The sequence below is a fragment of the Quercus robur genome, chromosome 8 (assembly GCF_932294415.1).
Source record: "Quercus robur chromosome 8, dhQueRobu3.1, whole genome shotgun sequence".
In the NCBI taxonomy this organism is placed as follows: Eukaryota; Viridiplantae; Streptophyta; class Magnoliopsida; order Fagales; family Fagaceae; genus Quercus; species Quercus robur.
In genome coordinates this window covers 61,590,636-61,662,724 of record NC_065541.1, presented here as the reverse complement: position 1 = coordinate 61,662,724, position 72,089 = coordinate 61,590,636, and the positions used below count along the sequence as shown (strand labels likewise).

The following is a 72,089-nucleotide window of genomic DNA, read 5'->3' as shown; positions in this document are numbered from 1 at the left end:
GGGGATTCAACAGCCGTTGGTTCTCCACATTCTTCTTCTCCTCCATCTTGAGCTTCTCAGCAGTAAGGTCAACTTCAACTGGATCTTTAGCCTTTACAAACTTCACTTCTTTAGTGACAGTTCCAGATGAGCTACTTCCTCTGGTATATCCCAATCCGGATTTGTTTGAAAAACTCTTTTGAGATGAAATAATATCATCTAGCTTCTTGGTGGTGACCCTCTCTATTTTAGCATTTGCTTGCACAGCCTCTTGCTCAAGAAATCTCACTTTTGTGTAAACTTCTAACAGCTCACCATTCAGTGTCTCTATCTCACATTTGGCCTCCCTATATAGGATTAGGAGACTTTTATAGTCCTCCACTGCCTTTTTCATTTTTCTCACAGTAGCCTTGGCCACCCTTGTGTACTCACCCGACTTCTCCAGGAGTGAGTTATAATTCTCTTGAAGATTGGTTGTGCTTTCATCTTCTTCAGCATCTGATTCTTCAACAATTCCCAGTGATTCTTCATCACTATGTTCTCCAAGGTCTCGTACAAGCAGATTCAACTCGTCTGAAGACTCAACATGAGCAATAGTCATAAAAGCTGAGTAGTTCCCCTCTCCATCACAGCTTTCTTCAGATTCTGAGTCGGATGAATCCGAGTCACTCAATGTTGTGGCATACACTTTGCCTTTCGATTTCAAATAATTCGGACATTCTTTCTTAAAGTGTCCATGCCCGTTACATTCGAAACAAGTGACACCTTATGTAGGTTGGGATTCTTTTCCATCTTTCTTTTTGAATTCCTTTTTCTCCCTTCCAGAACCTTGGAATTTTCTTTTATCACCAAATTTGCCATTATTTTTGAATTTCAAGAACTTTCTGAAATTTTTAACAAGGTATACAACATCTTTGTCAACAACATCTTCTCCCGATGAGTCTTGATCTTCCACCTTCTCATTAATGGTCTTAAGAGCAAGATATTTACTCTTCCGTTGATTTGGCAACGACATCTCATAAGTCTGAAGAGAACCAACCAGCTCCTGGACTTTGATGTCATCAAGGTCCTTACTCTTTTCAATCGCTGTCACTTTAGCACGAAAACTTTCCGGCAATGATCGAAGGATCTTCCTTACAATTTTAGAATCCTCCGTTTTCTCCCCCATATTGAACTTGTTGACAACCACCTCATTTAGCTTCCCATAGAAAGAGTCAAAAGACTCATCCTCACTCATTTTGAGCTCCTCAAACCGAGTGGTCAGCATTTGCAACTTGGTGTCTTTCACTTTCTTCGTGCCTTCGTAGGTAGTTTCCAATAGCTCCCATGCTTCTTTGGCAACGGTAATGTGGGAGATCCTGTGAAATTCATTGGGAGACACACCACAGAAAATAGCATTGAGTGCTTTACTGTTAGTATTAGATGCAGCGAGTGCTGCCTTATCCCATGTAGATTTGCCTGCCTCAGGTCTGGTCCAACTAATCTCAACAGCATCCCAAACAGATTCATCAATTGAGCAAAGAAATGCTCTCATGCGAACCTTCCAAAAAGCATAATTACTACCATCAAAATATGGAGGCGCATTTAGGGATTGAGACCGATCCATCTCAATAGGGAGTCAAGGATCACACAATGGTATTGAAACCAATAAAAGTGTACCCGCTCTGATATCAATTGAAAGTTCAAATATGTGTAAAAACACCCTTGAACGTTTAGACCCCCAAATTACAACTTAACCAATTCAAACATTATGCCAAACAACTAGTGTGCGAAAAATTAACATAAGCTATAATATGGAATTGGAAAAACTATCTAAGCCAAATTAAAATCACAACTCACAGCAGATAATAAAAGGCAAAGATAAAAGGGAAAGAAGATGCAAACACAAAGACAACACGCGATGTGTTATCGAAGAGGAAACCGAAGCCCTCGGTGTAAAACCTCTCCGCCACCCTCCAAGCAGTAAACAATCCACTAGAAAATGTAGTTGGGATATATGGACAGCAATAGACCCTCCAAGCCTAATCTACCCAGTACACCTAAACCCTCCAAGCTTCTTGCTCCAACGAGGTTGCACCGAACCTTTTTCTTTTCTAGCTTCCTGGATTCCGCTACTAGACCATAGCATCAACCAATGAAGATTGGTTCCTTCTTAACTGCTTCCTAGAACATCAAACAGCTCTCTCACAGTAATGGATATGGTGAGAACAAGGTTTTGGTAAAAAGCCTCTCAAGGGTTTGGCAATGGAGAGGAAGAGAGTTGAGGAATTTGAAGAGGCACTTCTATAAAGATTGTAGATGAATCAATTTTGTTTTACTCTAGGGTTTCTCTCTCAAAATTCTCTCTGGAAGCTCTCTTTCTTTTGTGGGTATAAGGGGTATATATACTAGGGTGAGAGAGGAATGTGAAACGTCAGGTTTTTCAAAACAGGGCTAGCTCGTGGCTTGGCCTCGCGACTTGACTAAGTCGCGAGATCCAGTTGCGAGATAACCGTATGGCCAGTTGTCCTGTTTTGTCCTATAGTGCTCCAGCTAACATGATTGTTCACCTTCTGGCATGCTTGGCACGTATGCTGCGTCTGGCGGCTTGCAGACGCGAGTCACTCACGAGGCCAAGCTGCGAGTCTCTGTTTTCTTGCACCCTCTTGAGCAAACTTCACTCTATCTCACTCACTACCCTTACAACAAGCCCACCTAAATACAGGGTTACTAAATGCTGAAATACAAGCAAATTTGGCACGGAATAAAGCCAATTAGATGGTTGAATAAATTCAACCTTACAACTAGCAATGTGCTCAATGATTTCTTTTTCTTGTTCTTTTAGTTTATTATTTTAGATGCAATAATTTTTTTGCCATTCTTGCTTGATGAATAGTTCTGTCATTTGATCTTAGAGCATCCATTCATTTTGATTCGGAGCATCCATGAATGGACAGAATGGACAAAAACTTGCTTACTACCTTATTTTTATTTTTTTTGCTTCATGCTTTATTTCAATGAGTTGTGAGTTACTCAGTTTTGATTCATATAATATTTGTTGTGAGTTGTGAGCTAAGGATTGGAATGTATTAGGAATTTTCTGTTTGTAGGAATTTGTTGTGTGTGTTAATTTTTTTGTCAAACTTGTTGCTTTAGAGTCCAAACACGAATCCGTCCTGAAATGAGGTTTTCTTGTAATAGAAGTTTTTTTCCTAGTTTTATGTTCTGTTGCACAAAACCAGAAACAGAAGCACACAAAAAGGATTTCTTGTGGTCATTTTAATGAGAAATTGTTAGTTTGGTTTTGAGATGCTCAAAAATGAATTTGTTGTTTTCTTTATCAGTGGGATTAATCTACTTGTCAAATTAAGTATTTATGCATAATCATGTTCTATTGTTATAATTCTAAGTATTTTAATTTTTGATATAAATGTTAGTTTAGGAATTTGTTGTTTGAGACAATTGTTTTACTCAAAGATAAATTTGTATATATATAATTTGGTTTTTTTTAAAAAAAATAATGTTGTTATACTAGATGATAATAGACTATTATGACGATGAGAAATTTTTTTTAGTCAAAAGATAAATTTGTATATATATATAAATAAATTGGGGTTGAAACAAAATATTGTTGTTACACTAGATGATTATTTGCTATCATGATGATTGAGAAATTGTTTTAGTAAAAAAGAAATGTATAAGTATAATTTAGGGTTAAAAAAATCATTTGTTAACACTAGGCGATTATTTGCTATCATGCGGCGGCGGCGGTGGCAGTGGTGGCGACGGTGGAAGAGTCAGTGGTGGTGGCGGTAGTGGCGGTAGTGGCAGCAGCGACAGTGGCGGGTGGTTGTGATTGTTGTTTATTGCAGTAGATATATTATTTTATTATGATGTTTATATTATTTTATTGTAATATTTATATTATTTTATTGTGTTGAAAGCTAAAATAGATCCACAGCTGCATAATATTTTGTAAAGTGAGTAGGTAAAATAAATAAAGTAACTTTTTGTAGTGTCAAATAGCTATATTTTTAGCTCTACTGCTGTGGATGCTCTTATCCGAGGACCGGATCACATCACTCAACAGTAATTTCACAACGGATGAAGTTAAAGAAGCTGTGTTCCAGACTTCTAGTTAGGACCTTGGAAAGCCCCACAACATGATAGAACCCAGCGGCCTTTCTTCCAAAACTTTTGGAGCCATAAAATTTCTTCAACCCTTGCTTTCCTTCATTCTGGTCATTTATTAAAGACTTTAAACAAAACCTTTATATCCCTTGTCCCTAAAACCTTTTCCTTGAATCTCTCTCGTACTATAGACCTATTAGTCTCTAAAATGTTGCCTATAAATATTTTCAAATTGGTGAATAGACTAAGCCTTTTATGGACTCTCTCCTAACCCCTTTTCAAAATGCCTTTGTCGAAGCATAGCATTTACTTTTACTTTTTTATTTCCTCACCACTCTATACCTTAATGTTACAATTTCTATATCCTTTTATCTTCCTTTTATTTTGACTATTCTTCTCTCATTTTATTTACTATAAAAATTTGCTACCGTCTTTCATCCAATCCATATTTTGCCCACACAAAAAGGTGAATAATTTCTCTATATCTCTCTCGCTCTCTCTCTCTCTCTCTCTCTCTAGATTTTTAATTCTATATTTCATTTCTAATTTAGGTTGATGAATTTTTGTGTTGAACCCTACTTTGGGTTGATGCAATTTGTCTGTGTTTTAATTTGTTATCTTTTTTCTTTTCTTTTATTTGATTGTTAGATATGATATTATATAATGATATAATGTTATTATATTACGCACCATGACTTAGATAATTTGATGTTTACAATAATACATTTTATTTTGAATATTCTTCTACTAATCTTCTTTTATATAAACTTTTTTTTTTTTTGAGAAACATTCTTTTATATAAACTAGTCGCGAACTCGCACGTTGCAAGTAATAATATTTTTAGAGTGGTCTCACTAAATTTATTTTTTTGCAATTTGGACTAATTTAATAAAGGTTTTACTAACATATGCCTTTAGAGCATTGGCATCAGTCTTTGTAAAAATTTATGTCTATTTTAGCATTAGAACCTACTTTTTCTATTTAACACAACTATTTTTCCAAAATTCCAACACCAAATTATGTATCCTACACTGCATTTTATTAAAATATTATATTTTTATTATATTTTAATCTGTTTTTAATTTCGGCTTCAAAAAAAAAAATCTGTTTTTAATTTCTTTTCTTCTCCCATATTCTCCCTTCCCCTCCGCCAAACAACATCAGTCATCACCAAACAACATCAGCTAATGAATCCAAACCCATTCTCTCTCTCATCCTCTCACCAAACAACATCAGCTAATGATCTGCCATTCCTAGCCCCAAACCCATTCTCTCTCTCATCGTCTATTCTATCCCCTAATCTCAAGCTCCCTTTGCCGATTCCAAAGAGCCACACCCATGCAAAGCCATGGTTATGATTTGGGACATTGGAACGAGAGAGAGAGAGCACTCCACCGATCTGAAAACTCTATACCCAAATCTGAAAATTCTCTATGCCCAAATCTGAAAACTCTCTCCATCAGTCTCCATAATGAGCACTCCTCACCTTCACTCATCACCACTTTCTCTCTCATGGCAACAACAAGCACTCCACCCAATCCTCCATGGCAGCAACATCTTGGGTTTTGGGTTTATTTGGGTTTTCCAAATGGGTTTGCTGTTGCGTTTTCCATTGGAGGTTTATTTTAGTTGATTTCAATTGGATTTGGATGGGTTTAAGTTGATTTCCATTGATTTTGGGTTGATTGTGCTTGGATTTTTGATTTTGGGTTTATTGTGTTTGGATTTTGATGATGTTGTAATGGATGCGTTTTGGTGGTGGTGGTTGGGTTGCAGCGGTGGTGGTCGTTGGGTTGCAGGGGTACCGGGCAAGGTCTTCTTCTTCTTCCTGGACATTGAAGAGATAGAAACAATCTGTTCAGAGCATCCACACCAGCTCGTGGATACTCATCTAAAATACAAAAAGTACTCCAATTTACACATTTTATTCCAAAATCCTTCCACATCAGTTCTTATAAAAATGTTTAAATATACATGATATCTTGCAAAATGAACAGTAACCATGCATACATACACGGTTACTGTTCACCGTGTAAACAATTTTTTTATTTTATTTTCTCTCTCCTTTATCAAACTACTTCTCTTCCCCAACCATTACAACAACCCAACACACCAGCATAACCACCCAACCACCAAACCCAGCGCCACCACCACCACCACCACCAAACACCGCAATCTAGCATAGAGTATTAACCAAACTCAACTGAAAATTAACCCAAAAATCAAGAGAAAATCAACCCAAAATCAACTGAAAATTAACCTAAACACATCCACAAACAAATCAACATAGAGATACACTTGCTCAAAAGTTAAAAAATAAAATAAAAATAAATAAAAAAATACACAGAGATACACAAACACATTCACACACAAACAAACCCAAATAGACAAATAACAAAGAGAGATCAATGCTTATCGAAACAATCGGAGCTCGTGGGTCTTGCTTGATTGGAGCTCGTGGGTATGGGTCTTGCTTGATCGGAGCTAGGGAGATACACTAACTGATCGGTGCTTGTGGATCAAAGCTAGGGATCTCGGTCAAATCTGATCTGGTCGGATCTGATTGGTGCTTGTGGATCAGAGCTAGGGAGATCGGTATAGAGATGATTCAAAAAATTGATTTAGAAAGGGAGATCGATATAGAGATGATCGGTATAGAAATGATCAGAGCTAGGGAGCTAGGGAGCTGTGGATCGGTATAGACCGAGAGGGAGAGTTGATTTAGAAATGGGTATAGAGATGGGTTATGGGTAGAAAGATGGGTATGGAGAGAGAGAGAGAGCTGTATCAGAAAAAATGGGTTGAGAGAGAGAGAGAGAGAGAGCGCGTGCGTATAATAAGGGGTTGGTTGAGGAAATAATAAAAAAATTGAGAAAATTGATTATTTAAATAAAAGAGGTGATAAAATAGAAGAACTGATGTAGGTGTTTTGTAAAAGTGGATGTGTAAAATAGAAAAAGTAGCTTTTCAGTGTAAAAATGGATGTGTAAAATACACAGATTGATGTGGTTGCTCTCAGGGAGAGTGGAGAGCAAAAATAAAATAAAATAATCCTATAGAAAAGTACAGTAGCCGTGCATATATGCATGGTTAAAGTATCCGCATTAGTGGATGCAAATATTTTGTAAATTTGCATATTTAAAACTTACTTTTTCTATTTTTCACTCTCAATTTTACAAAACATCCACATCAGTTTGTCTATTAGACACATTTATTCAAATAGAATATTCTAAACCCAACCACCATCAACCCGATCAATACCCAACCTCCATCATCAACCCACCTATCAAAATCCAAGCCACCATCAACCTGATCAATACCCACAGATCAATATCTAACAAAACCCACTCATCAAAATCATCAACTATGTCACCACTGAGTCTGACTCCTCTTCCTTGTATCAAGTTAAGCGAGAACCTCAAGCTTCTGCCTCTGCTGTTACTGTTGCTTCCACTGAACCCACACATCATGTCCCTGAGAGCTCCGCCACGGCGTCATTTCTGGGTCTCGTGCGTCGTGGTTTGCCTGTTGATCTCAACGAGCCTCCTCCTTTTTTTTCTTACTTTCAATTTTGTTGTTCTTAAAAGTTCTGAGCTTTTACAATTATCACTATAGGTGGGATACCGATGATCGGTGGACTGAGGGAGAGATAAACGAGAGAGAGGTGAGAGTGAGAAGCTAAGAAAGTGAGGTGAAGGAGAGAGAAAAAAATGTAAAATATTAAATATACAAGCTACAATAATTGTGCATATATGCACGGTTACTGTAGCACTTGTACATAAATGCACAATTTTACTCCCACTGATGTGGGTGTTTTTTGGGTCAAAATGTGTAAAATGTGATGTTTTTTCTATTATACAAGACTTTTCATCCACTGATGTGGATGCTTACAGTAACAATTTTGCACATAAATAGTGTTTTAGACAAACTAATGTGGGTAGTTTTTAAGCAAAAATATGTAAAATTTGTAACTTTTTCTATTTTGTACTGACTGGTGCAAATGCTCTTAGAGTATATATTAGTAAAACCATTTTAGAAAACTTTTTATAAAAAATGAAAAAGTAAGTAATTTTTTAGGTAAATTTCAAATTACACTCCTAAAGTTTGGGAGTGATTGGATTTTATATCCTGAAGTTTCAGAATTTAGATTTTACCTCTTGAAGTTTGGGGTCTTTGGATTTTATACCCTGACATTGTAGAACTTGGATTTTATCCCCTAAAGTTTAGGGTTGTTTCAATTTTACACCCCAAAATTCTAAAACTTTAAAATTCAAACACTCCTAAAATATAAGGGGTAAAATTCAAATTTTGAAATGTTATAGTGTAAAATCTAAACATCATCAAACTTCAGGGGGTAAAATCCAAAATTTGAAACTTCAAGGTGTAAAATCCAATCACCCCAAACTTTAAGGGTGTAATTTGCAATTTACTCTAATTTTTTTTGACAACTTTTTAATTTTTCATAAAATTTTTTTTATAAAATGGATGATTAATGTATATCTTAAAGGCATACGTTAATCGGGCCCATTTAATAAATAATAATATATTTCACAATCATATTTCATTTATTATAGGGATAATCACAAATGTAATATATATATAATGTCATACCAAAATGAAAACAATCCAGTTTTTCTCAATAATTCAAAAGGTAACAAAAACATTAATTTTTTAATAAAAAAGATTTATAACATTTTGTGTATCATTAAAACGTATATAAAATTTGAAATTTATTCTTTTAGTTATAAAAAAACATTCACAAACCTTTTCTTTTTTCCAGTTGTACAATAAAAAACACCGAGAAATGTATCTAAAAAAAATTAATAAACTCAACAAAACTAAAATTCAAAATAAAAAATAAAAAGAAAAATAAAACTTACATCAAAATCAAACTTCTTCTCCCAAATATGTAAAACATACCAAATGTGATGTGATCAAACCAAAGATCCAATGCATAATCAAACTCAATTTTTAATAAGTTTTTGAAGTAATGCAATATAAATATGTCACTGTTTCCAAGAAAAATTACTGGTGATAGTTTTATACATAATGATTATAACTCTTTTTCCTTAATAATAATAAAAAATAAAAAATAAAAGAACCAAGTACAATTTGAAAGGGAAAGAAGTAGAGAAATTTTTTTGAAAAAAGAAGTATTGTATCAATACTATCATAATCTAATCTAACATCTAATACAACATGTGAAAATGAATAGATAAATATATAATTTTAAAAATAAAATTTATTTTTTTTTCTTAAAAATCTCAAAGAATATAATAATGAGATAAGGAAGATAAAGAGCATTGCAAAATATTTGTTGTAAGGACACAATTCGTAACGACCCAAAATGATATTGGGTTCGCACGTAATAAGGCCCAAACAATATCATTTATAGAGCGTGAGTTTGAAAGGATAGGCCTTGGTCACCAGACAGTGGATTTTTCGTGGTGTTCATATATAATTAAATCGTGTTCGCTCTAGGAGTCTTTCTCCTGGAGGCGGGCTGGGAGGTTCTGGTTTTTGGCCATTTTTCCCAGCCTCTGCTCTGGATTGCTTACTTTTCCTTTTATACTAGCCTGTATCTCTCATCCAGCGTCCACGTGTAGGTTCGACTTTCCAGGACTGATATTTGTCTCATCAGCCCATACCCAAAGTGGTTGGGGGTGGTTGTAAAAGCTGAAAAACATGGTTTTGTCAGGTGCAGAGTATTGAATGGCAGTAATGGCAGCTTTTTCTTTGTCCTTGGTCGTAATACTATCCAGCGTCTCCTTCTTTATTGACATAGATATTTTAGATTTTTTCCCGAACTGTTCCTATATCTTTTTTGCCCTTCCTTCCAGGGGGACCTCGAATATTCCAAAGACAGAATCATCCTCGGCTGTGTCTCAAGACTATTTGGACTTTTATTACCTATCCTCGGCTATACTCTTCCTCGGCTCGAGCCTTGGGCTCCAATACAAAGATGGGCCAATGCCACAAATTATTGGGCCCCACATTTGTAAATGCTTAAAATAATTATTCAAGCATCTAAGATCATATTACAAATACATAAAATTTGCTATGAATTTATTAAACAAAATATTTACAAAGAGTGAAAGGAAACTGCACAAAGACCATATTCTTTGACTGCACTTACTTTTTTAATCATATTGTACAGACTATCTTACTGTTTTCCAAATAAACTAAAACATAACAACACGAAATATGGACAAATTGTAATATGATTTTTTTTTTTCCAAATTAGGTCCATGAGTTCATATTTTTCCTATAATATTTTCTTATGTAAAATATTTTAATATAAGAAAATTATATGATTGAATAATTTCTTAACCTTTGTTATAATTATTCACATAGTATTTTAATTTTATTTCACTGCACTTTAATAAATTTGGATTTAGTTTCTTGCCTGGTCAGGGTTATGATTGAGAAATTCAAGAGACGAAAAATGAAATTGGCAGTGTTATGATCACTTTTCTTTTGGGTTCTCCACAAAAGAGAAGTAAAAACTATTAGATTGTAAAACTTTGGTAAAAAATAGTGTCAAAATTATATTTAATTGATTAAATTCATAATTTTTTAACCGCTTAAATTTTTGAGAAAATTGGTAATTTATCAAATAGAAGGCAAAAAAACTAGTTTATTACTACTTTGTTCCTTCTCCCATGTGGCTCTGTTAAAGATAAGATTTTTTTTTTTTTTGGCTGAAGCTCTGTTAAAGAATTGGGCATTGCAACAGCTCACTCTAAGAAACTTGGTTAAAGCGATTAATTTTATATGAATTCAACGACTCAGATAAGCTATTAGTCCTGTAATTTTTTCCCTTTCTATTGAATTTGAGGTGATTTTGACAAAGATGGTTAAGCTTGTTTCTTGTTTCACTCTTAATATTCAACATTTTTTTTTTTTTTTTTTTAAATTTTCTTGCATTGCAGCATTTGGTTGCTGTAATTATGCGGATAAGGGAACCAAAGACCACAGCCCTGATTTTAGCTTTTGGAAATATGGTAAGTTTTGAGTGTTTGGACAAGCATTTGGTACCTTTCTTCAGTACAACTATAGAAGTTCTCTTTATAAGCTGTTTTTATATTCCTTTAAAGTGCTCTCTTTGGGTTTGGTTTTGCTGTTTCCTCTATCTATCTATTTCAATCAAGAATTTATATTCATGAAGATTATCATGCATGGTTTTATTGATCTGTACTAGAGTTTCATTTACTTAGAAATTTTTTATGCGAGAAATTGAGGCTCTACAAGTGAATTATTTCAAACTTCTTCTTTATGAAGCTGTAGAAGTGAAAACCAATCCAGAGGACAGATATCTATCATATAATAAGGAAATTGTATTTTGACATTATGTACCCATGATTGAAAATAAATTAGACCATCAACATGTTAGTTAGAATTAAAGTTAGCCAAATTGTTAAAAAATGACACACTATATTGATACATACAAAATGTAGAGTGCAATATAAAGATTGCATTATTAATATTTTTATTTAAAGGAATATTGCACACTTTTAACCCAACTACACAAGAAAATGGGTATATATATAGGAAAATTGGCATAACATTTCTTTAAAAAAAAAAATTTGTAAGTAATGAACCTTCTTGATAGACCCCTGCCTTGTTTCTCATTTGCACATTATCTTATTGCAATTTTATTTCTAGATATTGCCATCCGCTTGTATTGTAAAACTTTGATAACCTGAAATAGTATAATTCCCATAACTATAATTCAAGTCAATTAATTGTCGTAGGCCTAACTAAATTGTTGATTCTCAACCAAAAAAAAAAAATACAGACCAAAATAAATTGTTTAACATAAATATTGCTTAATTGAAGCTAACAATCTGCATCCAACATTTAAATGACAGAAAGATGGTAATTTGAGAGCTGCCATTGCCAACCAGCACCATGGCCATGCAAGGCAGGGGAGTATACCTAATGGGGATAGAAGATTTTATCATGTAGCATTGGTTCAGATGGTAATTGTCTTTGTACCGGCTATGATTTTTGTTTTAATAGGAAAATTACACCAACCTTTGCTTTAGGTTTTCTATTATTATACTGGTGGTGGGCCTTTTATGATTTTAGGCTAGACTGCCTCTTGCTGTACTGAGGCCCAAGTGTTCTAGATAAGAGAGTTGGGACCGGTCCAATTGCAACCCACCTTGGTCCGGCTTGTGCACAAACTATGTCCTGTTTGCTGAAACTTTGGTCACTGCCCATGGTAGGCGAAGCTGTTACAAAAGAGTTATGGCAGACACATACAGTATGACAATAAAGGCAATACGCTTCTCGTTAGACAAAATAAATAAGGAATCCTTAAGTAAAGTAGGAAAAGAACGATATAAGAAACACATTATAAGCGAAATTGCAAAGGCAATAAAGGAAATAATTTCAATAAACAGTGAAATCAAAAGGAAAAGGTTAGTCTACTGTGTTCAACTGTGCTACAGGACTAATACCAAGGAGGGAACCACTTCCTCAACATGGATAACCTCGCAAGAGAATCCTGCTATAGAAATTATCCACTTTGAGGGAACGGACTTGAATGGCCTATGCCTAAGCAAATTCTGTATCCTTAACAGAGGGTAGGTTTTTAGAGGAAGAGAAGGGATTAGCCTATTGGTGCATGCCTGCCATTCTACACTCTCTATTTCTCTTTTTTCTCCGTTTTGTTACTTTGATTCTTTCTCCACTCCTTTTCTTTCTCTCTTAGTGCTTACTTATGTAGTGTTATAGTGATGATGGTGCTGTGATTCTCTCCTAGTAGTTGCTACTGTTGTGATGATATTACTGTGCACGACAAGGACCCTTTACATATTGCCTGTCATGACTGGTTTTTACCATTTTAGCCTTTAACTACTTTTATCTGGTTTAAGGTGTTCTTCCCGACCACCCACTGGTTTGTCAGCAGCCCAGCCACCACCACATACCTATGCTGGCTATGCCACTCCCTATTACCAAACAAAGAAAACTATTTTGTTTGCTTACTCACCGTGGCATTCTTATCTACCATAGTGTGGGTATTTTCTCTTGCTATCCCTCATGGCATGCACCTAATGGCTCCAACTCATTCTTCCTTCTTTTGGGTGGTATGTCATTCCAACAGGACATCTTCCCCAAAAGAATCTGAGCGGGAACCTCAGAATAGACTTTCCCTTCTCCCCACTACCAGACCATACCCTCTCTTATCTCTGACCTATAACCCACCACTCCTGTATTGGTTGGGTATAGGTTGGTAGTGCCTGGGTCTTGCGCGTGCTCCACTTACTGTGTACGTTAAAAGCTTGTCTGCTACTCATACATTCGTTTGCCATGGTCTGGAGGTTCATCTGTGCATTCTACCACTCATCCTTGACCTCTTATGGCGTGATCTATGTTTTGATTTTCCATTCTTTATTGGCTTGCTCCTTTCAAGGGTTGGGCCTTGCTTGATTGTGGGTTTTCCTCTCTTTAGCCCATTTTTTGCTCCTTTTGTAATCTTGCTGTCATTCTTGCCATACCACTTTGCTGTTCTTGCTGTGGTGTTATTTGGCCCGTGCTTGTTGGCCTTTTTTGGGCCTGTTGCATGTTTTTCTCTCAATGACTTAGTATGGTCATTGGATTTATACTTATGCTACTTTGGGCTTTCTTAATCCATTACATTACTTGTGGGATCCTTTATCCCATTTCTTTCTTCTTGGGCATCCTTGGCCCATTTGCTTTCCTTGGGCATTTTTGGCCCATTTTCAAATTATGCATTCTCATGGGCTTTTACAAACTCTTTTGAGTTTTCCTAACCCAATTACCTTATCCTTCATCCTTAGGGCTTATGGGTTTTCCATCAACCCCTGACTTTCTTACTTCATTACTTCGGGCTTGCTGTGGCCCATTCTTACTTTTTTACATCACATAATGCCCATGTGTTTACTACTTCTCTCTCTAGGCTCCTTTAGGCCCATTTGCTTTCCTCGAGGCCCATTTATTTACTTCATGGGCCTATGATCCATTGTTCCTGTCATTCGGGCTTAATAATTTTTCTATCAATCTACTAACTCTTCTCTGCCCATATTGTTGGGCTTCCAAAATGAGGATCAACAACACTCAATTTCCATCTGACACCCATCTCTCCCTAAAATGCAAATTATTTACACGGACTTCCCTTGAATGGCTAAAATATCCTATTCAAGTTTAAAAAATCCCTAAATTTAAATGTTTTAAAAAATTATGAATTTCCTATTTAAGGTGGCCGTGGCATGGATGACAATTTAAAAGGAGGCCACAATAGGAAAATGAAGATTTTTAAAGTCTTTTTTAGTCAACCAAAAGTGGTTGATATAAATAGTTTGTATTCTAAAAGAGGTGGGTGTCTTATTTCAAACTAGAAGGGAGGTAAGTACAATTTTTCCATTCTTTTACTTCATTTTCAGAAAAATTTAAAACCATTCAATTATACCCCAAATCTAACAACAACAAAAAAAAAATTAACAATCTGAACCAAGGGAGTCAATACCGTACCGGAAGCTGTACCGGTTTGGTCACTGATACGATATATTTTGGATACCGGTTAATACCGGTGTACCGTTTCAGGTTTACCGCTATTTTATATTATATATATATATATATATATATATATATATATATATATATATATATATATATATATATATATACACACACAAAATAAAAAAGAGGAAACACAGTTAATGATATTGCCAATCCAGATATTGAGTACTTGTAGAAAAGAAAAAAAAAAGCCCAACACTTTTCTTATTCTAGTTTTCTCTTCCCTTGTCCCACATTTATTTTATTCTTTCATTTATTTTTTTCTACTGTTGTACGCCTGAAGCTTTCTTTTTTTAAACATTAAATATCAACTTTGCCAGTACCAAAAAGAATTACATCCATTCTCTACCGTCTAATGCTCCACATCTTCCAAAAATTGGCAGGCACACCTGAAGCAGTGAAGCTAGTTGCCTGCCAATCTATCAGAATCCATAGCTCCCTTTAATGCTGTGCCAACCTATCTTTCCTATTTTCAAAGTTCCAACACATCATACTTCACACACTATCTCTTCGTCCTCTTTCAAATTAATTTTGTCTTCACTCTTTCAAAATTTTTATTTCATTTCTTCCCCATTAGTTACAGATCTATTTCTCTCTTTCTCTCACAGTATCACACGATTCACACCAGTCTCACTCTTTTAGCATCAGTCCATTCTATTTTTTTCTTCACTTCAAACCGATTTCCAGTGCATGAATCAGTATCACCGACGCCTCTCCTCACCACAAATTGGTATTTCGTCGTCACCAATGTGATAAAGAGGAGGCATAGAGAGACAGAAGTTTAGTGTGGCGTGAGAAGGTACCGGTCCGGTATCCATTAATTGGCCGAAACAACCGGATTTCGCCGGTACGGCCGGTACAAGGCCGGTACGACTGGTATTTTTTCCGGTACAAAATAAGGGGGGTCGATGTACCGGTGCACTGGTCGGTACGGTATATACCGGCCGTACAGGCCGGTACGGTACGAAATTAACTTCCTTGATCTGAACTTTTGGTGTTAACATGGGGAATATAGATAGAATATTTTTCCACACTATATGATAGAAAGGGGAACCAAATAGATTGGGGAGACAATGCAAAAAAAGAAGTGAGTCAAGCCCACTTACAAAACAAGAGGCTCACTTAATATCCTATTTCAGAAAGGAAGAGAACTCCCTAGTGATTTTTGTTGTTGTTGAGGAAAAGGTATTTATGACTTATGAGAAGTGAGTTTGTAAAAAGAGTAATGCTATAGACACAAACTATTTTACAAACATTTTACAAACTGCTAATGTGGCATGCTCCAGTGTGGCATGCTCCGTATCAGCTTTTAAAAACTAAAATTCCATGAAAGATATTAGCAAACTCAAAAAAAAAAAAAAAAAAAAAAAAAAACCCTCCTATGCAAAAAACATATCACCTAACAAAACTTTTCTAAAACCCTTAAGCTTCTTTGCCTCCCTCCCTCCCCCCCTCCTTCCCTCGCTATTGCATCTCCTCTACCTCCTTGCCTCTACAGTCTCAATCCCAAATCAACAATCTACTTCCTTTTGCCCATACCTCCACCCCACCACACGATTGCATTTTATTATAGGCAAAAAGTTGTAGCTCCATCGGAGATGGTTTTGTTGGGCTACAATTAACAAATTCTAGTTTAAACCAATTCTAGGAAAAGTTTTTATGTATGTGGTTTTTTTTTTTTTTTTTGGAATAATTTTTTTTTGATTGATATTTAATTTTTAGATTTATTTTCAATTGCACATAGTGTCATCCAAGTCAAGTTTTGAATGGTGGATATATATGATGCCAGATTTTGGCACTCCTTTATTTCCTTGAAACCAAATGCAGGTATAGTTTATCATTTATAATTCATTTTATACTATTTATTGTATTCTTTGCCAATAAATTTAATTTGATTGCAGAGTCTTCCTAATCAAAGAGCAGTAACTAGTAATAACCCAAGATATTTTGGCATTCCGGGAAGCAATATACACCAACTATTAGTAATTCCTTAACTTTTATTCAATCTTATACTTGTTAAGAGATTTAATTTAACCCTTTTTTTTGGTTTAATGAAATTTGTATTTGTAGGGTGATCCAAATCAATTTTCGGGAAGTGGGTGTCTTGGGCCAAATATTGACGAGCTTAGTGTTTAAGGAACACAACAACATCATATAAACAACTTTAATCATTTGGATCTACTACAAGTATTGTTACCGCACCATATATTTAACTATGTCAATTATAAGAACGTGGATTTCTAAATAATTTGATACATTTTCTTTTATTCTTTATGTAGGCTTAACATCATGGGCATTAATTTAGGGATCAAGAGGCTGGCAACTTTAGTAAAAATTAAGTTCGACTTGATCAAGATGACAAAATTTTTGCTTTTCCTTTTTGTGGTGAACACAACATATTAGAAATGGGTGGTTTTGGTTCTTCATTTGTAATGGATATTGTGGTATTACATGTGTGGGGGGAAAGGTTTTTTATTTTATTTTTTTATTTTATTATTATTATTATTATATTTTTTTTTTTAAGCACAGATGGTGGCTTACAACAAGAGCTTCTTTTTTATTTATTTTTATTTTTTTTGAGCTTTACAACTATAGCTTCTGTATACCTTGAATTTGTCAAGCTTTATTCATTGAAATTTCTTTCAAATTTTGTGAAATCATGAATAAAGAGATGGATATCTTTGCTCTATATTTATGTTATTAAGAGATGGACATGTTTGATCCTCATTATGTTGATGTCACATTGCCCATCTTTTGAGTTATTTTTTGTTATTGTAGAACATTGTACATCCTAAATTATGCTCATTTTGGGATATATAGAGATATAACTCTCACATTTTTTTTTTAGTGTAACTTGTTTTGGTCAAATTCGTTACATAACCTACTTTAACACGAACTAGATACATATACAACAATATACAATATCAAGGGACATACCCTCTAATACAACAAAGCCCCTACTTGAACAGAGGACAACTCATTATCAGGTCCAAAAAACAACTAAACCTTAAAGATGAAAATAAGTAGACCAAATCAGAAAGACCAGGAAAAACACTGAAAAAAAGAAATTTTGCATCTGGGCAATAGTGAATTTTATCGAGGTACTGCATTATTCTTCTTCTTCTTTTAAATATATATATATATATACACACACAATATTAAGGGGCATACTCCTTGCCAAGTTACACTAATGTAGCTTTCAACAACAAGATAAATGACAAAATCAAGTCAACAACAGGTACAACAAGATAAATGACAAAATCCAAAGTCTTAGGGTATAAAAGCTATTCATGCAAATCAGCGGGTACAAGAATTTACTTTAGAATATATAGGATTGAACAAAGGTTCCGCAGTATGTTACTCAAAATTAGATTTATATTGCAAATACTCTCAGTTGGTATGAATTTCTAAATAGCACCCCTCTGTTTCAAATCTATCCACTTGGGAATGTCAAACCCACTTTTTTTTTTCTTTTTTTTTTTGATGGGAAATAAGAGAATTTCATTCAACTGAAAAAGAATTACAAAGGAGAGAAAAAGCTTGAGCTTTACAAACAGAGATCCTCAATAAGAAGATGCTCAAGAAAACTTGGAAAAGACATTTTCCAAATCTGTGAAACACCAGAATTCCCAGCTACCTTTGCAAATTGATGGGCAACTCTGTTGCCTTCCCTTTTTAGATGTTTAAAAGAACACCAGGAAAACACAGCAGCCATTTCTCTGATGTTTCTGATTATGTGCCCAAGCTCACCACCATGGATTCCATCATTAATTGCTAGAATAATGGATAAGGCGTCGGACTCAAAGATAGTGTGGGAGACTTCCATTTCCGTTGCAAGAAGCACACCATCTTGCATGGCCAGAGCTTCTGAGATCTCAGCCAAGTATGATGCGGGTAGAACCTTGTTTGATGTTGCTAGAACTTCACCCATATTATCGTGAATGACTACACCGATGCACGATTTCCTCCCATCTTCAAAAGCTGCTGCATCAGTGTTAATTTTAATGAAGCCCATAGGTGGAGCTTTCCATTTGGACTGAGGGATGGACTGAGAAAATCTCGGACAAGAGTAAGCTGCCTTGAATTCAGCCAAGACTCCACCTGCCATTTCCCAAGCATGAATTGGAGGGGAACCCGAGTCCTCATGGATTGCTTGATTACGATTCCACCAAATAGACCAGGCAACGGCAAAGAAAAGCTCTAAATCATTTAGGGAGCCTTTTGCAATAAAATCTAAGGCAATATCCACCAAGTCACAATAAGAGGAAGAGAGGTCCACAGGACAATTGTACCAAAATGCCCAAGTCATTTTTGCATGATCGCAATGAAGAAGTGCATGGGTTGTGGTCTCAATGGCTTTGTCACATAGAGGGCAGAAGCTAGAGCAATGAACACCTCTATGGTTTAGATTTTTCATAGTTGGAAGATCGTTGACACAAGTCCTCCAAGCAAAAATTTTGATCTTCAGAGGGACTTTTTGCTGCCATATCCGCTTCCATGAAAGGGTCCATGAGCTGCTTGAGGTGCTTTCACCTTCCTCCATTGAATCCACTATACCTGAAACTATATGATATGCACTTTTAACTGTAAACTCACCCCTCTTGTTGCCTATCCAAATAAGACAATCTTTGGGCAAATTATAGTTTAGTGGGATTTTAAGGATGGTGCTGGCTTCATGGGGCAGAAAAGTAGCATTAATTACTTCAATCTTCCACCATCTAGTGTCAATGTCTATGAGGGAAGACACCCAAGGAAAGTCTCCATAGCCAGCTTGGGGGGAAATCACCTTGTGGGTTGATGGTGTTGGCAACCATCTATCATCCCAAATATGGATTCGCCGGCCATTGCCTACCCTCCATCTTGTGCCCCTTTTAATAACCTCAAGACTATTGTGGATGCTTCGCCAAGCATATGAGGGGTACCGTTTACTCCCTTTTTTGGAATTGAGGACATCATCAAAAGGAAAGTATTTTTGCTTTGAAAACTTGAGCCACTAGGGAGTCGGGGTTTGTAAGAATTCTCCAACCTTGCTTAGCTAGCATAGCAAGGTTAAAGGCTTGAATGTTTCTTAAGCCCATACCTCCATGGAGTTTAGATCGACACATCTTCCTTCAACTAACCCACGCAATCTTGTTCTCTTTGTCTTTTTGCCCCCACCAAAAGCTCCTCATCATACTTTCCAAGTCTTGGCAAAGAGTCTTGGGGAGTTGGAAGAAACCCATAGTGTATGTAGGCACTGCTTGAGCCACCACTTTGATTAGGATCTCCCTCCCACCAATTGAAAGGAGTTTACCTTTCCAACCAGCAAGCTTTGCAACTTGCAAGACTCAAAATATGAATTAAACAAATTTGAGCAAAAATTTAATTTACATTTGTAAACACATAAAATCTCCACATTATTCAAAAGCTCAAAATACAGAAAAATTCTTTTTGGTTGTTAGTTATTACGACCCATTCCATTTTTTTTTTTTGTTTATATAATCCATTGGATTCCCTCAAGGCCATAGATATTGCAATACTTTACACCAAATTTCATATGAATTAATTAAATTAAAAAAAACTTCAATCCTGAAACAGAGTATAACCGTTGTCATTGTTGTTATCGAGAGGGAGGCAGATGGGATGGCAACACCATGTTCATGATAGCTCCAACAACGAATCCAGTGTCTTGTGTGGTGATGGCGTGCATTGGTGAATGGTGGAGTGAAGGCACGGGCAAGAGGGAGCGATGGGTTTGGGGTTTGTATAATCACGTTTTTGTGGATTTGGGATTGGAGGGAGGGAGGGAGAGAAGAAGTAGGTTTTTAAAAAATAAAAATAAAAAAATAATTTGAGTTTATTAATATCTTATGTGACATTTTAGTGACGTGGAGCATGCCACATCAGTTGTTTGTAAAATATTTGTAGAGTGGTTAGTGTTAATAGCTTTATAAACCACGAGGCCCACGTAATCTCCAATTTTAAAAAGGAATAGAAATCCTGGTGAATTGAGACTCATAACCTAAAAAAAAAAAAACTCATAGGCGGTATGGTAGTATGTTATACTCCGATATATACCGCAGATACTTCTGTGTAACAGGGCCGCCTGAAATAAAAGAGAAAATACTGTAATATTGAGAAAGCAGTCAAGGAGAGTTACGTGAAAAGAAGAAGAAAGTCACTGAGGGCAGTGAAGTACAAAAAAAGGTGAAGTGGGAAAAATAAGGAGATTTTTTATTTGGGATTTTCTTTGAGGAGAGACTTTTTGGTTTATTGAATTCAAACTGTGAGTGAAGATATCAAGTGAGTTTATATTAATTTACTTTTGATGGGAATTTCAAGTTAGACATAAACTGGAGAAGGAGATTATAAAAATGGATTTTCTAAAACTATATTGATTTGGAGTTTTTCCGTCCATTCAAACAAAAAGATTTTTTTTATACCTAAATTGTGTGAACTAATAATTACCAAGTCTTTAAACTGGTGGTTCCTCAGGACAACAATGGCCAACAGCCAAGGAGAGGGCCCGGCGATTGGGATCGATCTGGGTTCAATGTATTCATGCGTGGCAGTGTGGCATAATGATAGAGTGGAGATAATAGCGAATGATCAAGGAAACAGGACCACACCCTCCTATGTTGCATTCACTTCTGCCCAACGCTTGGTCGGTGATCCTGCAATGAATCAGGTTGCCAGGAATCCCACTAACTCTGTCTTTGGTAATCTCCTCTCTCCCCAATGAATAATTTTTTTTTATTCCTAAAAACTTGTTTTTCACTTAGGAATATATAATCTTGCTTCTTCTTGTGCTTCGGTGTTGTCTAACAGTACTATTTGAGGTATCTGTTTCTTAATAACGTATTATATTGCAGATGCAAAGAGGTTGATTCAGTGATCCCTTGGTTCAGAATGATATCAACCTCTGGCCATTCAAGGTCATTGGAGGTCCTGGTGACAAGCCTATGAACGGGCGAAGAGAAGCACGGGCGAAGAGAAGCACTTTACTGCCGAGGAAATTTCATGCGTGAGATAGCTGAAGCCTACCTAGGCAAAACTGTGAAGAATGCAGTTGTTACTGTCCCAGCCTACTTCAATGACTCTCAGGGTAAGGCCACAAAGGATGCTGGAGGCATTGCATGCCTGAATGTTCTACGCATAATTAATGAACCAACTGCTGCAGCCATTGCTTATGGTCTTGACAAGATGGTTGGTAGCTAGCACTGGCAAGAGAAATGGGTTGATTTTCGATTTGGGTGGTGTTACTACTGATGTCTCTCTCCTTACAATTGAAAAGGGTGTCCTTGAAGTGAAGGCCGTGGCTGGAGACACTTACCATGGAGGTGAGGACTTTGATAACAGAATGTTAAAGCATTTTGTTGAGATTTTTTTTTGGAGAAAATTTTGTTGAGATATTTAGGAGGCAACATAATGTGGGTATTAGTATAGACTCCAGAGCTCTTAGGAGGTTGAGAACTGCTTGCGAGAAAGCAAAGAGGATTCTTTCTTCTACAATTGAGACAACCATTGAAGTTGATTGTTTATATAATGGTATCGATTTCTTTTCAACTATTACCTGTGCTAAATTTTCCGAACTCAACATGGATTTGTTGAGGAAGTGTATCGAGCCTGTGGAAAAGTGTTTAGCCGATGCTAAGATGGACAAGAGTTGCGTCCATGATATTGTTCTTATTGGTGGTTCTTCCAGAATCCCCAAGGTCCAGCAGTTGTTGCAGGACTTCTTTGATGGGAAGGAGCTCAGCAAGAGCAATAATCCTGATGAAGCTGTGGCTTATGGAGCCACTGTTCAAGCTGCTATCTTGACCGGAATGGGTAATGAGAAAATTCAAGACATTATACTCTTAGATGTCACCCCTCTGTCCCTTGGTGTAGGGCTTCGTGGACCGAAGATGTGTGTTTTGATTCCAAGGAATACCACCATTCCCACCAAGAAGATGCGTGAATTCTGCACTGTGTTTGATAACCAGGCTTCTGTAGATTTCTTGCTTTATGAGGGTGAGAGAGCAAGATCTTGTGCTAACAACTTGTTGGGAAATATTACAATTCCTGTTACTCCAGCACCTAGGGGTGTTGCTAGGGTAATAGTTTGTTTTGATCTTGACATCGATGGTATCTTGAATGTTTCTGCGGAGGAGAAGACCACTGGTGTGAAAAGGAAGATCACAATTACCAATGATAAGTGGAGACTGTCCAATGAAGAGGTTGAGAGGATGGTCCAGGATGCAAAGAGATACAAGGCTGAAGATGACTATCACATGAAGAAGGTTAAGGCTAAGTTAGATTTGGAGAACTATGCCTACAACATGAAAAATGCTGTCAATGATGAGAATATTTGTGCGAAGCTTAGCCCTGCAGTTCTGAAAGAGATTAAAGATGCTGTTGAACAGGTGATTCAATGGTCATTAGATGACCGCCATGTCGTGGATTTAAAACCGTATCAGGACAAGCTGGAATGGCTCAAGAGTATCTGCAATCCCATTCAACAAAAAGATGATAATTAAAAGTTCGTCATGGCATCCTATCATTGCAACGGTTGTAATGGTTTAAATTGTGTCACCTACGTTTGACCACATTTTGTTCTTGCGTTTTCTTGCAACGGATGTAATGATTACCAAATAGCTATTCACGACTTCAAAATACTTTAATTTTTGCTCTAATCGCTAAAACTCTTTTTAGTTAGAACTATTTAGCACAAAAAGCTCTACTACTAAACCTTTACAGCTTTGTTCTACTTCATAATTCTAACAAACAAAAAAAAGTTATACTTCCTACATTAGTACCAAATGGACCATTAGCTTCGTGACAGCATTTTCACAACTGCTAATGTGGATTGTTGCGATGTGTATGCAATTTATGGTGGACTAATTTAAAAATATTATTGTTCCAATCACAACCTATCACATATAGTTAGAAAATGAGTATGAGTTAAAGATATTTAAATCTTATGTTGTGTATCCAAGAGTTAGGTTTTTGGATATATACAACTGTCAGTTTTTTTAAGACATTCTCTCATCTCTTGTATGTGTGTTAAATATTTAGTATTCTAAAAATATATATATATATATATATATATATATATATATATATATATATTTAAAACAATTGAAAAATGTTTGGCCTTAGCATTAATAAGGTATAACTATTTAGAGATTCAATAGAATAATAAATGTCAGCTCCCTAGGTTTAGATTTAGGGATTTCTAATCAAGTTAAAAATAATAATAAAAAGAGTAAGTCACACTAATTTAATTCCTTTTGGGATTTATTTTTCACGTTAGGTAGCACATATTTATTGTGCTCTTTTTGTGGAAACGTGGATTCCCTTTTTAAAAATATGGGGTATCCACATTCTCATACTTGGAAAAAGTTGCAATTTTTTTTATATATAAACTTACAATTTAAATAATTATTTTTTTACTATACATGTCATATAAACAACGTTTTACTATAATTTTATTAAATTTTTCATAATTTATAGTTTATATTCTTGTTTCTTATAATTTATTTGGAGGAAAAAAAATGAGAGACAAACTTGATACGAATCAAAGGATATTTTGAGAAAAACAAATAATCCTTATAATATTTCTAGAAATAAATCAATTATATGTATCTCATATTCTAAGGATTCTTATTAGAATTTCATAATCAAACCAAACAAAGATATAATTACATACCGAGATATCTAGCTAGATTGTCAAGCATCACATTCCTTAAAATCTAGATGCTAGGATTTTTGGGTACAAAGAGAGATTTTTTTTTTTTTTTTTTCCTTTGAGAATTAGGATACAATAGAGTGATTGAAATTAGTTTATAGCATTAGAATTAGGGTGTGTGTAGCCAACCCACTGATTTACCAAAGCTAATCAAACCTGGTGGGTTAGGTCAATTTTTAGGGGTTTATGGATTGCAAATTTTTTTTTTTTGGTAGTGGGTTGGATTGGGTTTGGGTAAGTAGATTCACAATTCCACCTAACCCAGCCCAACCCATCTACTTTGAATATATTTTGTTGGGTTAAAACATATTGACCCCGGTTAATTAATTCAATTACCAAAGTTGATTAATAAGGTCAAATTATATGCAAATCGTGGAGGCACCAACAAATTACCAAATAAACTAAATGCAGCGAAAATTAAATTGACATGGTAATTTGTTGACAAATGGTGAAAATCTCTCACAAAGCAAAAACCTCACTGGGTGAATTTAAGATCACAACTCTCAAGAATTTACTAATAAATAATCAAGCGGTTTCAAGTATGAAGAATCTTACCACTATCCTAGCCTATCCCAGGATTCCAACTTATAGTTGAACCTTCACTTCAATACTCAATTGAACTTAATAATATTGTAGTAGTCTTTTTTCCTTTGTTGCATAAATCTCTAATCTGTGACTAACTCCTTTGCACAGATCCTAGTACGTGACTAACTCCAGTAACTTGAATGATTGTTGTTGGCTGCAAAGTTCTTTACTTCATAAACGATGAAGATTAGGAAGCACTTGATTATAAAACCCTAAGACGCACAAATGCAGTAACTTCTTACAGAGTGTATGAGTTATAGATCTCTATTTTTGTGTATGATGACTTTTTAAAATAAGCTTTATATATGACTAGGGTTGTAAGAAAAGAAACCCTAATCATTCAAGTCATTATGGGCCAAATTTCAGATTTGGAAATTCTGAAATTGTAGATCTCGATAGATTGAGCTTGTGTCAAGCTTCCTCATTAATCGTTGATAATAGCATTTGTTGAGCTTGTGTCGAGACTTAATGAGACAACTTTTCTTCACTTGTTTTTTGGATCAACCTTTATGTCTTTAATGATACCACTTGATATGTTTGAACAACATATTTCTTGATACTTTAAACCCAACTTAGATCTACCTAATTACAAGTAAAGTGCGTTTTGTCAAGGGATTAGCCAATTACATAGAAAATATGAGCTGAGTTGAGAAGAACTATTTGATTTCTTACTAAGTAAGTACCATTTAGGTAAATATTTGGGATAATTACACATAACCCACCTGTGGTTTAGGCGAAAATCATTTTGCCTACCCGTGGTTTGAAAAGTATCACTTAACCCACCTGTGGTATGTTCCGTTTATTTTCCGTAACCCACCTCTGTTAAAATCAGGGATAAATAGGTATTGTTGTTCAAATTTTATGTCTCTCTCCCCCCCAAACAAAAAATAGAGCAAAAATGCAAGAAAAACAAGATCAAAAAATGGTATTTGTCTTTCTCTCAATTCACACAAATTTTAAACATGAAGAACACGAACAATGTACCAAAAAAAATAAAAAGCCTAAGCCCATTGCCTCTCTCACTCCCATTTTCTCAGTACCCAAACAATTCACAAACTAATTTTCATACTCTTTTCCTTTCTCAGCAATTAAATAAACCAAACCACACACCAAAACAACATAACAAATTACACTCCACCTTAAGTTTCAGCTCTCAAAGTCCCACATTGCAAAACAATCTAAAATCCCCATCCCCCTAAATACCCATTTTTCTCTTCTTTTATTTCCCCCATTTTCCCACCACCCAAACACAACACAAATTAATCTTCATGAGCCTCCTCGATGAGCTCTTCGACCTGGCCACAACCGAGTTTCTTCTTGATGAGCTTCTTCTCTGTCTCTCTCGGTTCAGATGCTTGAAGGCTATAGTGACAGCAGAAGCAAGGGACGACGGCGGCAGGGGTAGGAAGACGGTGACAGCAGCGGCAGCTTGAAGATTTTTCATTTCTGGGTTTCCGTTTCACTTGTTGTGGTTGTCGATGGTGGGCTTTGCTAGCCATGGGTTGTGGGCCGTGGGTGGTGGGCTTTGCTCGCCGGTAGTTGCTGGGTGTTTGGGTGGCTTTGGATGTTGGTTTGATTGGTGGATGTTTGAGGCAGTGGGTCTTTGGGTGGCGGTTTTGGGTGGCACAAAACAATACTGGGATATCAGGGTCCTGTAGCTACTCTATCTCTCGGGTTCAAACTTCAGAGAAAAGGTCTAGTTTCGGTGAGAGTGGTGGCTTTGGGCTCAAATGGTCGTGCTGGTGAAGGAAACGTAGCCGTTTTGGTAGAGAAGAACAAGTTGAAGGAAATGAGAGAAAAGTCAGAGTCACCCTCATCCTCATCAACATCATTTTCTGTACAGGATCTCCTTTAGTGATGTAAGCTGCACTAAACCCAAATGAGATGAGAACATACACAAAATCTGAAACCCTAAATCGAGAACAGACACAAATAACTTGATTTTCTTTACCAAAACTACTTTCCCTAGCTTTGATGTTGCGAAACTTGTGTTTTCTCCCCCTCCAGACACTCCAACCCATGAAGAACACGTTGATCTCACCACAAGTCTCTTTCTCGAAAAGTTTCCAAGTTTTGGGTGTTTTGATTCGTGTTATGTTGTGTTTTGGGGTTAAGAGGTGTTTTTGTGACGGCTGGGCTTGAGGTGGGTTACGGAAATTGACGGAAACATACCACAGGTGGGTTAAGTGATACTTTTCAAACCACGGGTAGGCAAAGTGATTTTCGCCTAAACCACAGGTGGGTTATGTGTAATTATCCCTAAATATTTTGTATTAATATAATAATTTGTGTACGATGGTGCTACTATTTAGAATTTTCAGGATGGCATGGGACAACAAATGGTTGTAGTATTACTGTTATTCTACTTTTTTTTAATAAAAACTTTTTAACTCATATGTCTAACCCGGCCCATGTGGGTTGGGTTAGGCTCTTGTGATGGGTTGGATTGGATTGAGATTTTTTAAATCTGCCTATTATGGGTTAGATTGAAAAATTCCACAACTTGACCCAATCCGACCATGGAAAAAAAAAAATTAGTGTGGACATTTGGCCGTCTCCAACCTTTCAAGTTTTAATGCAAAGTGTCTCAAAGTCTTCTTTCTTCTACAACGTTTTGGTTTATAAAAAGCCTCCGCCTTTGAGCATATAGACCGTCTTCAAATTTTTCATTGCTGAAGTGCCTCATAGTATTCATTCATAACTTCTTCTTTTTTAAATAAAAGATCAGAACTAGTGGTTCCGCCGGACAAAGGCAACAAAGGAAAGGGTTCGGCAATAATTGAGATAGATCTGGATACAACGTACTTGTGTGTGGCAGTGTGGCAAAATGAAAGAGTAGAGATAATAGTGAATGATCAGGGTAACCTAACAAGACCACTCCCTCCCATGTTACTTTCACTCCTATCCTATGGAGCGCTTGGTAGGTGTTGCCGCTAAGAACTAGGTCGCCCTTCCAACGGATGACACGTGACTAGATGCAAAAACAACACCCAACACTCACTAACAATCTATTGAGGAGGGTAGAGTACAAAGTAAGGTTTATAATCATGTCGAGTGTGATTCGAACAGGGGAGGGGGGGGGGGGGGGGATTTTTTGTTATTTCACTCATCTTTTCTCTAGTATGGAATAAAAAACTCAATTCCCTAAAATAAAGAGATTATTTACACTGATCTCCCTTAGATGATTCGAAAAAATAAAAATAAAAATCTAAAATTTATTATATTACCATCCACTTAAACTATCCTCCACTTCCTTTTTGAGGAGAGATTTGGAATTTTTTTAAAGCCTATTTTTTTTTTGGGGAATTTTTAAAGCATTTTTTCAGTCGTCTAGGAAAGATTAGTGTAAATTACTAAATTATTATATTTTAGAAGATGTGAGTATGTTATTTCAAATTAGAAGAGATACGTTTCTCAAAAAAAAAAAGAAAAAAAAAAGAAAAAAGAAAAACCTTAGGTAAATGTCAATGAATGCCCTAAGGGCATTTGTTATTAGTAAACAGTTTTAGAAAGTTTTTAACGAATGCTCTTAGGCATTGGTTAACAATCCATTTTAGAAAAGTTTTGATACCATTTTTATGGAAAATGAAAAAAGCTGTAAAACATTATTATTATTATTATTTTTCATAAAAACTTTCTTTAAATGAATTATTAACCAATGTCCTACAGCTTTCGTTAGCATGGAGAATTATTAGGTACTCCTAGAGTAGAGTACCATAAATGCGTATTCCCCCTCTCACATAAATGTGGGTCCTATTATGAATTTAATTAGTGGAACTCACCATTCATATGAGAGGATAGAGTATGCATTTATAGTACTCAGAGAGTACACAATAATTTTCCATTGACTCATGTATTTTAATTAAAGCAGTATCTCTCTCTCTCTCTCTCTCTCTCTCTATATATATATATATATATATATTAATTGTGGATTATTACGGGGTACTTTGAGGCTCACCCAATATAAGAAAGAGTATACTCCCTAAGAGCATTCTCATCAAGAATGCTATAAAATATAGCATTTAGCATCTTAAAAAGTTACTTTATTCATTTTAACAACCTACTTTACAAAACACTCAACATCAAAGGTTCTATTATTTTACCACTTCATTTAGATATTCTTTTTTAAAGACCCACTTTACAAAACACTCAACATCAAAGGTTCTATTATTTTACCACTTCATTTAAAAATTCTTTTTTTATTCTTTCTTTATGTTTTCAAATAAAGACCATAACTAACTTCCACAAGTACCTTGCAACATTACTGCGTAGTATTGGAGAGAATTGTTCTTAGCTTTTTTTTTTTTTTTTTTGGAATTTATTCTCTTAGCATTCAATAATTGATAAGAATCCCATAAAACACTAGCATCATTTATCAAAGAAACAATAATAGGATGATCACTTATTAAATGGAACATATCCATTTTCATTTATATTGATGAACTTTTGCATCAAGTTTGAGATGTCAGCAACCATAATTTTTTCCTGCCAACTTGGTGTGCAACTAAAATTACAGACTTGAGCTACTCTTTTACTATTACACATAAACAAAATTCTGCAGCAACCAAGCCATTTAGCTTTGACAACATCTTCCACCACAGCTTCTTGAGTTGCTGCATTAGCTGTTGATGCTCCACTGCTGGCAGCAGCTATCCAGTACAGAAATCCAGCAGCTACCCAGTGCAGAAAAACCAGTGCAGAGGAAAAAACAGCAGTTAAATTAAACCAGTGCAGAATAAGAAAACAGCAGCCCACACTCTGCAGGCAGCAGCTATCCAGTGCAGAAATCCAGCAGCTACCCAGTGCAGAAAAACCAGTGCAGAGGAAAAAACGGCAGTTAAATTAAAACCAGTGCAGAAAAACCAGTGCAGAGGAAAAAACGGCAGTTAAATTAAAACCAGTGCAGAAAAACCAATGCAGAGGAAAAAACAGCAGTTAAATTAAAACCAAAAGAAACAATATCCAATATAGATGGGAGGAGGTAGTATCACATTATCTTAAAGTCCAGCAAAAATCACATCAATTGAACTATTAATCATGTGTATAAGCATATATGCCACTGAATTCAAACATGATGTATGAAATTTCATACTAGTATAATGTTCATATGTGAGCAAAGTTTGATTTCATGTGTGTAGAGAAAAATGAAAATCTGTCTAAAATCTATTCAACATATAAAACTCTAAAGATGATACTAGAATTTTAAGGAGGAATTTCAGCAAACACAAACCTGTGCTTCACGTTCAATGCTGTTATCCTAAGGAGTGAAGCAAGATTGCTGGTATCGCTCTAGTGTTTTTGGTTATACCGCAAAAAAAGAATTGAATTAGATAAAATTATAGGAACAGAATTAGAAACCAAAAAAAAGAAAAAGAAAAAAAAGTAAGGTGTACCTGACAAGAGAGAATTAGAGATGAGTCGAGGACTTGTCCGCCAAAGCTCAAAATGGCGCCATGCGCTGGTCAGCGGTGGTTTTGGAGTGCGAAATTTGGGTAAAGCTTTTAGCTCTAAGATCAGATCGGGAAGAACTGAGCGGCAATACAAGATCCACAAAATCCCTAACCCAAAACAAAACCTAAATGGAAGCCTGACCCATGGAGCTTCAGTCTGACCCAAATGGAAGCCTAATCCCCTCCCATGAATCTTCAGTTTTGAGATGAGAATATGACTTTCAAGACTGGGCTTTTGGGCTTGGTCAGGGAGAGAAGAGTGGGTTTGGTATGGGTTCACTCAGAGGAAGAAGAGCAGAGGCTGTGTTTGTGATGATGGTTTGGTCAGAGGGAGTAGTGAAGCGGAGATGAATTGGCGGTGTGGGTTGAGGGAAGGGAAGAGCGGCTTGGGTTGAGGGAGAACGAAGAAAAAAGAAGAAGAAGAAGAGAGGAGGCAGAGGCGTAGGCGTGGGAGAAAGAGAGAACCAGAAACAAAAAAGAGGGAAATCCAGAGGAGATAGGCGCGAAAAGAATGAGGGAAAACCAGAGGAGATGGGCGCGAAAAAGGGAAGCGGGGTTTTATTAAACAAATACTTTTTTTTTTTTTTTTTACAATCTTGCTACAGTGGGCTGCTAAGCCCACTGTAGCCGAAGTGCAAAAGAAGTGCAAAATAAATAACATTTAACAGCATTAGTGTTTATAGCATTTGGCATGCTAAATTTTAGCATTTATAACATTTACCCATCTTAATGAGAATGCTTCCATTAATTGAAGGACCCATTACATATTAGACTTCCTTTTTTCGAGGTTAAGGCATGTACATACGGATTCACATCCCATGCAATACTTAGAGCATTCTTATCAAGGATTGCAAAAAATTTAGCATTTACCCTCTCAAAACCCATTTTTATAACATATAACACACCACTTTACAACAACATTTCCATCAAAACTTCTATTTTTTTAACATTCCATTTAAATATTCTTTCTTTATCATTTTTTATTTTTCCTTCTCTCTCCTCTGTCTCTCTCTTTCTCAACCTAATTATTCTCAGCACTGCCGGCCACCGCATCCACCCACGCATACCACAACCACCACATCCACCCACCATCACCGCCCACCAGCCACCAGCCAAATCCACCACAACCACAAACAACAACAGAGAAAAATAAGAAGAAAAACCTCCACATCCACCCACCACACCCACCACATCCACATCCACATCCACCGTTGGACAAAAAAAAAAAATCAACAGCAATCGAACCAAATCACCACCAACCACAGCAAGAAAAAAAGGAAAAAAACCCACAAACCACGGCCAAATTAGACCACAACCCACAACCAAAAAAAACCCACAAACCAAATCAACCAAATCGGACCACGACTCCTTCGATCCACGCTCCGACCCGTGCTCCATGGTTGACCTCAAAGCTCCGTCGCACAATCGGAGCCCAATCGGACCCAAGAAGAACCACGCAGAACAAAAAAAAAAAAAAAAAAAAAAAAAAAAAAAAAAAAAAAAAAAAAGAAACCTCCATCGCCGCCACCGGACCACAGCCATCGGACCCACGATCCATGACCACAATCACCGGACCACAGCCATCGGCATCCCACAATCGCTGGAGCACAATCATCGGCGGAGCCCACTCATCGGTCGAGCAGAGGGAGAGAGAGAGCAGAGCAATGATGAGAGGGAAGAAACGGGAAATGAGAAAGACAAAGACAAAGAAGAAAAGAAAGTGGGCCCCACTTGAATAAAAAATTAATATAAATTTTACAATTGGTGAACAGTGCGGTCTCAAATATGAGACCGCACTGTTCACCAATGCCAAAAATTATAGCTTTTACCACTCTTGATGAAGCAAGCTTTTGGGTCAAAAATGCTAAAAGAAAGCATCTTTTAGCATTTAAAACCCTTAATAGGAATACTCTTAGGGTATTGCACAGAGTGCAATAATTCTAATATCAACCATTGATATAATCCAATGGTTGTATAGGATTGCCATGTCATCGATCCGTGTCTCATTATTTTTTTTCTCCACTTTCTCCCACTTCACTTCTCTTTCTCTTTCTCTTTCACTTTCTCTTTCTCTTTCAGATTCACCAAATTTCAAAAAATTTCTCTCTTCTGCCAAACCTCGCCGTACGTGGGACATTGGCGTCGAATCTCCATGATCATGGCTACAAATGGAAGCTTCTGAGGCCCACACGACCACCACCAGCGGTGCTTGCCGGCCTGACCTTCTCCTCTCCCAACGTCTCCCTGTTTTCTCGTTCTCTCAAGTCCAGCTGTGGCCAAGCTTCTGGTTGCCCCTTCTCTGGCAGTGCTTCTCAGCGGCATCACCAACGTTGGTGGCCGTCGGGTCCTCATTTTCTCCTTAATTTATTTTCTCTTTATGTTTGCTTTTAAACATGACTGAAACCCATGTTTTTATTTTTTTTATTTTTATTTTTATTAGTTTGATATTGGGTATGGCAGAATGTTCAATTGGCAATAACCCCATGTTCTATTTTATTTTAATGTTTATCTTGGAAATGCGTAGAAGATTTTGTGAAAATGTCTATTAGAAACTTTGAAGTAATGTTTCTTGGCTGAAGCTTGACCCATTTAAGCTTGACCCATTTCCCTTTCCTTGGCTGAAGCTTGACCCACTTATCTCAAATTTCTTAGTTTCTTTCATTGAAACATTACTATGCTTCTTAGCTTAATAATAATTTCTGAAATTGGAATTTATCACGGTGTATCAGTTTTTTCTCATTGTCTTAGTTTGTTATATTTTATAGTTTTCTCTCATTATCTTAGTTTGTTACTATCATGTTTATATTATTTTAAAGTTGATTTGGAACTGCATGGAAGATGTTTGTCAAAAAATCTATTTGAAACTTTGAAGTTAAGCTAATTTATATGCATATTGTGCAGTCTTGAGGGTGGTCATCAGATTGTGAAATGCACCAGGATGCTCCCCTAATAGGTTGATTCTTTTCATTTCATAGCTAACAAGAGAGGGATCTAGGCTCTAGCTAAGGTGATGAACAGAGTTAACGGTTGATTCGTTTCACTTCCTACACCAAGAAGACTGTCAAGTTCTTGTTTTTTCAATTTCAATTGGTCCATTCCATTTCCAATCTTGACTATGGGGAATCCAAGAATCAACTAATGGCTTTGTCAACAATAATGTATCTTGTATTTATCAGCATGTATCTTCTGCAAATGAGGAAAAAAAAATAGAATGAAATGGACTTGTTCTGGCCAGGATGTTGTGTTTTTGCCTCCTGTTGTTGCTACGGAATTGAATAGCTGAACAAGTTTTTGCATCTTCATATTATAGCTGATTTTGTGCTGCTAAGCTGATTTTGTGTTGACAAATATATGTAACGTATACAATTTTATTTGTGTTATAAGCTTTCTTAATGCATTTCGAATTTTTATCTAGACTAAATGGAGTCATTTTTTGTGTATGAATTTGCTTGGAGCAAGTACTAATATTAATTATTGACGATGACTCAAAAACACAAATTATATTGAAGTGTTTACTTGACTCCTTATTCTTTTGAAAACAAGGAATACATATCAAGAGTCTTTAAAGAATGCTTGGCCAATTTTACAATCAAAATTCAATTCAAGAGAGTTGATGAGAAATGAATTTGATCTAAAAATGAACGGAACTTTATTAGAATGTAGCTTTGACCACAAGGCCATATAACAACAGTTTTGTTGAAATATACACTTTGTTAACAAGAAACAAATCTTCCCATCATCATAAATTCATAATACAAAATTCCTACAAAAGAAAAAAAGGTCTTGTAAGCTTCAAGATCAAGTTCTTTGACAACCGTAAGCGGCATGACCTGCTCATTAAGTTCCAGCTAGTGTGCCTCCTGATTCTTGACTATACAATACGAATGTAATTATAAGTTTATAACTAAGCCACACATCACATGCATAGACATAAGCAAAGTAAACCTTTTAAATTTAAAGAAGCCTACATAACCTCAGTGGCTTTCAATGTTCCAATCTAAAAGCATTATTTATTTATTTTTAACTTTTACATATATTTAACAAATCTTGGAATTACAACTTCCCCCACCCCTCCATAGGTTTTGCTAGTATAAATATTTCTAGTTCTTAAAGAGATTTGTTGTTCTACTATTGACAAAGAGCCCCTTTTACTTCCATCCAGTCAAAATGGAATTTCAACAAGCATGTTGTTCATTTGTATATACAAGAATTTAGGGAAATAAAAATCACAATGTGACCAACAACTTTATTTTAACCATTGGAAAATCCTTTTAACACAAAAACCAAAATTTTGATTTCCATCTCTTTGTGGGTGCATTTCGCAAAAATTATCTAGAAACTCTTTGACCTATACTACATGTTCAAGAGAAAAAGAAAAAAAAGAAAAAAAAAAAGAAAAAAAAAAAAAAAAAAGGCCATATATGTAGCAGTAAGCTAACTGAAAAGAAGTTTTTATTTCATTTCCTAGGCTATGCAGTCATGAAAAGTCTAAAATCCAAAGAAAACAAAGGAAACAAGAACAAGATAGAGGTATTAGTGAAATGTTCTTGTTGCTCTCACTGTTGCACAATACAGAAAAAATAGACAAAATTTCAAACACCTGAACATTGAAATAATTTTTATGAGCTATTGAATTATTGAGTGGTAAAAAAGTGTCTAACATTTGACCGTGCATAAGGTGCTAGTTATCTTTAACTTTTCTCTGCAACTAAAGGAAACCCAAATGCAAGAATGTAAAGACAATATTTGTGCACATTACTAACCAAAAAAAAAAAAAATACTAGCTAATAATAGGGAAATTCAGACAGAAAAAGACCAATAGAAGATAATAGAACTCTATAAAAGAAAATAAACAAGTATGCACATATCCAACAGAAATATGAATATCTAATAAACAAATGAAGTAATATCTAATAAACAAATGAAGTCACATTATTAGAAGAGTAAATCTCATCCCTTTTACCCCAAAATCGGTAAGCAAACAAGAGGAAAAAAAAACCTACATACCAAAACAACAGAAATTGACAAAAACCCCCAATTATTTTTATCATCAGTGAGCTTAACATTACTTTAAAGTTTCTAATAGACATTTTCACAAACATCTTCTACGCATTTCCAAGATCAACGTTAAAATAAAATAGAACATGGGGGTATTGCCAATTGAACATTCTGCTAAACCCAAAAAATCAACCCAAGAAAAATCACCAGACTTTACATGCATCAAGAAAACCCAATATCAAACTAATCAAAACAAAAAAAAAGGGTTTCAGTCATGTTTAAAAGCAAACATAATGAGAAAAAAAAATAGAAGAGAAAATAAATTAAGGAGAAAATGAGGACCCGACGGCCACCAACACTGGTGATGCCGCTGAGAAGCACTGCCAGAGAAGGGGCAACCAGAAGCTTGGCCACAGCTGTACTTGAGAGAACGAGAAAACAGGGAGACGTTGGGAGAGGAGAAGTCAGGCCGGCAAGCACCGCTGGTGGTGGTCGTGTGGGCCTCAGAAGCTTCCATTTGTAGCCATGATCATGGAGATTCGACGCCGGTGTCCCACGTACGGCAAGGTTTGGTGGAAGAGTGAAATTTTTTGAAATTTGGTGAATCTGAAAGAGAAAGTGAAAGAGGAAGAGAAAGAGAAGTGAAGTGGGAGAAAGTGGAGAAAAAAAATAATGAGACACGGATCGATGACGTGGCAATCCTTTACAACCATTGGATTAAATCAATGGTTGATATTAGAACTATTGCACCCCGTGCAATACCCTAGGTATTGCATGGGATGTGAACCCTTCTTATACTTATTTAGTTTCAGTTTACAAAAGTCTCTGAGTTTCTTGTCGCGACGACAATGGCCAACCATAGAGAGGGTCCGGCGATTGGGATCGATCTGGGTACAACTTACTCGTGCATGGCAGTGTGGAATAATGAAAGAGTAGAGATAATAGTGAATGATCAAGGTAACAGGACCACTCCCTCCTATGTTGCTTTCACTTCGATGCAGCGCTTGGTAGGTGATGCCGCCAAGAACCAGGTTGCCAGGAACCCCACCAACTCCGTTTTCGGTAATCTCAAAAAAAAAAAAAAAAAAATTGCTTCTTTTTATTTTTATTTTTTTCAAAAAAAGGAAAAAAAACAAAAATTAAAAACTTGATTTTTTCTTACCAACATCATGTATTCTCTTGATAGTATATTATATATTGCGTTTGTCTATCCTGTCCTCTTGGCTCTTGCTTTTACATGGATTATAATTTTGGTGACGGTTAGGAAAAAAAAAAAACCATCTTCTTAGCCAAAAGATGGTTTTTTTTTTCCCCTAAGTTCACAGCAGAAGATAAAATTTCCTCCACTTAAATCACTTTAAGAATGTTATTAATTGGATTCACAACTTCAATAGTAAAAATGATTTAAATAAATAAAGAATTACAACCTCTGTCTCACTTTTTTTTTCCCCCTCCATTCCATTTTAAAATGCGTCAAAATATTATAAATAAAAGTTATTTTATTAATTTACTAATTAAATTTTTTGATAAATTTTTTTAAGTATAGTTTTAGAAATTTATATATTTTTAAAAAGTAGATAAGATAATAAATAATATTTTTTTTTAAAGTTTAACTTTTCAAACAGGACATAAAAAGTGGAACGGAGGGAGTAACTAAGAAGAGTATGAATATGGGTACTATATGATGACGCAACAATTTTTTTTAAAATTAGCTCTTATCTGGGAAGCACGACACCTCAAATGAAGTGTTTACTCTTCCTAGAGAACTAATAACTTTCTCCATTATATGCATTAATTATGAAGTCTTTTCGCCTTACTAATTGTAATTATCAAGATTATAATTAAAGTTCTCTATTATATGCATCAATTATTAAGTCTTTTCAGTAATTGTAAGTCAAGATTTTAATACAAGTTCTCCGTTTAAAAATTTCCTAACTTGTGTATAATCAGCTCTGATCAAATTTAAAATTTTAAAGTGAAATCACAATGTTTATATATATAAAAAGTTGAAATCACAATGTTATCAAGAGTAGCTTAATGTGCCAAGTTTTTTTTTTTTTTCGTTTCCTATCCCTTGATTTTATGAGTCTTATGATAATATGATGTGAACTACAAAATGTCCTCTTCCATTCCTTTAATTCATGAATTAAATATTGTTGTCAACAAAGAATCATTACTTAATTTCTGGTTCTTGTGTCTCTCTATTTTTTGAAGGAAATCTCAATTCTGTTAAATCAGGAAAAAAAGAGTACAGCAGAAACCTAAACTCCAACATCTAAATTCAATTGCTGTAGTAAACACGACCTCCTGGCTCTTCTGCTTCATTGTTGTTTTATAATTTTTCCTCTTCTATTTGAAGTGTCTCTTTCTTAAAAGGGTATTGTATTGCAGATGCAAAGCGGTTGATTGGTAGGAGATTTAGTGATCCCTTGGTTCAAAGCGATATCAACCTTTGGCCATTTAAGGTCATTGAAGGTCCTAGTGATAAGCCTATGATTGTGGTCAACTATAAGGGTGAAGAGAAGTGTTTTGCTGCTGAGGAAATCTCATCTATGGTGCTTAAAAAGATGCGTGAGATGGCTGAAGCCTACCTGGGCACAACTGTGAAGAACGCGGTTGTTACTGTCCCTGCCTACTTCAATGATTCCCAACGCAAGGCCACAATGGATGCTGGAGGAATTGCAGGCTTGAATGTCCTTCGTATAATCAATGAACCAACTGCTGCAGCCCTTGCATATGGTCTTGAGAAGTCTGGCTGCATTGGCAAGAAAAATGTGTTGATTTTTTATGTTGGTGGTGGTACTGTTGATGTCTCACTACTTACCATTGAGAAGGGTGTCTTCGAAGTGAAGGCCGTTGCTGGAGATACTCACCTTGGAGGTGAGGACTTTGATAACAGAATGTTAAAGCACTTTGTTGAAATATTTAGGAGGCCGCACAAGGTGGATATTAGTGGAGATTCCAGAGCTCTTAGGAGGTTAAGAACTGCTTGTGAGAATGCAAAGAGGATTCTTTCTTCTGCAATTGAGACTACCATTGAAGTTGATTGTTTATATAATGGTATTGATTTCTTTTCAACTATTAACTGTGCCAAATTTGCGGAACTCAACATGGATTTGTTCAGGAAGTGTATCGAGCCTGTGGAAAAGTGTTTGGCCGATGCTAAGATGGACAAGAGTTGCGTCCATGATGTTGTTCTCACGGGTGGTTCTTCCAGAATCCCCAAGGTGCAGCAGCTGTTACGGGACTTCTTTGATGGGAAGGAGCTCTGCAAGAGCATGAATCCAGATGAGGCTGTGGCTTATGGAGCTGCTGTTCAAGCTGCAATCTTAACTGGAAGGGGTAATAAGAAAATTCAAGACATTATACTCTTCGATGTCACCCCTCTGTCCCTTGGTATAGAGGCTCATGGACAGGTGATGTCTGTTTTGATTCCAAGGAATACCACCATTCCCACCAAGAAGGAGCATGAATACCGAACCATGATGGACAACCAGCTTAATATAAGAATTTCAGTTTATGAGGGTGAAAGAGCAAGATCTACTGATAACAACTTGCTGGGAAAATTTGATCTTTATGGCATTCCTCCAGCACCCAGGGGTGCTGGAAAGGTGATAGTTTGTTTTGATCTTGACATCAATGGTATCTTGAATGTTTCTGCAACAGAGAAGACCACTGGTGTGAAAAGGAAGATCACTATTACCAATGATAAATGGAGACTGTCCAATGAAGAGGCTGAGAGGATGGTCCAGGATGCGAAGAGATACAAGGCTGAAGATGACTATCACATTAAGAAGGTTAAGGCTAAGTTAGATTTGGCGAACTATGCCTACGACATGAAGAATGCTGTCAATGATGAGAATATTTGTGCGAAGCTTAGCCCTGCAGTTCAGAAAGAGATTAAAGATGCTGTTGAACAGGTGATTCAATGGTCATTAGATGACAGCAAGGTCATGGATTTAAAACCATGTCAGGACAAGTTGAAATGGCTCAAGAGTATTTGCGGTCCCATTCAACAAAAAAGGTGATAGTTAAAGAGTTCATCGTAGCACCCTATTAATGCAACAGATATAATGGTTCAAAGTTCAAACTGTCCGATGCCCTAGCTAGAGCAGGAGCAGTCATGGAGGATGATTTTGTCACTTTTGATTCCCCTCCCCTCTCTATTGTAAATTCTATGCGTTTTGACAAGTTGGGCTTGACCCAGAACCGTATTTGTAATGTTGTGGCAGTAGCCTCATAAGTTCTTATATATCTCCCCTTTCTACCAAAAAAAAAAAAAAAAACCGTTCAAACTATTTCACCAGTGCTAATATTTTTACATTTTGTTTTAGCGTTTTCTTGCTCATGTCTAAAATCTTTTTTAGCAATTGATTACCAAATAGCTTTCAACAACTTTAAGTATTTTAATATTTGTCTAAGAGAAAACTAAATGCTAAAAAACCTTTTAGTTAGAACTCTTTAGCACAAAAAGCTCTGTTTCTAAACTTTGACAGCTAAGTTCTACTTCCTACATTAATGCCAAATGGGTCATTAGTTTAGGAACAAAATTTTCACAAATTGTTACAATGTGAATGCAATCTATAGTCTATACTAATGTAAAAGTATTATTACTTCAATCACAACTTATCATATATAGAGGTGAAAACAATTGAAAAATGTTTGGCCTTAGCGTTAATAATGGATAATTATTATATGGCGATCTTGGAGCACAATAATTTCCTTGCTTTTATATTTAGGAATTTCTAATTAAGTTCCGCTAATTAAATTCATGTTGAGATTTATCTTAAAAAAAAAAAAAAATTCAAGTTGTGATTTACTATTCATGTGAGAGAGGGAGTATGATTTTATTGTGCTTCGGGTATATTGAATAATTACACAATAACATAATACTAGGCCATTATCTATATGCTTACATAGGTAAACATTCAAAAGTAGTGATTCTCCCTAAAATGGGGAGAAAAGAGGGTGGGGATTTTGAACATTTTGATTGACAAAAATGCCCATGTACACTTGCACATGAGCAATTCGTCAAATCCCTTTTTTTTTCTTTTTTCTTTTTTGCTTTCTTGGGCATGTTGCCTTTTCATTTTTTCATTTTTTTTCCTTTTTTTTTCTTTCCTTTCCTGGACATTGTCTCTTCTTCTTTTCTTTTTTAATTATTTTTTAATTTTGATTTCCTAGGTTGTGGGCATGATGGTTGTTTTGTCTAACTAGACATGATTTTATTTTTTAATAAATTGGGTAATAGCTTTTTTTTTTTTTTTGGTTGTTTGTCATTTTTTTGTTTTAATTGTGTATTATTTTTTAACAAGGGTATATGAGTAAATTTATACAAACTTAATTTTTTGATTCTTCCACTTTTCCACTTCCAACCAAATAAAAAGGAGAGAAATTAAAATCTTTTCCATCCTCTCACCATTTTCTATCATTCACTTTTCTATCCCTCCAACCAAATGGATCCTAAGGAGACGTTTGCACATTATGATAATGTGACATTAAGATTTTTGGTTTATTTTTTTTAATGTTACTATAATTTAAAATTACATTATATATCACATCATCTTAATCTTATCACCTTCTTAAATAATGTAATGTTATATTGTTACATTGAGATTATATTAATGTAAGATTACAATAACGTAATATTATAACAAAATATAACATCACAGCGAATCAAATGACTCTTAAGAAAAATTCAATAAAGGAGATCCCAAAACCAACCGAGAATGTCCTTATTTTAAATTAAGAGAGGGGGAACAAATATAACATCACAGCGAACCAAATGCCTTCTAAGAAAAATTCGATAACGGAGATCCCAAAACCAACTGAGAATGTCCTCATCTTAAATTAAGAGAGGGGGGAGGGGGTGGGGGTGGGGGGGGAGGACACAGTGGAGGTTCTCATCTTAAATTAAGAATAAAAAAATAATGGATAGAAATACACGGGTAAATTCCACTTTATCGGTTCTCATCTTACCTCTCTTGAGTCGTTATTACTTATTACATTTATATTTCCACTAATTTGGAATTAGATACTAACATTTCCTAAAATACAAATTATTTAAGGGTGCGTTTGTTTTGGGGGAAAATGATTTCAGGAAATCATTTTCCCCTAAACCCGCGTGTTTGGCAGCAACGGAAAATAAAATTTTCCGGAAAATCATTTCCTGTTGACCAACAATTACTCCTTTGACCCGGAAATGATTTTACACCCTTGTTTCCACTTCAATTCATTACCGGAGAGAGAGAGAGAGAGAGAGAGAGAGAGAGAGAGAGAGAAAGAGAGAAGAGAGAGCCCAGATTGGAGAGCACCGATCGTCGATTATGCCGCTCGTCGGACGATCGCACCGCGCCAACGAGTGGAGCGATCGACGATTGCGATCGATGAGATCGCATGATGCGATCGTGAAGCACCGATCGCGCCGTCGTACATGAAGCACTGCGCCGATTGACGCGAACGGTGCTTCGCGAGATCGTACCGTTGATCGCGATCCGAGATCGCGATCTCGCGAAGCACCGCGCCGATTGCGAGATTGCGAACAGTGCTTCACGCGACGTCGATCGCGAGATCGCGCGATCTCGCGAACGGTGCTTCGCACGCCGTCGATTGCGCCGGTTCTTCTGGGTTTTGTAAGTGTTTTTCTGGGTTTTGCCTCTTCCTTCTTCTTTTCCAAACACCAGAAAATATTTTCCGAAAATTTTGTTTGAAATGCAACCAAACACATGGAAACATTTTCCTTTCCGAAAAATAGCATTTCCGAAAAATTGAATATTTTCCGAAAATGTTTTTACACGAACCAAACACAGCCTAAATGGAAAATAACTGAAAATATCTAAGGAAGAAAATAGTCATGTATATTTTAATTGTAGGACCCACATCCTTGCATTATAGACTTCCTTTTTCCTTTCTTCGTTTTTTTTTTTTTCCAAGCCGGTGAACAGAAAGAAAAACTTCGAGGTTAAGGGATATATGTATGATATATATAGTACCGTCTTTACCTTTCGTTTCCAAAGTAGTGTCTCATAGTCAAATCTTCGAGGTTAAGGGATATATGTATGATATATATGGTACCGTCTTTACCTTTAATTTCCAAAGTAGTGTCTCATAGTCATAGTCTACTACTCTACTTTCTTCTACTTATCAGTTTCAGTTTACAAAAGTCTTTGAGCTTCTCGTCCCGACGACAATGGCCAACCATAAAGAGGACCTGGCGATTGGTATCGATCTGGGTACAACGTACTCGTGCGTGGCAGTGTGGCAAAATGAAAAAGTAGAGATAATAGTGAATGATCAAGGTAACAGGACCACTCCCTCCTACGTTGCTTTCACTCCGATGGAGCGCTTGGTCGGTGATGCCGCCAAGAACCAGGTCGCCAGGAACCCCACCAACTCCGTATTTGGTAATCTTCAAAAAACTTGCTTTATTTTTATTTTTAGGAAAAAAAGTAATTATAAACTTGGTTTTCACTTACCAACATCAATGTATACTCTCTCGGTGGTAATGTATTATATATTGCGTTTGTCTATTCCTGTCCTCTTGGCTCCTGCTTTTACATGGATTATTATTTTGGTGACGGTTAGGAAAAAAAAAACCATCTTCTTAGCCAAAAGCTTTTTTTTTTTTTCGCAGAAAATAAATTTATCCCACTTAAATCTTTAAGAATGTTATTAATAGATTTCACAACTACAATTATAAAAATGATTTAAAGAAATAAGAACTAACTAGGAAGTGTGTGGGTATGGATACCACACGGAGACATTTTGAAAAAATTATCTATTACCTAGAAAGCATGGAACCATTACACATTCCAAATGAAGTGTTTGTGCTTCTCAGAGAACTACTAGCTTTTTCCAATATATGCATTAATTATGAAGTCTTTTCGCTTTAGTAATTGTAATTTTTAAGATTTTAATCAAAGTTCTCCATTATATGCATCAATTATGAAGTCTTTTCAGTAATTGTAATTGTCAAGATTTTAATCCAAGTTCTCTGTTTGAAAATTTCAAATTTGTGTATAATCAGCTCTAATCAAATTTAAAATTTTAACGTGAAAGTACAATGCTATCAAGAGTAGCTTTATGTGACAATTGTTTTTGTTTCCTCCCTTTTTATACTATTTTATTAGTCTTATGATATGAACTACAAATTTTCCTTTTTCATTCCTTTAATTCACGAACTAAATATAGCTGTCAACAAAAAAAAAAAAAAAAAAAATCAATATTTAACTTATGGTTCTTGTGCTTTTTCTTCTCTCTCTCTCTTTTAATTTTTTTTTAACTTTTTTAAATCAGGAAGAAAAGAGTACAATGGAAGCTTTAACTCCAACATCAAATTTCAATTACTGTCGTAAAAATAACCTCCTGGTTTTTCTGCTTCATTGTTGTTTTATAATTTTTTCCTCTTCTATTTGAAGTATCTCTTTCTTAAAAGGGTATGGTATTGCAGATGCAAAGCAATTGATTGGTAGGAGATTTAGTGATCCCTTGGTTCAAAGCGATATCAATCTTTGGCCATTTAAGGTCATTGGAGGTCCTAGTGATAAGCCTTTGATTGTGGTCAACTATAAGGGTGAAGAGAAGCGTTTTGCTGCTGAGGAAATCTCATCTATGGTCCTGAAAAAGATGCTAGAGATGGCCGAAGCCTACCTGGGCACAACTGTGAAGAATGCAGTTATTACTGTCCCTGCCTACTTCAATGACTCCCAGCGTAAGGCCACAAGGGATGCTGGAGGCATTGCAGGCATGAATGTCCTGCGTATAATCAATGAACCAACTGCTGCAGCTATTGCATATGGTCTTGAGAAGTCTGGCTGCATTGGCAAGAAAAATGTGTTAATTTTTGATTTGGGTGGTGGTACTGCTGATGTCTCGCTACTTACCATTGAGAACGGTGTCTTCGAAGTGAAGGCTGTTGCCGGAGACACTCACCTTGGAGGTGAGGACTTTGATAACAGAATGTTAAAGCACTTCGTTGAAATATTTAAGAGGCAGCACAAGGTGGACATTAGTGGAGATTCCAGAGGTCTTAGGAGGTTAAGAACTGCTTGTGAGAAAGCAAAGATGATTCTTTCTTCTGCAATTGAGACTACCATTGAAGTTGATTGTTTATTTAATGGTATTGATTTCTTTTCAACTATTACCCGTGCCAAATTTGTGGAACTCAACAAGGATTTGTTCAGGAAGTGTATTGAGCTTGTGAAAAAGTGTTTGGTTGATGCTAAGATTGACAAGAGTTGTGTCCATGATGTTGTTCTTACGGGTGGTTCTTCCAGAATCCCCAAGGTGCAGCAGTTGTTACGGGACTTCTTTGATGGGAAGGAGCTCTGCAAGAGCATTCATCCAGATGAGGCTGTTGCTTATGGAGCTGCTGTTCAAGCTGCTATCATGATTGGAATGGGTAATGAGAAAATTCAAGACATCAAGCTCTTAGATGTCACCCCTCTGTCCCTTGGTTCAGATAGTGAAGGAGATGTGATGTCTGTTTTGATTCCAAGGAATACCATCATTCCCATCAAGAAGGAGGGGGTGTACGTAACCATCAAAGACAACCAGACTGTTATGAGGATTGCAGTTTATGAGGGTGAGAGAGCAAGATGTTGTGATAACAACTTTTTGGGAGAATTTGATCTTTGTGGCATTACTCCAGCACCCAGGGGTGTTGGAAAGGTAATTATTTGTTTTGATCTTGATATCAATGGTGTCTTGAATGTTTCCGCGGAGGAGAAGACCACTGGTGTGAAAAGGAAGGTCACTATTACCAATGACGAGTGGAGACTATCCAATGAAGAGATTGAGAGGATGGTCCAGGACGCAGAGAGATACAAGACTGAAGATGACTATCACATGAAGAAGGTTAAGGCTAAGTTAGATTTGGAGAACTATGCCTATGACATGAAGAATGCTGTCAATGATGAGAATATTTGTGCCAAGCTTAGCCCTGCAGTTCAAAAAGAGATTAATGATGCTGTTGAACAGGTGATTGAATGGTCATTAGATGACCGCCAGGTCAAGGATTTAAAGCCATATCAGGACAAGTTGAAATGGCTCGAGTATTTGCAATCCCATTCAACAAAAAGATGATAGTTAAAGAGTTTGTCGCAGCACCCTATTATTGCAACGGATGTATTGGAACTTCAAAGTTCAAACTATGTCACCAGTGTTACTATTTTGACTACATTTTGTTGTAGCGTTTTCTTGCTCATGTCTAAAGTCTTTTTAGCGATTGATTACCAAATAGCTTTTAACAAAATTAAAATACTTTAATATTGCTGTAAAGGCTAAAACTCGTTTTAGTTAGAACTTTTTAGCACAAAAAGATCTAGTACTAAACCTTTACAGCTTCGTTCTACTTCCTACATTAATACCAAATGGATCACTAGTTTAGGGAGAAAAATTTCACAACTGCTAATGTGGATTGTTGTGATGTGTATGCAATCTTTGGTGAGGTAAAGTAAAAATATTAATACTCCAATCACAACTTATCACATATAAAGGTGAAAACAATTTTATTTATTTATTTTTGAGTGAAAGGTGAGAACAATTGAAAAATGTTTGGCCTTAGCATTAATAACAGATAATTATTCAGAGATCCAGGAGCACAATATTCCTGCACCCGACCTTGTTTCTCATTTGCCCATTATCTTGTGTCATTTTGTTTCTAGATATTGCCATCCGCTTGTATTGTAAAACTTCGATAACCTAAATAGTCTAATTCAAGCCAATTAATTGTAGTAGGTCTGTCTAACTAAATTGTTGATTCTCTAAAAAGATGAAAGGCCTAACTAAATTGTTTAGCAGAAATATTGCTTAATCGAACCTAACAATCCTCCAAACTGTCAACATTTAAATGTAATGTAGGATGCGGAAGCGTCAAGAACTAAAATATGTTTACTTCTAAAAAACGAGAAACAAAACACATTTGTTTCTAAAAATAACCTTGAATCCACAAGGGTCCTTGAATTCACAAGGAGAAAGGGTTTTCCACTAGAGAAACAATAGACAAAAGTCTGAATTTTTATTAATATTAATAATACTGAAAAACATTTTACAGATTCGGAGACTTATTTAAGGGCTCCGTAAAACTTAACGAACAAAAAAATATTTTCTAAAATAAGTCCTAATTAATACCTAACCATCATAGGAACCAAATTTGACCTAAAAATCATTAAAAGCACCTAAAACTAGGAAATAAATCAACTAAACCTAAAATAACTTTTTTACATAAAAATACCAAAATTAAATAATTACAAAAATTAAATTGTTGATTTTGTCCTACATTAGACCCCTCCACTTGAAACAAACTCGTCCTCGAGTTCATCTTTGAAATCTGAAACTCTTCTTTGTATTCTTACCAAACTTGAAAGTCATTAATTGGGCAATTTGAACTTCTTGTCCCTTGAACTTCGTGCAATCAAAAATATTCACCAAATAAGTGTCAATGATCAAATCAAATCTTTCCACCCCAATAAAATTAATAATTTTTGTTTCGGTGTCTTCCACCAAAATAATAGGAGCTTGAACGTTGCAATCATCTAACTTAACGTCATTGAGATCGTTGACAACTTCCTCTATAATTTCTTCTTTTATGGTCTCTACTATCTTGACCTCAATATCTTTCTCTATAATATGATCCTCATTAATCTCCTCCACAATCTTGATTTTAGGTTCTTTTTATAATAAGATCTTCATGAACTTCCTCATAAACTTCTATATTTTCTTCAGGAAAAATGTGGTGTTCAACAAACAATTCTTCTCTTAATGGTAGAATATATAGTTCTCCAAAATAATTCAAGTGTGAACTTCTTGGCAAAAAATAATCTTATTTTGTACACAACAAAAGTTCATCACAATCTGAAGGATTTGATAGCAAGCATCTTTTTCATCCTTGGCCATGAGCGAATTTTGTCTTTACCTTGTTAGATTCTATTAGTCTGTATTCATTGTCACCAACGTAAGGCATACTCTCTAAGTTTATACAAAGCAAGTTTAACTTTTCTCTCATCACAAATATACTCATAGTCAAATAAATCCTCTAAATCAAGTAACCACAAGAATATATACTTTATAAGAATAACCATTAAAACTTTTGATTCTCTTATAACGCCTATATGAAATTTGCTTACCAATAAGTTGCCTGTGAGGTATGTCTTCACGACAGTTATGCCTATTATTTTCATGCTTCAACGATAGCATCCTAGCAAAGATATTTGTGAGTGCTAGTTGTATGTCATGTAATACTTGCTAAGTTTTCTATCACTGGAGTTGCTACCTTCTCATACGTTAGCTATCAGACCTAGATAAGTCAAGGCTCTGATATCAACTGATGCGGAAGCATCAATAAGTAAAACACGTCTACTTCTAGAAATGAGAAACAAAACACGTTTGCTTCTGAAAATAATCTCAAATCCATAAGGGTTCCTTGAATCTTCAAGAACAAAGGGTGTTGAAATCCACCAGAGAAACAATAAGCAAAAGTTTGAATTTTTATTAATATCAATAATACTGAAAAATGTGTACAAATTTAAATACCTATTTAACGGTTTTATAAAACTTAATAGACAAGAAAATATATTATAAATAAATCCTAATTAATACCCAATCATAATAGGAACCGAATTTGAAAAATCATTAAAAGCACCTAAAAACAAGGAAATAAATCAATTAAGCCTACAAAAACGTTTTTTACATAAAAATATCAAAATTAAATAGTTACTGAAAGCTCAAATAGTGTGAAACACTAATATTTGTTTAGACCCCTAATTTTAAATTACGGCTTAATTGCTTTTACTCTAACTTATCTAAGTGTGGAACAAGAGTAAATGATACGTAATAAGCGAAACTAATCTCTAAGCCATAACCACAAGCAAGCAATAATAAACATAAAGCTTAAAGAGTAAGGGAAGAGAGATGCAAATACAAGATAACACCGAGATGTATTATTAAAGAGGAAACCAAAGAATTCGGCAAAAAACATTTCTGCAACCCTCCAAATCGAAATCGATCTACTAGTGAATAAGTTGGAGTACACGAATATTAAAATGACCCTCCAAGCCTAATCTACCCAATGTACTTAAGCCTTCCAAGCTTCAGCTACAAACAGACTTCTTGGAGTCGTGTCTTTACTAGTTATCCAAATCTTGCAATACCGCCCGATTGCATTCGCCAAGCCTCACCAACTTCTTTTGGCAAATCCTAAATACTTCCTAAGCACCAAAACACCCTTTACACTCTGAATAGGTGTGAGTTGTGTTTGGATATAAATCTCCTCTCAAGGTATAACAATGGGAGAGGGAAAGGAAAAGAGACTACTAAGGAATTTTCACTTAAGGATGAGTAGCTCTCTCTAAAAGGTGGGTGTGTTGTAGAAACCTCTCTAAGGTTTTCTTTTGAATAGTTTCCTTACAATTTTGTGGGTAATGAGGGTATATATAGTATGGGTGAAAGGTATAAGAGTCACACTTAAAATCCTTCAGGTAGAGAGTTTTTCGGGTCACTCGCAACTTGGCCTGAGTTGCGAGGTAACTCGTGAAATACAGTTTGGCACTTGACTCTTTAGCTTCTACCATGTGCTTCTCATGTGACCTTCGCAGGTTGCACCACTTGCAAGCCAAGTCGCGAGATCAACTTCTTGAGCAATCATCACCAACTTAATACTAAACCTAATACAATAAAATCCCACAAAATTCAAGGAAATAAATTAATATAATTACAACACTTTTTGTTATGGAATAAGCCAACATAGATGTTATGTGAAAAACCATAACATAACAATTTCCCCATTTGGCTATTCTGTGACAAAACATCCTATAACAGACTCTAGACTTAAACGTGATTTTGGGAACAATGGCAAAACTTACTCACACCTAAATCTAAAACCTGTGATGAACTTGGAACAAAATACCTTTATCTTGAAACACTTGTACAAAACACATTAGACTTTCAAGGTAAAGCAAGTAATAAAATGACAAGTATAATGTAACAAGTAAAATGCAATCAAGTAAACATGCAATGAAACATATAAGAGCAACTTGATCAAACATCAAACACTCATATGGAAATGACTACAATGATCACATAGGAAAGTAAATGATCATTCGAACATGCAATCAATAAAGTACTAGGCATAAAAAATGTATGCATGTCCAATACATAAACACGATGCAATGAGAACAACAAAGCATAGATGCTAATAGAAGCTAATAGAAGCTCAAAGCACCATATAGAAACAAGAAAATAAGCATAAAGTAAAACAAAGCAAAATAAGGTTTTCTCATAAAAGATGTCTTATCTCCCTTGGTATATGCATCTCCCTTATGGAATTCTCCCCCTAAGAATGTGCACAAGAAAGAGAATTTCTTCCCCTGAGAATGTGCACAAGAGTCATATAGAAATGACAATATTCTCTGGTATACTCTCTAGTATACTCTCCTTATTTTTTACACGAATAGATAAATGGGCCAAGAAGAATGAGGGAAAGAAAATAAGATATGAACAGGAAAAAGATGCATGAGGGGTACAGGATGAATGAGAAAATGAAGTTCAAACAAAAGGCAAAACACCTTAAAAACAAAATGCAATCATGTAAATTATTATTTGTTAAGAAAACAAACCTAATTTAATTAAGATTTACTTGGTATTGGGTTGCTTTATTAAAAAAAAAAAAAGCGTGGATTTTAATTAGTTTCAACAAAGATAGTTTAGCACCCTTTGTAACTCTAAGGAGAAATTACACTTTACTCCCTTAAATTACACCCCATTTTAAACTTATTTCCTAAATTATGAGAAAACATATGACTAATCCCCCTAAATTATACTCTTTTTACACATACCCTCCTAAATTATGAGAATGTACACTTTATTCACTTAAAATAAGAAAATTCAAGAAAATTGATCTTAATTTTTTTTTTTTTTGGTGTCTTTTAGCTATATATATTTTTTCAATATTGATTTTTTAATCTCAGATAGCATTTTTATATATTTATTTAATATTATTTTTTTTAGCCACATCAGCATCAAGTGCAACTGTGACCAAATTGATTGTTACCAAAATGTGTGACCAAATTGACCGTAATTCTATAACCCTAAAATGTAGGACCAAAATGATATTTTGGCCTTAAAACAAATTAACAAAAAATAAGTCTTATTTTATTTACAATTTGTAGTATGGATTGTTATAATAATAATTATTATTATTGATTTTTGTTTGTAATTCTATAGTTGGGAAAAAGGGATTTAAATCCTAGACGTTTCCATTAAAACATGCTATGTCGGATGGACTCTAGTAACAAGTTTTGTGGAATCCAAAATATATTTGGATGTATGTTAGGCTATATGTAATCACTCTTAAATTTTGATCTAAATACTCACCACTTAAATTACTTTAAGAATGTTTAACAGCATTCATATATCATAACGTCATCTATTCAGGGTTCTATGTCGGAGGATAAGTATTCACATCTTCAATAGTAAAAAACTTATAACTGTTTTCCATTTCAGAATCAAATATGAATTCTTCTTTTTAGTAATTGTAATTTTCAACATTTTAATTAAAGTCCGGTTTATAAATTTCAAACTTGTATTATCAGCTCTAATCAAAACTAAGATTTTTAACTTTAGATCACAATGTTATCAACAGCAGCTTCCTGTGACAAATTTTGATTTTGATTTTGATTTTGATTTTGATTTTTTTTTTTTTTTTTACTTATAAAATCTTATTAGGCTCCTGAGCTACAGGATATCCTCTTCCATTCCTTAAATTCACGAATTAAAAGGATACCTGTAAGTGAAAAAGGTCAATATTTAATCTTGCTGCTTCTTGTGCTCCATTCTTGTCTAACAGTTATTCCCTCTACTATTTGAGGTACCTGTTTCTTGATAGGGTATTGTATTGCAGATGCAAAGCGGTTGATTGGTAGGAGATTCAGTGTTCCCTTGGTTCAGAGTGATCAACCTCTGGCCATTCAAGGTCATTAAAGATCTTGGTGACAAGCCTATGATTGTGGTCAACTATAAGGGCGAAGCACTTGGGTGCTGAGAAAATCTCATCTATGGTCCTGAAAAATATGCGTGAGATAGCTGAAGCCTACCTGGACACAACTGTGAAGAATGCAGTTGTTACTGTCCCTGCCTACTTCAATGACTCCCAGTGTAAGGCTACAAACGATGCTGGAAGAATTGCAGGCCTAAATGTCCTACGTATAATCAATGAACCAATTGCTGCAGCCATTGCTTATGATATAGACAAGATGGCAAATGACATTGGCAAAAGAAATGTGTTGATTTTTTATTTGGGTTTTGGTGTTGCAGATGTGTGACTGGATATAAGTGGGAATTCCAGAGCTCTTAGGAGGTTGAGAACTGCTTGTGAGAAAGCAAAGAGGATTCTTTCTTCTGCAATTGATACTACCATTGAAGTTGACTCTTTATATAATGGTATTGATTTCTTTTCAACTATTACCCGTGCCAAATTTGCAGAACTTAATATGGATTTATTCAGGAAGTGCATCACTATTGTGGAGAAGTGCTTGACTGATGCTAATATAGATAAGAGCTGCGTCCATGTTGTTGTTCTTTTGGGTGGTTCTTCTCGAATTCCCAAGGTGCAGCAGTTGTTGCAAGATTTTTTTGATGGGAAGGAGCTTTGCAAGAGCATTAATCCGGATGAGGCTGTAGCTTATGGAGCAGCTGTTCAAGCTGCAATCTTGTCTGGTATGAGAAATGACAAACTTCAAAACATCGTGCTCTTAGATGTAACCCCCCTGTCCCTTGGTATAAAGGCTAATAGAACGGAGATGAGTATTGTGATTCCAAGGAATACTGCCATTCCCACTGAGAAGGAGAGGCACTACACCACTGCAGCTGACAACCAAACTTCTTTATTGTTCTCTATTTACGAGGGTGAAAGAGCAAGAGCTTGTGATAACAACCTGTTGGGAAAATTTAGGCTTCCTGATATTCCCCCAGCACCCAGGGGTGTTGCTAGCATAAAAGTTTGTTTTAATATTGACACTAATGGTATCTTGAACGTTTCTGCTAAGGAGATGACCACTGGTGTAATGAAGAATATCACCATCACAAATGATGAGTCAAGACTGTCCATTGAAGAGATTGACAGGATGGTCCAGGATGCAGAGACATACAAGGCCGAAGATGACGAACACAGGAAGAAGGTCAAGGCTAAGGATGCTTTGGAGAACTATACCTACAACATGAGGAATACTCTCAATGATGAGAAGATTGGTGCCAAGCTTGTCCCTGCAAGTAAGAAAAAAATTAAAGATGCTATTGAACAGGTGGTTGAGTGGTTAGATGGCCTCCAGCTCGTGGATTCAGAAGAGTATGCGGACAAATTGGAAACGCTCGAGAGCATCTGCAATCCCATCATTGAGAGAATTTATAGATAAAAACAAAATAAATTGAGCAGCACCTCTGAACGGTGCAACATATGTAAGGGTGCAAACCATGTTATTAGTGTGACTATTTTGACTATTTTTCCAAACCTTTAACTCAATTGTTTTTATTATGCATAATATGATTGATTGTGTGATGTGTGTGGGTGTGTAATAAGTCTTACATCGGGTATTTACTTGGTTGAACTGGGCTTTATTAACAACTGTAAGAAGCTTTAATTGTGACTAGTCCTTTTGAGGTATAGCGTAGACGTGACTAGCACTTTTCTTTATTTATTGGTATAGTACAGAAGTGGCTAGCGTTTTTTCTTAGGTCGTTACATATTTAAAAAAAAAAAAAAAAAACTCAATTGTTTTTATTAGTAATTTGTCCCTGGAGGGAAATTTATCACTTAAATCTTTATTTATGGGTTGTCATTTTTACTAGTAATCTGGAGTCTTTTGGGTTAAAATTGCAAATTTTAAAGTTAATTTGCTTTATAGCTACTGTTTGAAGTTAATTGGGAAACTGAGGAGAGAGACTGAATTTCGGCAATGGCGTTGCCGAAATTCAGCCAAAAAAGAAGGAGAGAGAATAAGGATACCGAAATTCAACCAGAAAGCAGGAGAGAGGAGAGAGAATAACAAAAAAGTAGGAGAGAGGAGAGAGAATAACCAAAAAGCAAGAGAGAGGAGAGAGAATAACCAAAAAAATTTTGGGGGAAAAATTTTTTTTAGGAAAAAAAAAATTTTTTTCCCCTACAATTTCGGTAATGCCATTGCCGAAATTGTTGGGGAAATTATTTTTTTTTCCCCACAATTTCGGTAATGCCATTGCCGAAATTGTGGAGGAAAAATTTTTTTTTTTCCCACAATTTCGGTAATCCCATTGCTGTTTTCTCTTTTTATTTATTTATTTATTTATTTACATTTACGGCAACGCTATTTACATTTATTGTGAAAATATTATGGACATGAAACCTGTTTTTTACTCTTATAGAGATTTCGAAACCATTTTTTTTTTCCCATTTTCGACAATACCATTATCACAATTGCTAAAAAAAAAATTTATTCCCCTATTTCGGCAATGGTGTTGCCGTAAATGTAAATAAATAAATAAAAAGAGAAAACAGCAATGGGATTGTCGAAATTGAAGAAAAATTAAATAATTTCCCCCTATTTCGGCAATAGCGTTGCCGTAAATGTAAATAAATAAATAAATAAAAAGAGAAAACAGCAATGGGATTACCGAAATTGTGGGAAAAAAATTTTTTTTTTTTCCTCCACAATTTCGGCAATGGCATTACCGAAATTGTGGGGAAAAAAAAAAAATTTCCCCAACAATTTCGGCAATGGCATTACTGAAAATGTGGGGGGAAAAAAAAAAAATTTTCCTAAAAAAAATTTTTCCCCCAAAATTTTTTTGGTTATTCTCTCTCCTCTCTCCTACTTTTTTGTTATTCTCTCTCCTCTCTTCTGCTTTCTGGTTGAATTTCGGTATCCTTATTCTCTCTCCTTTTTTTTTGGCTGAATTTTGGCAACGCCATTGCCGAAATTCAGTCTCTCTCCTCAGTTACCCAATTAACTTCGAACAGTAGCTATAACGCAAATTAACTTTAAATTTTACAATTTTAACCCAAAAGACTCAGTAATCTGTCTAGCTTGGATATGGATTTATCTATATCTATACTCTATATAAAAAAAGGAGAGTCGAGGTGCTTGTTTGACGAAACAACCTCTCAGGTGTTAAAACGGCAAGCCCAGCAAAAACCGTTTGAAGCCCAGCAGATTGTTTGAAACTCTAAAACCATCACCATTAGATTGAAATTACTTAATTGTCCCTAACTTTATTCGTGAGCTAAATAAAAATGGGCCCTTTGTGTTGACAACTTTATGGGGCTGCCATTATGTACACGCCCAGACTTGAAGTACTTTGTTGCTCTAAAGGTCTGTGTGAGCTGAAAAAAAATTGGAGCCCTTTTGGTCTTTTCCTCTTCAAATCTGGACTCTTCTTGCCTTTATTGTCATCTATATATCCCAGCCACTTTTTGACTTTATCTTCATTCTTTTGATAAACACAATCACAACAGACGGTGAGAGGGATAGAGATAAGAAAAAGAAAGGAAAAATTAGTAGAGGCAGTCCCTACTTCGGCAACCTCTCTTAGTCATTGTTCTCAATTGTTTGATATGTTGTAGTCTCTTCAGTATTTGGATGCAATCAAATTGGAGTAATTTTAAGTTCTCAGGAAGCGTGCAAGTACCTTTGAATTTTACAAAATATTTAATGATTGTGTATTTTATATATTGGCTGTTAACATTCCTTGCTCAATTTGTTCGTTGACTATTATTTAAATTTGTATAAAAATTTGCAATTTGAATGATTGTTGGTATGAAAGATTTTTTTTTTCAGTAGTCGATTTTGGTTTCGAGATTATAAAATCAAAATTAACATTTTTAATGATTGTGTTGTGAAATGAATTTTATATTTGATAGTATAATGAGTTGTTGTGTCTCATGAGTAATTAGACCATTTTATATAGATGAAATTCTTATTTAGCATTTGGGTTTTAAAAATTATGGCTGACGATAGAAGTAAGAAACCGACGAGTGGTCCCAATAAGAGAAAACGGTACAGTGCGCAGTCAACTGACTGTAACGAAAATATCTTGAAAAAGAAGTGTGTGCAGAAAAAAGTATTAAGTAAGAAAAGGGAGGCATATGCAAAGAAGAGGAAGCTTATGATTGATTGTGAGAATTCTTCATCAAATTTTAGCAATAGGCATCAAAAATATTGTCATCAATGATGGCGATCATAGTAAACAAGCAGGTAAGATAGTTGGGAATGAGTTTTATAAAAGGAAATTAGTAAAATTCAGGAATAGTTAATTTTTCTTTTTTTGTGTGTGTATACTGAAATAAAAACAAAATCTCCCTTTTGGCAGTGGTAGCGGCAAGATGTAGGAATCATTAGGAGTGATTTCTTCTTGTTTTATCTCTGTCTTTCTATCTATCTCTATCTTTTAAATCACTGCCACTTGCAGTCTTCAATCTACATTTCTTCCTCTATAAAGCAATTTTTGGAATAACAGCAAACTCTGTGAAGGTACTCATTAGGCCAACCTCTTGTGGAGACTCAAATGATGGATGCACTAGAAATGTTGTTTATCAAAGAAGTATTAAAGCTGGCAAAATTGCGTTAATATTTGGAGATTTGATTATGGAGGTTTGGCTTTTGCATTGGATTTCATTTGTAATTTATGATATCTCTATAGTTCTTTTCAAATATTTGAAGTTTAATCTTATTTTCATGCTTGATCTGGTTTCAGGTTGAGATTGAAGCTACAAGTTCAAAGGAAATAGAGTCTATATTCTTTATGTCCTGTTTCATTTTTGTAAGTTAATTTTCCATAATACTGTGTAATATTGCATGCTTTTTACTTGACCACTTGTATATTTTTGTTCAATTTAGCTGACATTTATTTATGTTTTATTCATAATCTTATTCTTGTTGCTTATCTTTTCTCTACAATCCAATATGACTTTACTTTTGCAGACCAACAAAAAGATTAGTAAAACAAAGAGAACCGAGTCTACTCCTTTAGGCTCTAGGCACAGGTGTTGATTAATCTCCTTTTTTACCCACATTTTGAATTCCCTGCCTCCTATTTACTGATTGTATCTAGATTCTTTATTTGACATCTAAATCAATCTCTTCCGCCCATAAATTGCAGTATTATAATTCTTATACCTTGTCTTCATTGGACTTGAGTTTGTATGGCTGTCTTGGAAATACTAAATAAAAGATTAGCCATTCGTCCCTCTTTAATATCCATCCATTTTGAGGTGAGCTTTCAATTAATTAATTAACACTCTCTTAATATTCTATTTTGACTCCCTCTATAATTTTGAGTTTTTTATTTTTATTTTCTATTTCATGGATTTGAGTATGTGGAATTTATGAATCTTCGAATTTTATATTGAAGATGGAGTACCAAAAATTGCTTTATAGAGGAAGAAATGTAGATTGAAGGCTGCAAGTGGCAGTGATTTAAAAGATAGAGATAGATAGAAAGACAGAGATAAAACAAGAAGAAATCACTCCTAATGATTCCTACATCTTGCCACTACCACTGCCAAAAGGGAGATTTTGTTTTTATTTCAGTATTTCGGTCAACAAAGGGGCAGGTAATTTCTCTCTATGAATTTCTAATTTAATTCATTCCTTACAAATCTACATTCATGAATTTCCACTATTTTGAATTTCTATATCTTCTCAAGAGAGCATCATTTACTGCCTCAGTGTTTAATATATCCACTTCTATTATTGGAGCTGGAATTATGGCATTGCCTGCCACCATGAAGGTGCTGGGACTTGGGCTTGGAATTGGTATGATAGTGTTTGTGGCTATACTGACAGAGGGTTTGTTGGAAATGCTGCTGAGATTCGGTAGGGTGGGAAACTCTCACTCTTATGGGGAAGTCATGAGGGATGCTTTTGGCCGTGCTAGGAGGTTGCTGCTTCAGATTTGTATCTTGGTTAATAATGTTGGGACACTCATTGCTTACATGATCATCATTGGTAATATTTTATTTCTAATTCTTTAGACCATGAGAGAAATTTATTCTACTTTTACTCTTTTTTAACTCTTAATATATAGTATGGACTTTATTCAAGAAGATCAAGAATCAGTTAACTTAAAAAGTTTCCGTTTTGATAAAATATAAAGGTAAAGAAAATGTGTTTACAGATAGTAGGATTATTGGCTTAAAAAATTGGCATGAATTGATGAATGCTATCTTGCATTCTCTATTAGCTAGGGGTGTCAATTCGGGTTAGCGTGTCGGATTCGTGTCGTGTCGAGGTAAAGATATTTGACTAAATGACTCAACCCTAACCTGACCCATTTAATAATCGTGTCATGATCCTTCAACCCTAACCCGACCTGTTAATAAGGCGGGTTGACCTGACCCAACCCATTTGACATGCTTAATAAACGAGTCGTGTTGGGTTGACACGAATGTAACACAACCCATTTCAACCTGCATAATATTAAATATAACATCCATCTAGAAATATTTTTTTTTTTTACATCCCAAAAAGCAGTGCATACACCTCAAGTCTTCAACCCACATTCAAAATAATATAGTTCAACAAAAATATAACATTCATCTAGAAATAAGTTCTTTACACTCCAAAAGAAGTGCATATACTTCAACCCAAATTCAAAATAACAAAGTTTAACACAAATAAAATAACATAGTTCAACAAAAATATAATATCCTCAGAACTCGCCAGATGCTAAGTATCAATATTGAAAGAATTTGAGCAAATAGTAGACTAATCCTAACTATGACCACAATTATCATCCATAAATTCTTTGTTGATGTCAAAATTCATAACATCTTCCACAAGCTCATCCAATTTTATTTGTGCAAATTCTATGCAAAAAAAAAAAAAAAGTATTAGTAATTCTAGGATCTGAAAGTTTCAATTTCTAATTATATCCCTTGTAAATTTTTGTAATTACTCACTTTGCTTTTTAAATTTAAAATATATGTTGGATATAAAAGGTATTTGACAAATCTAAAATAAAATAAATATTTATTTGTTATACGAGTTAAACGTGTTGTGTTAAGTGGGTCATTTCGGGTTGACACAAATAAATTGGCGTGTCAAACGTGTCTATTGCGGGTTACACAGGTTGACCCGCTTATGACACGTTTCTTATCGTGTCGCTTTCGGGTTGACCCGTTTATGACCCAAACCCATTAAAGCCTAACCCTAACCCGAGAAAACCCGTGTTGGATTCGTGTCGTGTTCACGGGTTGGGTCAAACATTGACACCCCTGCTATTAGCAAATGAGGTAGACTTGTTTATCCTGCCTAATATAATTTCTAACCTGGTTTTTCTTTTTCTTTTTCTTTTTGTGGGCATCATTTATTCTTTCAAAATATAATAGTTTAAGCCAATGAACACTATAGCTCAAGAGCTACCTCTCCCTTTAAGAAAAGGGCTCCTCTAACTTATCAATAAAATAAAAAATTAATTACTATTCCAATAATGACGTAGTTTAAACTATTCTAATCATATCATAAAATATTTATTTGGAGTTAGATGGTGTTTTGCACGTGCAAGCAACAAAACTAGTCCTCGTAAAAGCCACAGTTTGTTTGGATTTTAGTGTCTCAGATTAGATTAAGAAGCCATATGAATTGATTAAGTCCATTTGGGAACGTTTATTTTGCTGAAAGGATGTAAAAAAAAAGTTAAAAGCTGACTTTTGGATCAATGAGACCCGTGCAATGGGACCTAGTTTCGAAGCAAAAGTAAGCTTACTTTTTTCTCAAATTTCAAACGCAACGAAAAAGGGTTAGCTCTGACTCTGTTCATGGAGAGGATAAATTGCCCCTGTTACATAGAGTTTGTGAAATGTAACCCCACCTTGAATTTATATTGAGAGAAAAAAAAATTCTGATTCAAGATATGAATTTTTTTTTTCCTTTTGAGAGAAATAGTGGAGTAGAGAGAAATAGTGGAGGAAAGGATCCTGAATCAATCGAGACAGCAACACTGGGATTTCTATATGGAAATTCGAGGTGAGGATCATAAGCTTATCTTGCCATACATGAGAACAGCAATGCAACCTTAAAAATATCCCCTCCCCTCGTTTTCTTATACAAGTACAACTCCACTTGAATATCCAGTAGTAATTGATATTAGTTGTTAATAAAAGCAAACTGTGCCTCAAACGACAGTTTGTCTTGTACCATTTTGTGAAAATAAAAGATGCAATTTTCCCCCTCCTGAAGAACAGAGTTATCGATGTAGGCAGGTACTGTTAGGTTTTAACTTGGTAAATTCCTGGAGACAAATTAAGGGTGGTATTTTTCAATGTATGTAAGTTAGAGTTAAAGAGTGTAAAAGTCTTTTACAATGTTTTTTTGTTTTTTTTTGTTTTAAAGAATTTGAAGACAAGCAAGCTCACTTAGGTAAGTTCTAGATTGCTCGACTGCTTGAGCGATCATTATTCAAGATACAGAAATTTCATGTGACACTCATGATCGCTCGACCAAGTTTCTCTAGTTTTGTTTTTTTAGTACAAAACAAGGAATTTGTCTTAAGGGCCGATATATGAATAAAACTGTTAACCAAAAAAAAGAAAAAAAAAAAAAAAGATATATGAATAAAACAATTTTGATCTTTAAGAATTAGAAATATACAAAAATTCAAAAAACAAGTGATACATATAAATCTAAACTAATATTTATTCACCATTAGCAAAGATAAACAAATGAAAGCCACAAATAACTATTTCTTAATACATTTCAACTAAATCATATGATATATTAAAATGGAACTCAATGTTTCCCTTCAAAATCATTTATGATTATTTTTGTACAAATTTTGCAACAATTTTCTTTTAAATTTTTTTTTTCCTTTTAAGTAAAGAATAAAAAAATCCGCTAGAATATCATCTTCCATTTTGTTATGAAATCTAGTTTTGATTATATTCACAATTGAAAATAATCAGTCCCATGTGATAGGGGTATTCTGATGTCTTGTGGGCCTTTAGATAGAATTGATTTTTCCCATGTGAAGAGGCAAGGTAATAGACCTGCTCACTTGTTAGCAAAGCATGCTTTAGGCATTGCGGATTATTTGACTTGGATGGAAGAGACCCCTTGCTTCTTAGAGCAAGCTCTTCTCCATAATGTACACTTTAGTTGATTTTTTTGAATGAAAGTTGTAGTCTTCCCATCAAAAAAAAAAAAAAAAAAAAAAGAAGAAGAAGAAGAAGAAGAAGAAGAAAATAATCAGTCCATAGTTGCAAATAAAAATTGGACAAGTAACTATAGCCACTCTATTTTTAATTGGTAGGCTATTGGTTTTCTAGTCGTACTCACCACTTTTAATGGCCAATCACATAACATTTTCTATGGAAAGCCAATAATTTAACCCCTACTGATTGAGTTCAAATTATACTAGAGGACAATACCCAAAAACTACACCATACTAAAATTCGTACATTTATATAACATTTCATAAGCAAGACATATCCACTATTTTCTTTGAACATCATGTTCATGAAATGAGTAATATTAACTTCAATATGCTTAAATAATACACATAAGATTTCGAAGGCTTATGAACATACCTTTGTTTGAAGCATGATTATATGCACATTTCCAATCAAAGTGTGATCAGGTAATTAAATCCATATTAATTAACCAACTTGAAAACTTAGGTGATTAAATCCGTATTAATTACCTTAAGTTGAAAACTTTGGAAATCAAATCCCTATTGATTAACAAGTTGAAATTCTATCACTTTTGTCAAAAAAAAAAATTTTTTTTGAAATAAAATACATATTGATTATGTGTGAAATCAAATCCTTATTGATTAAGGTTGAAAATCAAATTTGTTATAATTAAGTTGAAATCAAATCCATGTTGACATTGGCACAATTAAAATATATTTAATATTTTTTTGAAGTCCAATTGTCGAAGTATATTATGCTTAAAAATTCAGGGATGGACTCAAGATTTTAAGCTAGTAGGGGCCGGAGTATAAAGAAAAAAAAAATCAAAATGGGCATCCATATAGTATTAAAAAATTATAAATACTCAAAATCGTTGTTTCTAAATATATTAAGATGCAATCATTTACCAACAAAAATAAAATAATGTCTTTTTTTAATACTAGGCTGTCTAGGATTTTTTTTTTTAATTTTTAATTTTTTTAAAGTTAGAGCATTCACATTGATGGTGCTAAAAATTTAACTTTTAGCATCTCAAAAAGTTATTTTTATCTATTTTACTATCTCATTTTACTATACACCCAATATCAAATGTTCTATTTTTTTTTTTATAACTTCATTTAAAATAATATAAAAAATTCATTAAAATAATAAAGTAAGCGAGAGAATTTAATTTTTTTAATTGAAGAAAGAGATATAATCTTAATAAAATATTGTATTTTATTTTTAACAACTTGCTACAGTCACTACCAGTTTACTGTAGTTGCAAAAAATTTAGTTTTAACTTCTCCAATAACAAATAATTTTTTGATTCTTTGTTGGTAAAATAGTTTTTTTTTTTTTTTTTTTTTTTTTTTGTGGCTAAAATATTATCACCATTGTGAATATTTTTATTGTTTTTGTTAAGTTTTTTTGTTAGATAGTTGCTATTTGGGTGAGGCTAGTTAGGCTTATTGTGGAGAAATGAGATCTAAAGTTTTGGAAGGGGGTCTAACTATAAAAATGAAAAATATTATAACTAAAAAAAAAAAGAAAAAATTTGGACCGGGGGGGGGGGGGGGGGATAGTAGCTTTTCATAATTTTCTAAATTCTTGCAAATAAAAGTTATTTATTAACAAACAAACAAATATAATCAATTCTAAAAAGGTCTTGAATACTTAACTCAATCAAGGGAATATAATGGAATGACTATAAGGGAAAGAAATGGAATTGAATGTATTTAAGCAAGAGAAATGAATGGAAAAGAATGAAATGTAATTTGTTAGGTTCTAAAGTTTAGGACTTTATGTATTTAGAACTCTAATTTGTATTGTTGGCAAACCATGATCAAAACAATGTGTTTAGAAGTGTTTAAAGCTAGCTCAAAGTTGTATGTCAATGTAAAGTTGGAATCGAGTGTAAAGCAGAAAGCAGTGTGGCTTTCGGCCTGGCTCGATCGATCGAAGCTTAGGCTCGACCGATCGAACGTCGGGCAAATTGCTTTTCTGCAGAATTTTCCAACTCAGCCCTAGTTGTTTTAAAACGTTTTTAGGGTTTCTTATTTGTCCTAAGTATAAAAGGCAAACCCTAGCCACGTTTTAGTGTTGCTCATATTGCGGTTTGTGTAAATCTCTTGTGAGATCTAGAGGAGCTTTCCTTTACACAAACTTAGGGTTTTCAAGGAGGAGATATTCTCTACACCTTGATGATCAAAACAGTTGCTGCCATTAAAACTTAAAGAATACACAAGCGGGGGTGCTTGTAGCTGGTGGGAATCCAAAGAAAGAAGGAGTCCGTGGATTCGGAGCTTGCACGTGGTCGTGTCAGTAAGTTCTACTGGTTGGTAGCATTAGGAAGTCAAGCGGGGGTGCTTGTAAGTCCTTTTGTATGAACTTCGATTCTTTCTAGTGGATTTGCTTTTTACCTTGAGGATAGCTAGGTTAAATCCTCCACAGGTTTTTACCGGTTTGGTTTCCTGGGTGATCATATCGTGTGTTATTTATTTTCCGCTGCTTTGCATGATTTGATCTTTTATATTGTGATAACCTAGACTTGTTTAATTGGACTAAGTAACAACTTGGCTAATTACCTAGGTTTAATCAATTGTTTAAGGGGTCTAAAAACTGACAAGTGGTATCAGAGCGGGTTGCTCTTTTGTTTTAGATCTTTTGATCTAAGAGCTGATCCTTGACCCCTGTTGTCATGGATAATTTGAAGTGTCTTTCTGATCATGTTTCTGTTCATGCTTCTGTTGATTTTATTGATGCCTGTGAAACTCTTCGTAAGGAATTATTGAAATCTATGAAAATTGCTAAGAAATTCAGGGAAGAGTTAAAATTGGCTAATCTTGAAAAAGAAGAATTGATTGTTAGATTAGATGAATCTAATAAAAAGAATGAATTTTTGAGAAATCAAATTTCCTCTCAAGATGAGAAGATGAAAAGTTTGGAATAAGAGTTAGTTGAATCTAAAGCTAAAATTGAAAATTTGACTTGTACCAAGTTTGCTGTTAATAACATAAGTGTTTCTGTTTCTCTTAAGCCTAAAACTGAGAAAGTTTATATCCCTCCTTTCAAGAGGAATAATAAAGAAAAGGCTTATTTTGTTAGGTTAGACAAAGGTAAAAGTTCTGATGTAGACACTGAAATTTCTAAACCTAAGTCTAAACCTACTGTTAGAGAGCATAATAAATCTGTTTTTGTGCCTACCTGTCACCTTTGTGGTGTAGTTGGTCATATTAGACCAAATTGTTATTTGTTGAGGCAAAAACCAAAATCTGAGACTAGACTTGTTGTTAGGAATACTGATGTTCCTAAATTTGTTCCTGTTTGTCACTTTTGTGGTGTCTCCAGTCACATTCGTCATAATTGTCATAAATTGAAATTTAAGCATTCTGTGTTTCAATCTAGGATATGTGATGATATTTCTCCTGCCATAAGTCCATATAAATTGTTTCATATTATTTTGAAAAATTTAAGCTTGTTGGCTTGTGAAAGGAATTTGCAGGATTTTAGTCTTTCTCAGAAGATTGGTGTAATCCCTCATATACACTCTGCTTCACATGGATTTTCACCTACAAAGCTGAAGACTCGTGCTATATGGGTGAGAAAAGATTCTCCAAGGTGAGTGTTGTTAACTTGTCCCTGATTTAATTCTTTCAATTGATTATGGACATGTTTTGTTTTTGTTTTTGGTTGTTTTGTTTTTTAGATTGGTTTTTATTAAAAAAAAAAATCCAAAAATATTGAAAAATTTTAAAAAGACAAAAATATTCTATTTTGTGTCTTGTTTTATTTGTTTTGAGGATTACATGAATTATGATATCTCTCTTGATTTAGAACATGCTTGACATTGTGGAGAAACTTGAAAGCTATTTTTGATTTTATGTGAGTATGTACTAGTTTGTACATATACTCAAGGGTTAATTAAGAAATTGATATTTCTTGTTTGTGTACCCTCTATAGCTTAGTTAAGCACTGTCATGCATTGCATTTGTATTGATCATTTAGCATAATGTGTGTTTTTTGTTTTTGGTCATAAATTTTTTTTAAACCAAAAAGGTTTTTGTGTTTTGTATTTCACATCTTGGATTTATAATCAAGGATTGGTCATATTATCTTTACATAACAAGTTTATGTACCTTGTTTAGCTTTGATGAGCTTACTTATTGCACTTTACTAGTTGAAGCTTTGTAGTGCATGTTGTGTGGGAGATATTTATAGTTTTTGATCACTTTGTCTTGATCTTGAAGTCACATGTCTTTGACTGTCGGACTTGAACCTTTTGAGAAAGGCATAAATAACCATCTCACCACTATTCACTAGTCAATCATGAACACCTTAGTGCATATCATAAGATTTTGTGCTCGAGAAAGTGTAGCACATGCACAAAAAGAACATAAGGTGAAGCCTCGGTTTAAATTGCTAAATACTTAAAATTGGTGTGTACTATTAGGCTTGATGCCAAACTCACATAAACTTAAAATTGGAATGTATATTATGAGGCATAAATACAAGAAACTTACATGATTGCAAGCTTATGATCTAGGAGATGTGGGAGTTATATGATGTAACTCTTTAGGAGATAATCTCTTTTAAATTCCTTGTGATGAATTTTGTAGACTTTGTGATTGATTGCTATTCACATATCACCTCACATGTATCTCATATCTTTGCTAGTCGCACACACTACACGAGTTACTCATTGCTAAACATTGTACATGTTATTGTGTGTGTTTATGGTCTGACCAACCAAGTTTTTGCAATCACTTTGAATTATGTGCAAACTAATTTGTTGCTTGAAAATTTGTGGAGAATGCAAAATTTTGTTTTTGGGATTATTGGGCTTAAAATTCTTGTTTGGAAAATCATATCATCTCACACTCATGCATTTTTGGTCTTAATAGTTAATGATTTGAGCTAAATCAACTTGTTTTTCAAAATTGTGTTTTTCCAGAAAAATTTGGTGAGCCTCTGCCTGATTCGATCCGTCCATTCTGTTTTTCGACCGATCGAAATTTTTGAAATTTTAAATTTTTTGAGAGAGGGAGCCTCTGTCTGTTTTGACCGGTCGAGGCTGATTTTCGACAGATCGAAACTCGTGTATCTGGTTTTTAAAAAAAAGGCAGAATAGGACTTTTTCAAAGTCACTATTCTAACTTTTTCAAGTTTCTCTCTCTCTCCGCGTTGTCTCTTGGCTCCACCATCAATTTTTGTCGTTTTCCTTCAAGATTTTTGCAAGGTTTTTGTCCTTAGAAGCCGGTAAGACCCTTTAGCCCTTCTTTTTCAAGTTTATTTCTTGATTTCATGCATTTTTCATGCATTACCATGGGTATTTTCGGCACTTTCAAAATTATTGGGGTTTTTGATGATTCAAGCCAATTCTTGTGTAATTGATCAATGGGTTTTTGTGCCATGATGTTATATTGATGTTCCCTATAGTTTAATTTGATCAATTTTGTGGTTTTTGAAAATAGAAAATTCTAGGGTTTTGAATTTGATCCGAATTGGGGATTTTGTCAAATTGGCTTAAATTGATGAAATTGGCTTCTCCAATTGATGTAATTGGTCATTATTGTTGTTATTCCATCATGTGTAATGATCAATTCGTCAATTTTTTAAAAATTGATCAAGTGTTTTCTATATTTTGGGGTTTTTGTGTTAAAAACCTTTTTGTGCAAGCCAATTTTGTAATTGGAATCTTTTTGACTCAATTCACTGCACTAGCACATGCATCATGACATTTAAATTTATTCATGCATCATATAGATTTTGTTTCTATTTTTTGTTTTTGTGCTAACTTGCAGTCTGCCTTTGGTTTTTGGCTTTGTGGTTTTTGTTCTTTAGCTCTATGTTTTGATCCTTATCTTAGCACCATGCCTAGGAAAACTAGAGCTCATAGGACCACTTCCACTTCCTCTGAGTCTCCACCTAGAGTAGAGCTGTTTAAGAATGATAAGTGTAAAGAAGCCTATGACAACTTGAACTGTAGGCGTAAGATCTGGTCTGAGCGAGCTGTTGTATTAGATGCGCTTGATCCGGCCATTAGGGCTAATTTTGAGTCTAGGGGTTGGTTGCCTCTCGTACAGATAGATCATCCACCTCCGACCGCTCTGATTAGAGAGTTCTATTCGAATCTCTTTTGCTACGTCTATGATTCCAACACCCTTGTTAGGAGTTAGATACGAGGTGTAGAGTTCACCATTACCCCTCGGGTGGTGGCTGAGGCTCTTGGGGTGCCGGTTGTTTGGGATGCTGTCTATCCCTATGATGAGTCACCCTCTTTAGATGTAGTCATGTCTTACATCACTGGGTCATCTATCCAGTGGGGTTCTGATCCTCGGATCACGTCCGCTGAGCTTACCGAGACTGCTTATCTCTTCTTTAGGATTGCGTGTCATTCCTTGTGGCCTATCTCTCACTTCCACACCATCCCTTTAGAGCGATGTGTGTTTTTGTACGCCTTTGCTTCTGGAGCGTCTATCAGTTTTCCTCACTTGTTCCTTCGTTCTTTGAACGAGGTTCATAGGAGTTCTGTCGTAGGGCATGCGCTGATTCATCCTATTTTCATTCATAGGATTCTGCTCTATTTGGGTCTAGACGGTTTTCCGTCAGGTGAGCCTGTTCATGTGATAGCTCCTATAGGTGCCACCTTTCTTCGTCAGAGGGCTGCTTAGTTGAGAGTTTCTCCTTCTCGTCCTAGAGGTGCGTCATCTAGTAGTGTTCCCCCTCCTCCCTCTTCTACAGGTACAGCTCTGCTGAGCCTTCAGGTGCTGCTGCTGATGCTGATGCTGCTGTTCCTCCACCGACTGCTACGGATGATTCAGACATTCGTCGCACGTTGGATCATGTCTTGACCATTCAGGCGGCTCAAGGATAGATTTTGGTGGACGTGCTTGATGAGATCCGTGCCTTACGTGCGGAGTTGGCGCAGTTTAGACCACCTCTCTTTTGATGATGGATATCTTGTGTGCCCTTTGGCATTCCGTCACAAAATGGGGGAGTACTTGTAGAGTTTTTGCTTTCAGGGGGAGACTTTTTGTTTTTGGTTGGAGCTTGTGGAGTTTTAGATTGTATCTAGGTGCTTCACTGTGTACTTAACATTTTTAGCTCTTACCTTGTTTTTGATGGGATATTCATGTTAGGGGGAGTTTTATGTTTTTGTTGGTACTTTATTTGTTTCTTGTTTCAAACTGCTTATTGATTTATATTTATGAGTTATTCATTGATATATGTCTTTATTTGTGTGTTGTTTGATATCAAGAAATTATTTTGTTTACGTGTATTATTTCCACACAAGCAGTTATGCATTTTGTTTAGTGTTTCAGGAAATATACAGGTTGATTCAATTGAGTTGCTGTCTACACTTGCAACTGATGGACAGTAGTTAGGATTGAATTTTTGTTTATGAGCATTATTTTGTAAAGGGCTTTTCATTTTGTAAACTTTGAGCTTCTACGTTGTGTTTTGTCACGGATTGCCAAAGGGGGAGTTTGTTAGGTTCTAAAGTTTAGGACTTTATGTATTTAGAACTCTAATTTGTATTGTTGGCAAACCATGATCAAACAATGTGTTTAGAAGTGTTTAAAGCTAGCTCAAAGTTGTATGTCAATGTAAAGTTGGAATTGAGTGTAAAGCAGAAAGCAGTGTGGCTTTCGGCCGGCTCGATCGATCGAAGCTTAGGCTCGACTGATCGAACGTCGGGCAGATTGCTTTTCTGCAGAATTTTCCAACTCAACCCTAGTTGTTTTAAAACATTTTTAGGGTTTCTTATTTGTCCTAAGTATAAAAGGCAAACCCTAGCCACGTTTTAGTGTTGCTCATATTGCGGTTTGTGTAAATCTCTTGTGAGATCTAGAGGAGTTTTCCTTTACACAAACTTAAGGTTTTCAAGGAGGAGATATTCTCTACACCTTGATGATCAAAACAGTTGTTGCCATTAAAGCTTAAAGAATACACAAGCGGGGGTGCTTATAGCTGGTGGGAATCCAAAGAAAGAAGGAGTCCGTGGATTCGGAGCTTGCACGTGGTCGTGTCAATAAGTTCTATTAGTTGGTAGCATTAGGAAGTCAAGCGGGGGTGCTTGTAAGTCCTTTTGTATGAACTTCGATTCTTTCTAGTGGATTTGGTTTTTACCTTGAGGATAGCTAGGTTAAATCCTCCCCAGGTTTTTACCGATTTGGTTTCCTGGGTGATCATATTGTGTGTTATTTATTTTCCGCTGCTTTGCATGATTTGATCTTTTATATTGTGATAACCTAGACTTGTTTAATTGGACTAAGTAACAACTTGGCTAATTACCTAGGTTTAATCAATTGTTTACGGGGTCTAAAAACTGACATAATTGAATTAAGTAATCTTGATTGGATGTTTTAAAATAAAGGAATGAAAATGAATAGAATGTAAGTAATCTTATTTGAGAGTAACATAGAGGGAATGAAATAGAATCATTTTATGACAATATTACTGTAGGGGTAAAAGCCCAAGATCACACAATGGGCCTTGGGCCCCATATAGAAAATTCGATCACGTTCGAAGAGAAGGTGTGGGTGCCAAAATGGCCCCCGGCCCAACTCTAGTGGGCCTTAAGAAGGCTAAAGGGCGGTCTGAGGAGAAATGTCTCCTCAGACGTACCAAGCATGGCTCAAACATGCACTCTGCCTGCTAGAATGATCCACACCTACGAGCATTGGTAACAAGGATGAGTCCCGTAAGCCCATAAGAAGGGGGAAAGTGTAGGATGTGAAGGGAGAGGCTGCAGCTGCCACATTAAATGCATGGCAGCTACTTTTCTAGCCACATTAATGTGGAGAGGACTTGTGAACAGTATTGCCTTGACTACCACAACTCACAGAAAGATGGGGGGGGATGTCCGATGGGACAAGCACTCAAGTGGAGGTCCAGATAACCAACAAATGTAAGACCCTGATGACTTTGAGAGGGCTATATAAGAGAGGGAAGACCCCATGAAGAAGGGACAGAGAAAAAAAGGGAACTCAGAATAGAAAAACAGTGTTAAGACTATAGCCTTTGAGCAAGGACCGATATATGCCCTTCACGTCTCCTCGGATTGAACATCTAATGGACATGAAGGGGATTTTCTTATTCTCGATTGTTGCATGGCCCAATTTTAGCTAGTACCCACTTCGTTAAGGCCTAGTTCTACAGCCCATTCTCTATAAATTCATTGTTTTGGGCTCCTTGAGCCAGAACCCCATTCCTGTTGGGCGTGGGCCCTGAATTGTGACCTTACAATTGGCGCCGTCTGTGGGAAGAACTTGTGCCTCAGCAAGTGAGACCGTTAGAGATGGAAGGATCAGGTCTACGCTAAACAGGACACGCAGACTCCCAACGGCAGGATAACTTCTTGAACCTCGAACGGGAGAGAGATTAGGATAAGCGACGAGAGGATAGTGTAAATACCTCCCACACGAGCAGAAGTCGCTCGAAAGGGAAAGGTCATGCATCCCAAAAGCGGGACGATCATAGGGCTCTACAGCAAGAAATCAATGACTTGAAGAAAAAGTTACGCCGCGCGCAGTGAAGGCGTCCTTCCCCCAATCCGGACACCAGCGATGAGGAGGACAATGAGTATAGGCAGAGATCGAGAACCCCGTCAAGTGAAACCTTCTCCTATAAGGAAGAGCAACCTCACAAACGCGGCCACAAAAGCCATCTTACAAAGGCCTAGCAAACGACGCCATGAGTAATGCCTTAGACCGCATCTCCCAGTCACCTTTCACGAGTAGGATAGAGGGGGCTGAGCTTCCCCAGCGGTTCCACCAACCCACTTTTGCCATATATAATGGTCGGACGGACCCAGTAGAGCACGTAAGCCACTTTTTCCATATATAATGTTGATGTGCAAAGTGTTTCCGTCCAGTTTGGGACCCATGGTGATGAGATGGTTTGACGGCCTCAAGCCAAACTTCATAAACTCTTTTAAGCAGCTAACACAGGCTTTCGGTTCTCGCTTCATAACTAGCAACAGGGTTCCTCGGCCCCTAGACGCCCTCCTGTCCTTGTCCATGCGAGAAGGGGAGACCCTGAAGGCCTACTCAGATAGATATTGGGGAATGTATAACGAGATAGAGGGAAATTAGGATGACGTTGCCATTAGCACATTCAAGAGGGGCCTGCCGATAGAGCATGGCTTAAGAAAGTCCCTGATTGGGAAACCGGTCACCAACGTGCGCTAACTTATGGATCGAATTAACAAGTACAAGAGAGTCGAGGAAGACCAACAGACGGGAAAGGGCAAAGCAAAGGTTGTCCCTCAAGAAAGGAGGGACTTCAGGTCGGACCACTTTAACAACAATAACCGGCCGAGAAGGGATTACTCGGAGCAATCTAGATCCATAGGGGCACAGGCAGTCCATGCTGTGTTCCGAGAACCATTACATAAGATCCTAGAGAAAGTGAAGAACAAACCGTTCTTTCAATGGCCAAGTAGGATGGCAGGCGACCCCGCAAAACGTAACTAGAATCTGTATTAAGAATATCACCAAGAGCTGGGCCACACCACCGATGACTGCAGGAATCTAAAAAACCACTTGGATCGGCTAGTCCGAGAGGGAAAGCTGAGACACCTTTTACATCATCCTGTTGGACGGCAGGAGTAGACGAACGTCGAAACAAGGCAAAGCACATTAAGGCCACCCATTGGCACAATAAATGTCATTCTTGCCGCACTAGGAAGAACCGGCTCCCATCCTTTCAGAGTGATGTCGGTGATCCGACTCCTCGTTGAAGCCGACGACTGGGAGTCCAAGAGGGCTAAAGGGATGGCCACGCCCCTAATCGAATTCTCGGATGAGGATAAAGTTGGAACCTTCCAGCCCCAAGACAATGCTCTAGTCGTCACGCTCAGAATTGGGGGATATGAGGTGAAGAGGGTGCTAGTCGATCAGGGCAGTATCGTGGAAGTAATGTACCCCGACTTGTACAAGGGGTTGAAGCTAAAACCAAAGGACCTGACAACATACGACTCCCCTTTAGTGAGTTTCGAAGGGAAAACCATCACTTCGAAAGGCCTGATTAGGCTGCCTATACAGACAGGCTCAGACATAGTGGAGGTGGACTTCATAGTGGTAGACGCTTACTCGCCCTACACCGCCATTATAGCCAGACTATGGTTTCACGCCCTAGGGGCTGTGTCATTAACCTTATACCAAAAGGTGAAGTACCCGTCGGAGGGTCGGGTCAAAGAAGTGATAGGGGACCAAGCCATGGCCCGGCAATGCATGGTGTCCGCCATTTCGCGACGACCGAGTACTGAGCCCTCCACCTCAGCCGAGAATGGCTTATAGCAATTAACAACACCGGCCTTAGCCTCGGGTAATGGGGGACCCGCTGAGGAGGCGAATTGTGAGGATTTGGAAACAGTTCTTGTGGGCTCCTATCTGGAAAGATTTTTTCAGGTCGGCTCAGAACTACCGCCCTAAAAGAAGGAAACATTGATTGACTTTCTCAGACAGAATGTGGACGTGTTTGCATGGGACGCCTACGAGGCTCCAGGGGTCGACCTGAATTTCATTTGCCACCACCTTAATGTTAGCCCAGCCGTGACACCCAAGAAACA

The 72,089-nt window shown here is 35.8% G+C and overlaps 2 protein-coding genes, 2 long non-coding RNA genes and 3 pseudogenes across 5 annotated transcripts; 6 read left to right on the top strand and 1 right to left on the bottom strand.

The window, feature by feature from the left end:
- Positions 1–18,184: 18,184 nt before the first annotated feature.
- LOC126696585 (uncharacterized) lies at positions 18,185–19,180 on the bottom strand. The gene has a single exon (XM_050393295.1). It carries the CDS (start codon positions 19,178–19,180, stop codon positions 18,185–18,187), a length of 996 nt encoding a protein of 331 aa, XP_050249252.1.
- A 1,938-nt stretch (positions 19,181–21,118) lies between these two features.
- On the top strand, positions 21,119–23,135 carry LOC126696584 (heat shock cognate 70 kDa protein-like; annotated as a pseudogene).
- A 9,249-nt stretch (positions 23,136–32,384) lies between these two features.
- LOC126697491 (uncharacterized) lies at positions 32,385–33,615 on the top strand. The gene is made up of 2 exons (XR_007646211.1): positions 32,385–32,725; positions 33,283–33,615. It is a non-coding gene; the product is annotated as an uncharacterized LOC126697491 (long non-coding RNA).
- A 2,612-nt stretch (positions 33,616–36,227) lies between these two features.
- On the top strand, positions 36,228–39,653 carry LOC126697487 (heat shock cognate 70 kDa protein-like). Its single transcript, XM_050394503.1, has 3 exons — positions 36,228–36,441; positions 37,771–38,294; positions 38,481–39,653. Exons 1-3 carry the CDS (start codon positions 36,228–36,230, stop codon positions 39,405–39,407), a joined length of 1,665 nt encoding a protein of 554 aa, XP_050250460.1. The 3' UTR covers positions 39,408–39,653.
- A 2,732-nt stretch (positions 39,654–42,385) lies between these two features.
- LOC126697482 (heat shock cognate 70 kDa protein-like) lies at positions 42,386–45,583 on the top strand (annotated as a pseudogene).
- A 5,776-nt stretch (positions 45,584–51,359) lies between these two features.
- Positions 51,360–52,920, top strand: LOC126697488 (heat shock 70 kDa protein 4-like; annotated as a pseudogene).
- Positions 52,921–55,034: 2,114 nt separating this feature from the next.
- LOC126697489 (uncharacterized) lies at positions 55,035–57,404 on the top strand. Of its 2 annotated transcripts, XR_007646209.1 has the most exons (7): positions 55,035–55,598; positions 55,875–55,994; positions 56,098–56,163; positions 56,325–56,386; positions 56,503–56,614; positions 56,755–56,956; positions 57,072–57,404. It is a non-coding gene; the product is annotated as an uncharacterized LOC126697489 (long non-coding RNA). The 2 variants fall into 2 exon arrangements; XR_007646208.1 differs by having other exon boundaries at positions 55,035–55,994.
- Positions 57,405–72,089: the final 14,685 nt, after the last annotated feature.

Excerpts from the sequence above, each read along its gene's own strand:
- LOC126696585 (XM_050393295.1), bottom strand. The coding sequence starts at position 19,180 with ATGGAGGAAGGTGAAAGCACCTCAAGCAGCTCATGGACCCTTTCATGG.
- LOC126697487 (XM_050394503.1), top strand. The coding sequence starts at position 36,228 with ATGGCCAACCATAGAGAGGGTCCGGCGATTGGGATCGATCTGGGTACA. Across the intron at positions 36,442-37,770 it reads CCCCACCAACTCCGTTTTCG|ATGCAAAGCGGTTGATTGGT; the intron begins GTAATCTCAAAA and ends ATTGTATTGCAG. Across the intron at positions 38,295-38,480 it reads ACAGAATGTTAAAGCACTTT|GAACTCAACATGGATTTGTT; the intron begins GTTGAAATATTT and ends GCCAAATTTGCG.